Here is a 72,089-nt window from a genome sequence, read left to right as displayed (position 1 = left end):
GGTGAGCTGCTATGAGATGCTTGAGAGTGAATAGGTAGCAGCAAGGAGCTTATGAGAGATCTGTTAGAAAGTGATATAGTACTTGGAAATTGGGATTCGAAGAGGAGGACTTGGGGTGTATACTAAAACGGTGTGGACAGTAGTATTGGGCCCATACTACTGAAAGCACCGGGGCGGTGTACAGTCCGTGTAAGAATCTTCGGAATGCCAAGGATCAAGGAGGGATGAGTTGTCGAGTGTGAGTGATGAGATTAAATTAACCTTTAATCTACAAAGATCGATTAGATCTTGAACAAGTATGTAAATATAAAACTGAATGAACGCAATAATAAGAACAAGTCAAGAATGAATCAAACGTGTCGAATGATTAAACAAAATCCTCAAAAGAGCTCTATTAAGAACATCAACTGTAGAGGATTGGAAGGTTACAAGAACGATTAAAGAAACCTGTTATTGTCTAGATGAATCGCTATTTTTGTTTATATTTCTGAAACCTTAACCTAATATGCATGCAAGCGTAAACTTATATACAAAACATAAAAGGTTCACGGCTGGACAGGCCCAAACCGGAATACTAAAAGGCTTATGCTCAACGAGCCCAAAAGACGCAATCTTCAAAAATAATCTCTAGCCCAACAATCTCCCCCTTTGCGTCAATTTGGAGCGAGACCTTCACTAGTTACTTGGGCCAGCAGCTGAAGCAGGTACCTTCTTCTTCACGGTACTAAACAGACATTTGGTGATGGAGAGAATGGTCTGTCTAAACCGGATGTACCAATTAATCATATCTTCAAAGTACTTGATGTCATCAGCCGAGTTCTCTTTACACCGTTTGATAATGAACAACACATGCTCCAAACAAGTTGTGGTGTAAAGATGCTTGTCAGCTAAAGCGAAGAGACATTTCTGTCCTTCCGCTCTAGTGAACATAACCGAGTTGCGTCTCGGGTCGATTCTGCCCAATAGCATTTGGTTGAGATCACTGGCCGATCCCACAGGAGCAATCTTTGGTTTCTTCTTGAAGACTGTGGCGACCTCCTGATCCATTAGGACAACCTCCATGATGTAGCAGGCTAACATCCTTTTGACATGGTCTAGAATGGGACCATATTCAGCTTCATTAGTCAAAAGGATATTATACAGGACAATCCAATCATGAGGATTTAGATTCGGTAGATCTGCCAGGGAGATAAGATGAGCAGTTCTTGCAGATCCCCGAATCAACTTGAACCGAACATTTATAAAACGACCTTCAGTATAAGGTTTCAGCACCCGAACGTTTACAATCTTCTGGGTGCTCCAAGTAAGGAATTGTGGACGAGCAGCCGCCAGATAGAAGTCAATGAGCTCCCTGTCAAGCTCAGCGTTCGGGTGAGGGACTTCAAAGATGTTTGAGAAGACGTGGAAGATGAACGCCTTTCGAGTCAGCGGCATATCGAACTGCGAATCGACAGTGTTGTTGCAGTCGAACGAGATAACCGGCTCGAGACATAAAATGCTAGGAGTTTCAATGGCCTCTTTAATCAAACGTTCCCTGGTCCAGGTAGGGAAGAGAGTCTTTCGGCTCTCAAGGAGATCGTGGGCTTCTTTTTGTTTGCGTTCGGCTTCTTCAGCCTCTCGCACCACACGACTGGCATTTTCATCAACCTTGTGACTGTTATTTCTTTTTAAAATGTCAGCAATGGTCTCCTTGTCGCCTTCTTCATCTTCTTCCTCAGCTATGTTTTTGCCTTTGTCCTTCACACCCGAGCCTAAAGCTTGATCAGTCGGAGATGGTTCGGTCGTGTGAGTAGCTTTGGAGGAAGGAGGTGGTTTTGATCCTGTCTTCTCATTTCCCCCTTGTTTCAGAATGGACATGAAACTTGAGAGCCCTTCTACTTTGTTAAGAAGATCGATGGCTGGAGAGAGTTTTTCAGCAAGGGAATGCCTCACCGAAAAGTTTAAGATGGGATCGTGTGCTTCCAGAATGTTGGATATAGCAGCGTGGACATCCGAAACACACGTCTTGATCACCTCCCTTTCGGATCGAAGATCTTCCAGTTGTTGTTGGGATTGGGAGAGTTGAGTTGTCTTGACCTCAAGGGCGGTTGTTTTGGCTGCCAGATGGTCCATTAACGAACGCTCAGTTGCAAGATCCTCTTGTAGCTTGGCGAGGCGAGCATCAATGGAGGCACGAAGGGCCGAGTTGTCGTTGCTTATGTTTTGGCGGAGAGTAGCGAACAAAGGCAACTCCGATGAGACAAAGTTGGCCAATTGTTGAACAATTGGTTCCAATGATGTCTTGGTGGCATTGGCACTTTCCTGCAGGGACTGCAGCAGGGTAGAAGCGTCAGAAAATAGTTTATCGACTTTTTCGGTCGCAGCCTCACAGGCTCTGGTAGAGGCTTCAATCGCAGCAGTTGCTGAGGCCACCGAATCATGTTGAGCCCTGGAGAAGGCATCAACAATTTTCTGAAGGGCAGCTTCAGAAAGAGAGGACTGCTGGTTGGAAGAGGAGGCGAGAAGTAGGTCAATCTTCTCGTTGAGCTCTTTGAGATGCTTCTTTGTTACTGGAGCATCATCCTCCTCGTCACTTTGAACTTGAAACGGACTATAGTAGACCGAATCAAAGATCATATTTTCACCACCAAGATAAGGGTTTTCGCCCTCAGAGGCATTTTCAGGAGATGAAGGGGGTGGTGAAGTTGGGGGTGTTGTGGGTTTGGAAGGATCAGGTTGAGTGGGTGTTGGTAGAATTTTGGTTGGTGGTTGAGTATGGGTAGTTTCGGTTGTTTGGGTTTTGGTTTGAGGTGGTTGAGTATGGGTAGTTTCGGTTGTTTGGGTTTTGGTTTGAGGTGGTTAAGTATGGGTAGTTTTGGTTGTTTGGGTTTTGGTTTGAGGTGGTTCGGTTACGTGTGGTGATTTGGTTGTAGTTGTAAAGATTGGTTGAGGGGAAGGAATTGGGGAAATTGGAAGTTCCATCTCTGGGGTAGGGGACCGAGGTGGTGTGTTGCCTCGTTGAGGAGATGCGTCTCCTTGAGAGTCGTCAGAACCCGAACTCTCACCCTCAGAGTCACTCGAAGAAGAGGGAATTACAAGCTTTCGCTTCGGTTGGGTCTTCCTCCTCTTCGGCGGTGGGGATTGTGCGGCTTTCGGTTGTTTCCGCTTTTTAGGAGAAGGTCCCTTTGGAGCTTTGGACGTTTGCTTCCCTTTTTCTGCCTTTTTGCCCCTGCTTACCGGTTTGTCTGCATCGTGAATTGACCTGAGCATATCCGGGGTCAGTTCCCTTGGACCAGATGGCCTTAGCTCCTTGAGCTTCCGAATCAACTTGCTATCAGAGGGCACGTCGCCATACATTGACTCCGGGATAGAGCCAATGAAGGAGAATTTTGATGCATCCGAGACGATGATCTTCTTGGTATGGAAAGTACCAACAGAAGACATCGATGCACCATCAGCAGTAGAAACATCAAATCTATCCATGGCCCATTTTGTAATCAGGATCCAGAATCGGGCCAACGATACCTCAGAGTGTCGGGATGAAGAGGAGAGGCTTTGAATAAGTTGTTGCCATAGGACAAACCCATAGTCCAGGTTAATCCCATTGTAAACCCCATACATGATGGTGAGGAAGAGACGACTTGCATCATCTGATCCTGAGCTTCTTTCCGACAAGCCCTTGAAAAGGACTGTAAATAGACCGTTCCACTGTGGCGGCAGGCATGACTTTTTGAACCTTGCGACAGAGGTAAGAACTTCTGTGTATCCCATGTTGTAAAACATGTTATATAGATGACCAATCTGAATCGACTCCAGATGAACTCTTGAAGGGTCAACAGCAAACCCTAGCAAGGTGCAGAAACGTTGGCAAGAGACTGAGGTTTTGTGTTCTCCAATCTCGAAAATGACCTGGTCGACGGCCTTGTCGTAGTATGCAGTCGCGTAGACCTGCGATAGGGCCACCATCGGCACAGATTCGATTCTGGAGAGAGCCGGAACAAGTTGGGAATACTTCAAACACTCTATGACCGGCGACATATAGGAGTCGTACGCCAGTGGGTTAAGATCAATGACCAGACATTGTTGTGGGCGAATGGGAAGGATCTGTGAGGTAGCATGAACAGAAGAGGAATCAGTCATTTTTGCAGGTATGAAGAAGAAGATGAACAGGAAACTGTTTGGGAGTATTTGCGCTCTGGAAATTTTGAAGGTGGTAAAGAGGTAAAAGGTGGTGTAGTGGGCTATTTATAGTGGGTGATAGGAGAGAGAAAAATCGTTTCAAATCTCTTATGGAAATTTGAACCGAGTTGTTGAGTGACAGATGGATGACAGTTGGGGCGTGCGATGATCACGTAGGAGAGAGAGTGTCAGGTTCCTAGGATCACGCCGCCCAACAAGCGCCGTTTCATAGGGACAAGCCGTTACTATTTCCACACGCGCCTTTAATGCCACAGGACAAGAGAGAACTTAAGGTTTAAAAGGATTCCCGTTAAATTACGATCAACCATTTATTAAGAAATGTTGAAAGGCTTCTTTTAATTAGGCTAAAGAAGAGTGGCTTAAAAATAAAATCTCAGAAAGAAAAATAAGAACTAGATCCCAAGGGAAGAAATGTTATGGGTTTTAACAATTTCATAGGAATCACATAAAATTGGAGATTTTAACAGGGTACTTTCGTCAATCCTTTAGTGAAAACTTGAGCAACTTAATTGTTCACCATCAATTCATTAGGTGTGGAATTTTGGGTTTCACTTAGCTCGTAGTGACACAATACTAAGATCATAAACACAGATGTTGTGTAACCATAAATCTCAGTGGTAATTTCTGAGAGTCTCAAGGGTTACTATGATGGAATGAGTGTGGTGGAGAAGTAATGTGGAGATGGTGTAAGAGAACGAAGTACCTCTGCTGCGAAAAGAAGGACCAAGCAGGAAACTCTTAAATCATGTGAGAAAAGAGTGAGGTAGCTCACGATTAGAATAAATGAGTTGGCCTTATTGGGAAGACAAGGTTTGTGTATACCAGGTCATGAAGGCCATTATTCAAAATCTTATGAGGCTTGAGACACATACAACAGCATGCTTCTAGGGACACTTAGGTATTTCATCAAATTTATCCCCATAAACGAACACGAACACACAAGAAATAAAATAAAATAAAAAAATATTTTTGGAGTTTTTAAGATTAAAAAAAATTTGAAAGAGGGAAAGAAAAAGAATAAGACTTAAAAAAAATTAGACATAACAAAAAACATTTAAAATTAGACAAATGAAAAACCGAACCCGAACATTCATTTGGTTTCGGTTGATGAAAATTTTGAAAAAACCGAACCTGAACCTTCGGTTGGTTTCGGTTCTAGAAAATTTTGAAAAACCGAACCCGAACCTTCGGTTGGTTTCGGTTCTAGAAAATTTTGAAAAATCGAACCCGAACCTTCGGTTGGTTTCGGTTCAATAAAATTTTGAGGAACCAAGAAATTTAGGCAAACAAGAAAAAGTAATTTTAACACGAGGAAAAACAAAAATTGTACAAGAAATATACAACATAGAAAAACTACCTTTGAAGTAATGAGTGAGTCAGATAGTTGAACCGAACCCGAACGTTCGGTTGGTTTCGGTTCTTACGTTTGGGTTTGAGAGGTAGTGTGAGGTACTGACTGTGATTCCATCATACCTAGTCCTTGCAATATATTATAGAATGATGCTTCAGGAAGAGCTTTTGTAAAGACGTCAGCCAGTTGATCAGTGGTTCTTATGAAGTGAACTTCGACGTTTCCATCTTCCACGTGATCTTTGATGAAGTGATACCTCAGTGCTATGTGTTTGGTTTTGGAGTGTTGCACTGGGTTATGACAGATCCTAATTGCACTTTCAGAGTCACAATATAGTGGGATCTTCTTCATATTGAGTCCATAGTCTCGAAGTTGACTTTGGATCCAAATCACTTGTGATGTGCAGGATGCAGCTGCAATGTATTCCGCTTCAGCAGTAGACAACGACACGCACGTTTGTTTCTTGGATTTCCAGCTGACTAACTTCCCATCAAGAAATTGACAACCACCAGTTGTGCTTTTATGGTCGAGTCCACATCCTCCAAGGTCAGCATCAGAATAGGCTTGAACAAAGAAGCCTGAGTTGGATGGATACCATAGACCTAAGGAGGTGGTTCGCTTGAGATAGCGTAAGATGTTCTTCACTGCAAGCATGTGAGGTTCGCATGGGTTTGCCTGAAATCGAGCACAATAACACATAGAAAACATGATATCAGGTCTGCTAGCAGTTAGATACATCAGTGAGCCAATCATTTGACGATAGAGCGTGATATCGACAGCCGGTTTGTCTAGGGATGGGGTAAGCTTGGTGCCGAATGCCATTGGGACTTTGAATTTTGTGTCTCCCATCATACCAAACTTTGCTAGGAGAGTCTTCGTGTAAGCTTCCTGATTAATAAAGATGCCTTCGGGTCCCTGTCTTATGTTTAAACCAAGGAAAAAGTTAATAGGACCCATTGAGCTCATTTCAAACTTAGTCTCCATCAGCTTTCTGAATTCAGCTGTTAAGCTGGGATTCGTGGAGCCAATGATGATGTCATCGACATAAATTTGAACTATCATAAGGTGGTTACCTTCCTTTTTGCGAAAGAAGGTTGGGTCAACCGAACCTTGTTTAAATTTAGACATCTTTAAAAATTTTGTAAGCGTTTCATACCAGGCCCTCAGAGCTTGCTTGAGGCCGTACACAGCTTTATCCAGAATATAGCAATGATTTGGATGCTTTTCGTTCACGAACCCAGGAGGTTGCTCCACGTACACAGTTTCTTCGAGTTCTCCATTGAGAAATGCACACTTGACGTCCATTTGGAAAACCTCAAAGTTCTTGTGAGCAGCATAAGCCAGAAATATTCTAACAGATTCTAGCCTAGCTACTGGAGCGAAAGTCTCTTCATAGTCTATCCCTTCCTCCTGACAGTATCCCTTTACCACCAGACGAGCCTTGTTCCTTATAACATTACCTTCCTTGTCCATTTTGTTCCTAAAAATCCATTTGAGACCAACAACCGAAGCATTTGGAGGAGTTGGAATGAGGCGCCAGACTTTGTTCCTTTCAAATTCGTTCAGTTCGTCTTGCATTGCTTGAACCCAATCAGAGTGATCTAGGGCAGTATTAACTGTCTTTGGTTCAACTTTTGATACGAATGAGTTAAACATACAAAACTCAACCTTTGAAAATAAGGATGTCTGTTTTGCCTTCAGTTGTGATCGGGTCAGAACCTTTTCAGAAACATCGCCAACTACTTGAGAGAAAGGATGATCTCTGGTCCATTTGATAAGAGGAGGGTAATTCGGATTAAAGGTTGGATCTAGTTCAGCATTGATCATTTCTTCTGGCTCAGATTGGCTATCGTAATCGAGTGTCAGATCATCATGTTCGTCCTCAATTGATGAGCTTTGAGAGGCATGAGGTTCAAGTGTTTCTTGTGGTACTGAGCTTCCAGGCATTGAGGCATCTTCGGTTGGAGAGGTATCTTCTGTTGGAGAATCATCTTCGGTTGGTGAAAGACCTTCGGTTGGAGTGGTAGAATTTAGTTTCCCCTGGACTTGTGAGCTTGGCTCCCCCTCGACTTGTAAGCTTGGCTCCCCCTCAACTTGAGAGCTTGGCTCCCCCTCGACTTGAGAGCTTGGCTCCCCCTCGACTTGAGCATTGTTGGAAGGAGAGTCATTAGTGGTTGATCCTTCTTCATGCATTCTTCTTGCAGCATCTTCGACAATCTGCTTCATATGATCAACTTTGTTGTCTGCTGCACCTGCTTCGGAGAGTGAAGCTTTCTCTGGTTCGTCAAAGAGCTCCAGAAATGTCTCGTATAAATTGGCAACCGAAACTGTGACCTTGTTAGTTAGAGGAAAGATTTCCCACGCGGTGTCTTCTTTGGCCTGTAGCTTCTTGACATAGGTATCGTCAAAGGTCACATAGTATGTTTCTTCAATCCTTCTCGAACGCTTGTTTAGGACCCTGTACGCCTTGGATGTGAGAGAGTAACCCAGAAAAATTCCCTCGTCGGCTTTGACATCAAACTTGTTGCGGTGTTCTTTAGAATTAAAGATGAAACACCTTGAGCCGAACACATGGAAAAATTTCACATTGGGCTTTCTGTTGTTCAGTATCTCATATGGAGTGAGCTTGAACCTCTTGTTGAGATAGGACCTGTTCTGTGTAAAACAAGCAGCCGAAATAGCGTCAGCCGAAAAATAAAGAGGTAAGGAAGCGAAACTTAGCATGGTTCGGGCAGCTTCACACAAAGATCGGTTTCGTCTTTCGACTATTCCGTTCTGTTGCGGTGTGTAGGGAGCTGAGAAATTGTGATTTATTCCCTTTTCTGCAAGAAACTCTTCAAACTCCCTGTTCTTGAATTCGAGACCATTGTCGCTTCTGATGTTGCGAACAACCTTCTTGAGCTGTACTTCAATTTTCTTGATAAATACTTTCAGCTTTTGAGTCGTTTCAGATTTGAGCTTTAGAAAGAACACCCATGTAAATCGTGAAAAGTCATCAACAATAACAAGAATATACTTGCTACCACCGATGCTTTCGATAGATGAAGGACCACAAAAATCGATATGAAGTAATTCGAGTGGTTCAACAACTTTTATGTTGATTATAGATGGGTGACTTTGACGACTCTGCTTCCCCATTTCGCATGCAGCACACAAATGATCTCTGTCGAACTTGAGCAATGGAAGACCCCTAACATGACCTCCAGTGACAAGTCAGTTGATATCTTTAAAATTGAGATAAGATAATCTTCGGTGCCACAACCAGCTTTCGTCGGATTGAGCTTTTGACAACAAGCATATAGCTGGGTTTCCTTTGATGGGTTTAAGGTTTAAGGGAAACATTTCACCCTTTCGCTCTGACTTGAGAATCACTTTCTTTGTCTTTTTCTCTATGATTTCAGAACCTTCATCATCGAACGAGACTTTGAGACCTGTACCTCCAACAAGCTGAGATACACTAATGAGGTTGTGTTGGAGTCCTTCCACATAAGCCACCTTCCTTATAGTAAAATCCCCATTTGTTATCATCCCGTATCCCTTTATGGTGCCGAAAGAATTATTTCCAAACTTGACGTTGCCACCATTTGCAAGAGATCTGTATTCCCTAAGCTCCTCTTTCCTCCCTGTCATGTGACGTGAGTAGCCACTATCGATGTACCATTCTTCATCGAACTGCTCGTCACTTATAACCTGCAAAAATTAGGCAGATTTAGGAACCCAAAGTTTCTTGGGTCCATGTGAGCTTTGCATGGGAACGGGAACAGTAAGAGAGACGTCAACTAGATATGTTCGTTTTATAAGAGTTGTTTCATCTTTCCTTTTAATGGTAAAAACTTTTATTTTGTTAGGATTGGTTGTGTTCGATTTGGACTCTGGTTTGGATTCATTGACCTTCTGCTTTCCCTTTTGTTTAGCTGACGAATGAGATTTTTGAGAACAAGCAGAATTAGCTTTAGAGCAAGATGGAGACGAATTGGTGGAAGTATAAGAATTAGAAGAACGAGAAGAATAAGAATGAGAAGGTTTGGATTGAGAAGACTTCCTGGCTTGAGACTCTAGGTGACCCTTTTGCTTGTGATCGTTGGAGGGACCGTCCTTAGAGTATTGGTCTCTTTTGACTTCAGAACCGAACCTTTGCGTTCGGTTGGAGCTGTCCTTGGAACCGAACCTTTGGTTTCGGTTGAAATCTTTTTCAGAACCAAACCTTTGCCTTCGGTTGATATTTTCTCGTGAACCGAACCTTGGCTTTTGGTTGTTGTGACTTTCAGGCTTTCCTACAGGATTGTTTTCATGCTTCAGATTCTTGTCTTGGTGTGAGAAGTATGCATTCTGGGAATGCCAGAATTGTTTCCTTTCAGAAAGGTTCTTCCTGTATCTTTGGTTCCTTTCTCTCTTCCTATTCCTCATCTGCTTAGGTTGATGATGAACATTCGCTTTCGTTTTCGGTGTCTCCTTGGCTGGTTTCTTTTGAATTGTAGGAGTTTTATTTTGAGCCGAAGGAGCAGAGGGAATGTCTTCCTTTACCGAACGATCATCCTTCTGAGGAATATCTTTTGTACCACTGGTACTTGGCTCATCGAAATTGTCCGGCTTATTCAAGGGTTCAGGTATGTATCTTCCTTTGCTCTTCCAGGAGGTTCTTTCAGATAAACCAATAGTTTCGTTTGCATTATCAATTGGAGTTTCCCAGAAGTATTCATCGCAGCCATCAGCATTGTCTTCGTTTACAATAGCTGTGAGTTCAGCTGTTTGATGTTCGGTAACTCTTGTCACCTTGTATACTTGATTCGGAGTGGTCCTGACCTTTTGATACAAAACTGCTTTCTCAACTAATAATGGGGACTTTTGATGGGACAACCGAGCGAACTCCACTGAATTTTAAGAAATAAGATTCTTGTGGTTTTCAGGTTCGGTTTTAATAAATTCTGAGCAGTCAACCGTGTCCTCTACATAAATTTCACTCATGTTTTCGTCCTCGTTAAGCTCAGATGCATTTTCAACATCAATTTTGTTTTCTGAGCTTACGTTGGCGTTTAAAGAGTCAAATTTTTGCATGGTTTCGGTTCTCAGTTTAAGTCTATCATTTTCATCCAAAAGATTTTTAAGCATGTCCTTGTGGTCTTTGGATTTAATGAAGGACTCAATTTTGTCCAGTCCATACATGTAGGTCTGATTGACATCATCAGACGATATCACACTCTCACAATTGTAGGCTTCAGCATCGATTTCATCCTCCTTAAACTCTAGGAAGGGCAAAATCATGCAATGGATCTTTTGGCCTATTTCACAATCCAAGTGAAGCTGAGTAATATTAGAATACAAACGTTTAGCAATTAAACAAAAAACATTCCGCTGTTTTAACAATTTTAAATTGTCTCTTTGCAAATAAATGTTTTAATCTTTAACTTTGACTAATTCCGACTCCTTTAACTCTATCCACATTCTCCGCTCCTCACTCTTCGACGCCACCCTGCTCAATTGATCAGTTAGGTTAGAATTGGTGACTCGAGTTTGAGTTAAGCTACTATCTAGATGAGAAATTCTTGTATTAACGTTTTTTAGTTCTTTCTCATATGAGGATGAGGGTACTTTGCATGAAATAAAAACAGATTGTACCTTCTTTATCAGTTCATCGAGCTCATTGAACTGCTGGCTGAGCGGTTTGGCCGCAAAGCACATGTCCTCCTTTACCTTCGGTCCATCGCTTCCTCCATCGGTGTTGTATCCCCTCCTTTGAGATACATCAGTCACCATGAAGCATCTTCCTCCACTTCTTTCCTCCTTTGGCACATAAGTCTTTCCATGGGTAGGCTTCCTCACTTCATCGTCTTCTGAGTCGGTAGACCAAACTTCCGTGCTACCGAACTCCTCATCTTTAACCGAACCCTGCACAATGAGAGCATTAATAGAAGGGTTAGCGGTAGACTTCTTCTTTCTCAACTCATCCAATCTTTTCTGCAGCACAGCTTCCTCATCATTTCCATCATCCTTTTCAGCCATCTTCTTAAGGACACAGTCCTTGGCATAGTGGTTTTTCCCACCACAATAAAAACAGCTTACTCCGGAATCACCATCCACCTTCGGTTCCTTCTTGTGCTCCTCAGCCTTCGGTTCATTATTCACTTTTTCAGAGCTGTAACTCCCCTGCCAGTTTCGGTTTTTGTTGCTGGGGAATCTCTTCTTTATGAACCTCTTGGGATTAGACACCATCATGACGTAATCCTCAGACGTGAGATCATATTCCTCCAGGTTAAGGTCTTCATCTTCCATCACAGCTTTACTTTTAGATAGGAGGGCCAACGAACCAAGACTAGAAACGACGTTCTTTTCTTGCACCACAATCTTCTCTTGGGACTTAAGAATACCCACCAGTTTCGCCAAAGAGTATGATTTAAACTGCTCATGAGCTTTGACTGTGGAAACTACTGCTCTCCATTCAGATCTCAATCCGTTCAAGAAAGTAACCTTCTGTTCGATAAGCTTCCTTTCAATATCGTGTTTGATCATCTTGCTGAGAAGATGATTGAAGCGATCAAACATCTGGGTCACCGTTTCTTCAGCTCCTTGCCTGAATTCTCCAAACTCAGATAAAAGCAAAGTTTGAATAGAATGTTCAAGATCCTCGTCTGTAGAGTACAGTTCACGAAGTCTATCCCAAACTTCCTTTGCCGTCGTGCATGAGCTGACCAACCTGAATGTGTCGGACTGAAGAGCGAATCTGATCAATCTTAACGCCTTAATATTGCACTGAAATTTATCCTTTTCGTCTTGTGCAATATCCTTCATGTCCTTTAGCAGATCATTGTACTCCTTTTGTGTCTTGATGATTCTGGACGATGCAGAATGAGAAAACGGTCCATTGGTGATGGCTTCCCATATGAGGTACCCATTGTCCTCCGATCCAATCACGTAGTCTTCAAAGTGATGCGCCCATACTTCATAGTCATGGGTGTATAAGATTGGAATCTTTGTCGTTGAACCGATGCTGTTGGAAATATTAATAAGGTTTGATTGCGTCGCATCCATTATGATCGTAAAAACCTGTTCACATATCAGACTTGTAATAAAGCAGATTAGGGCAAAACAATAAATATCAAGATACGTCAACAAAGAGATGACGGCTCAATAAATATTGATAATTGCGGAAAAACCCTAATGGAAATCTTTTTCACAGAAAAGATGTGTATTGATTACACAGCCTCCTGCTCTGATACCACTTGATGAGATTAAATTAACCTTTAATCTACAAAGATCGATTAGATCTTGAACAAGTATGTAAATATAAAACTGAATGAACGCAATAATAAGAACAAGTCAAGAATGAATCAAACGTGTCGAATGATTAAACAAAATCCTCAGAAGAGCTCTATTAAGAACATCAACTGTAGAGGATCGGAAGGTTACAAGAACGATTAAAGAAACCTGTTATCGTCTAGATGAATCGCTATTTTTGTTTAGATTTCTTAAACCTTAACCTAATATGCATGCAAGCGTAAACTTATATACAAAACATAAAAGGTTCACGGCTGGATAGGCCCAAACCGGAATACTAAAAGGCTTATGCTCAACGAGCCCAAAAGACGCAATCTTCAAAAATAATCTCTAGCCCAACAGTGAGTATGCTCGAACGGATTATAATTTATCATATATTGTATTTCAAAGGTTGATCATGGTGAGGACATGTCATATGCCGGAGGGCGTCGGGGCTAGTGATGAGGAGATCCGTCAGATCATTCACGAGGAGGTGGCTGCGGTCATCAGGGAAGAGATACCAGAGATGTTCGGGTCTATTAAGACTGCGCTGATTAAGACTTTCGACGAGCGTTATGCTGCTCTTTCTGAGGCTGTTGTTGCGTTGGCCACCGCAGCTGTTGCTGTTGCGAGGCCGCAGGGTGGTGATGCGTTGCTGTTCTGGGAGTTCAGCAACACGAAACCACAAGAGTTTGATGGGACCCAGGACCCGGTGGCGGCTATGAGATGGATTTCTGACATAGAGGGGTGTTTCTTCACTTGCTCATCTCCTAAGCATTTGAGAGTACAGTTCGCGCTAAACCAGCTTCGCTTGGGAGCGAAGGACTGGTGGAAGTTTGTGACAGCACACTTTTCGCCTGCTGAGCTTGCGGCAATGACCTGGGAGAGGTTCACAGCCATGTTCCAAGATGAGTACGTTCCCCAGGTGGAGAGGGAGCGTTTGGCCCAGGAGTTTCTGACCCTCAAGCAGGGCACTGAGTCTGTTACGGTGATTACCAGGATGTTCCACGAGAGGGAGATGTTCTACCCTAAGCACGTGTCCACTGAGCAGGCACGTATGAGCCGGTATTTGAGTATCTTGAGGCGAGACATTCGGGATTTCGTGGCAAACTCCTGATACCGGACATTTGCTGAGCTTCAGGCAAATGCCCGGAAGAGGGAGATCGAGCTGGAGACTCAAGCTAGAGAAGAGGTTGAGTCTCAAGGGAGGGATCGGTGACCGGCACAATTCCAGCCGGCAGCCAAGCGGGCCAAGCCCGTTGATCCCAAATCAGGGATCCAGAAGGGCCGCACTTGTGGAAAGTGCGGCAAGGGTCATGATGGAGTATGTAGAGCTGGATCTTGCTACAAATGTGGCAAGGAGGGGCATATGGCCAAGGACTGCCCCAAGGGGTTTGCAGTGTGTTTTCACTGCAACTAGACCGGGCACCGGAAGGCGGAATGTCCACAATTGCGGGGATCAGCTCAGGGAGCACCTCAGGGATCTGCCCCTGCCGCCATCAGAGCTACCAAGAGTCGGCCAGTGAAGGCTGAGGCGCTGAGGGCACGTGGGAGAGCCTTTCAGTTGACCGCGGAGGAGGTCCGTGCAGCGCCCAATGTCATGGTTGGTATGTATTCTTTCGTGTGTTTATTGTAATATTGAGATATTATGCTTATATTATTTTATGCGTAGGTACTTTTCTTGTGAATTCTGTACCTGCCTTGGTATTATTTGACTCGGGTGCGAGTCGGTCTTTTGTATCTTTGGCTTTTAGTCAGCACATCAGTGTTAGTCGCGAGGCGCTGAGTCGGCCTCTGAGAGTTTCCGTAGCTGACGAGAAGGTGATATATGCCACGGAGGTGATCCGTGGGTGCGTACTCGAGATTTTCGGTGTTGATTTCCCGATTGATTTGGTTCCTATTGCCATGGGGGATGTCTATGTCATTATAGGCATGGACTGGTTGAGCAGGTTCGGTGTGTTTATCGACTGCGAGCGACAGCTAGTGACCATACGAGACCCTAGTAGGGGAGTTCTTACAGTGTACGGCGAGGGTACCCGTTCTGGATCAGCATTTTGTTCGGCCGCTAGGGTGAGGCAGTGTCTACAGCAGGGCTGTAAGGGTTTTGTGGCGTACGTGTCGGATACGCGGGTTGATTCCAAGAGGCCGAGGTCGGTGGAGGATGTTCCTATAGTGCGTGAGTTCCCAGATGTCTCTCCAGAGGAGTTGTCGGGTGTGCCTCCCGTGAGGCAAGTAGAGTTTGGTATTGACTTGGTCCCGGGGGCCGCGCCTATCGCTAAGGTGCCTTATCGTCTTGCACCTCCAGAAATGCAAGAGTTATCCTCGCAGCTTCAGGAGCTGCTGGGGAAAGGGTTTATTCGGCTGAGCAGCTCGCTGTGGGGAGCGCATATTCTGTTTGTCAAGAAGAAGGATGGTTCACACCAGATGTGCATTGATTACCCGGAGTTGAACAAGCTGACGGTCAAGAACCGTTACCCGTTACCGAGGATCGACGATTTGTTCGACCAGTTGCAGGAAGCATCTTGGTTCTCGAAGATCGATTTGAGGTCTGGATACCATCAGGTGAGGGTGCGAGATGAGGACGTCCAGAAGACAGTGTTTAGGACGCGTTATGGGCATTATGAGTTTGTGGTGATGCCTTTCGGACTCACCAATGCCCCGACAATGTTCATGGATCTCATGAACCGGGTGTGCAGGCCGATGTTGGATCGGTCGGTGATTGTAGTCGTTGATGACATTTTGGTATATTCGAGATCTAGAGAGCAGCATGAGGAGCATTTTGAGGGAGATCCTCGGAGTTCTGAGATCGGAGAGGCTTTATGCCAAATTCTCCAAGTGTGATTTCTAGTTGCGAGAGGTCCAGTTCCTAGGACATCTTGTTAACCAGGAAGGGATATTGGTGGATCCGGCCAAAGTTGACGCGGTGATGAGTTGGGAGGTGCCGAGGTCAGGAGGTGCCGAGGTCACCCTCCGAGATCAGGAGTTTTCTAGGGTTGGTCGGTTATTATTGAAGATTTATCAGGGATTTCTCTAAGATCGCAGTGCCACTCACTAGGATGACCCGGAAGGGTGTCGCTTTTTCATGGGGCCCCGAGCAGCAGGCCTCCTTTGAGACACTTCGCCAAAGGTTATGCGAGGCCCCGGTGTTAGCCTTCCCGGAGGGAATGGAGGACTTTGATGTATACTGTGATGCATCGATCTTGGGATTGGGAGCGGTGTTGATGCAGAGAGGGTATGTGATTGCATATGCATCGAGGTAGTTGAAGCCTCATGAGACGAGGTATCCCACCCATGACCTAGAGTTGGGGGCAGTGGTGTTCGCCCTTAAGATTTGGCGCCACTATTTGTATGGGGTTCGGTGTACGATATACACGGACCATAAGAGTCTGAAGTATTTAATGGATCAGCCCAACCTAAATATGCGGCAAAGGAGGTGGTTGGATATGGTTAAGGATTACGATTGTGAGATCATGTACCATCCGGGCAAGGCTAATGTGGTAGCCGACGCCCTGAGTCGCAGGGTGGAGAGCGCCCCGTTGTGAGATGTATGTTTGCGATTGACCGTGATGACTCCGGTGTTGGACACCATTCGAGAAGCACAGGCTGAGGCAGTGAGGTCGGAAAACCAGAAGAGAGAGTGAGTTGTTGGGTTGGTATCGGAGTTCGTTACCGATGGTCGGGGGCTTATGACTTTTCAGGGGCGTATGTGGGTACCGTTTGTGGGAGGAACGCGTACCATTTTGATGGAAGAGGCTCATCGGTCGAAATTCTCAATCCATCCTGGGGCCACTAAGATGTATTTGGATTTGAGGAGGGAGTATTGGTGGCCCTGTATGAAGAGGGATGTTACATGGGTTGTTGAGAGGTGCTTAACCTGCCGTAGGGTTAAGGCCGAACACTAGAGACCGCATGGTAAGTTGCAGCCATCGGAGGTTCCGGAATGGAAGTAGGAACAGATCATCATGGATTTCATCACCAAATTGCCAAGGACTGCCCGGGGAGTTGATGCAATTTGGGTGATCGTGGACAGGTTGACGAAGAGTGCTAACTTCCTTGCTATCAGCGAGAGTTCTTCCGCAGAGAAGTTAGCAGAGATGTATGTGAGGGAAGTGCTATCTCGGCATGGGGTGCTGATCTCGATTGTCTCAGACCGGGATGTACGTTTCACTTCCAGATTTAGGAAGAAGTTTCATGAGGAGCTGGGTACTAGGCTGCATTTTAGTACCGCATATCACCCCCAGACAGACGGACAGAGTGAGCGGACGATTCAGACGCTCGAGGACATGCTCCGAGCATGTGTATTGGATTTCGGGGGAAGTCGGGATTCGTATTTGCCCTTGGCCGAGTTTTCTTACAACAACAGCCATCATTCGAGCATCGGTATACCACCCTTTGAGCTGTTGTATGGGAGGAGGTGTCGGACCCCCATTTGCTGGGGAGAAGTCGGACAGCGCGTTATGGGAAACACTGAGATCGTATTTCAGACGACAGAGCAGATCCAGCAGGTCAGGCAGAGGTTACTGACTGCTCAGAGTCGACAGAAGAGCTATGCGGATAGACGCCGGTCCGAACTTGAGTTCCAGGTCGGCGACTTTGTGCTCCTGAAGGTCTCTCCTTGGAAAGGAGTGATTCGATTCAGGAAGTGGGGCAAGTTGGGGCCTCAATATATAGGACCATTTCAGGTAGTCGCGAGGGTAGGCAGGGTAGCCTATCGTTTGGATTTTGCCAGCAGAGTTGGGGCAGATTCACGACACTTTCCATGTGTCGCAATTGCGGAAGTGTATAGCCGATGAGTCGGCAGTGGGTCCATTAGAGGATATTCAGGTGGATGCGAGCCTGAATTATGATGAGAGACCAGTGGCAATCAGAGATCGGAAAATCAAAGTTCTGAGGAACAAGGAGGTACCTTTCGTTTTGGTTCAGTGGCAGCATCGGAAGGGGTCCGAGATGACCTAGGAACCAGAATGTGAGATTCGCGAGCAGCATCCAGAGTTATTTACAGAGCAAGACTTCGAGGGCGAAGTCTAGTTCTAGTGGGGGAGAATTGTAACAGCTCGGAATTTCCAGGTATTTATTATTGGTGTATTTTTGGAAAATTGTGAGTGGACTCGGCGAGTTGGAGCTCAAACTCGTCGAGTAGGATCGCGATTCTTGACACGGGTTCGCGTCTGGACTCGGCGAGTCCACGCTGTGTAATGAAACCCTAATTCCCAGGGTTTGAGACCTATTTAAAGGGGTATGGCCATTATTTTGTGACAACCCAAATTTATTTCCGTTGCATAACCCCGTTTTCTCTAACGGAGTTCGTCGTTATATATAAATTCTCGTAATATTTGGAGTTGTCAATAAATAAATATCTATTTATTTATATTTCTTGATATTATCATAAGTAATTATAACTTGTAAGTGTTAACCCCGTTTAACTAAATAAAGTTATATTACTTTTCAACCCCTTCACCCAGGTAAAAAGTTTTGATCCCGTTAAACTTTAGCATCGGGTAGTCGTGTACCAGGTGCAATACCCGAGGCATATTTAAGAAAATTTTATGCCACTTGAACACTCTTTATCACCCTCTCACTCTCTCTCACTACTTTCTCTCTCTAGACTCGATCCCGACCCCGAAAACCGTGAATTCCGGCCTCCTAATGTAAGAGGTTCTTCCCTATCATGTTCTAAATGTATTCCATTGCATTTAGAGCCCAAAAATCATAAGATTAGTGGAATATATGGAGTTTACGGCCTAGGAAGCCCCTTAGGCCGTAAACACCCCAAAACTTGGCCAATGTCCCGTTTTTACTTCCTATAAGCTTGTAAACTAATTAAGGGATATACCTAGATGAGTTTGGACATGAAAACTTAAGATTTTAGAGCCTAAAAGGGATTTTACGGCAAGCCTATGCTTAGGCCATAAACACCCAAAATCCTTGGTAAAAAGTCCCAAAAACTCATCTAAGGCCTTCTAGAATTTAGTTATGAATTAAGGGGATGCTTAGGGCCATTTAACAATTCATTTTGAAGGACAAAATGGATTTTACGGCCGAAGCACAAGCTAGGACCGTAAACTACTTAAAACATAACCAAATGAAGGTTTTAAACCCCCAAATTGGCCCTAGACATTCACTGGAATTATGGAGGATTGAATTAAGGACTTAAACATCCATTTTGGAGGAGAACAAGAGTTTACGGCCAAGCCTAGGGGCTTACAGCCATAAACTCCCAAGGAGTGGCCTTTGGGCCGTAAACTCCAAGGGAGTAAACTCTTGGACTCCCCCGTAAACCCCTCTTGGCCTTGTACCATTCCCGAGAAACCCCTTGTAAGCCCTAAGACCCCGAATCAATGATAGAATACTTAAACATGTTAATGAAAAGCATAAAATGATTAATTTCTTATAAAATACATATTTCATATGATGTTAGGGTCTTGAAAGGTGTACAAGTCCTTATTTGACACCAAACGCTCAACCGACACTTTCACCCGATTTACCCGATTTACCTGATTTCCCCGATTTACTCGATTTCAAGTGAGTTCATACCCCTTTAATGAACCTTTCAAATGTTTTTATATGTTTTAGGGGGGATACAAGTCAATTATACATGTTTATGGAAATTAATCACATGTGATTCACTATCCGTAGTTCAAATCACATGTGATTTACCACTACGCCTTATAAAAGGATTTTACGTTTTCAAAACTATTTTGAATAAATAAAAAACTTTTTAAATGTTCCCTTTGGACTAGATTTTTCTTAAATAAATTTTCTTATAAAATGTAACCACACTAATATATTTATATAAGTAAGACTTGAAGGACTTAGGACCGATAGCTCGCCTTATTCCCTGTTCTTGTTTGATTGTGGGCTTAGGGTAGTTGTTATCCGTCCGACTATCATTGATTTCTTAGTTATATATCATGTATGTTAGTGTTGGATACGAGCATTTTCATTTCATCCGATGCTTAAACCACTAAATTGGTGAGAACTACACGCACTAAGTTAACTATAATAGGTATACTTAAGGCCATTACTACTCGCTATAACTAGTACTCTACACACTATAATACACACTATTACGAGACGATACACCAATAAGAGAACACACTACGAGCTATACAAAAGACTAATACACTATAATACAAGAAAAGGCACTAAACAGAAGATAACACACTAACTCACTACGAGATACTCTATTCGCTACATACTATGCCTAGAGTTTTTCCGATTGGAAGACGACACTACATGTATAGATCTATACGGGGCAGACACTATTACATCCCGACTGTTAACTTCAGTCTGATCCGTGCAGGCCCAGGGATGCCACTACTTCACTACACTGTGTATGATCGGGAAGGTCATGGGGTTCTCTATTGCTCACACTATCGGTAACATACAAGGAATACACTACATCCACACTAAAATACTAAACTAAAGGCTAATTTAACATCCCGAAGTAAATAAGTATCTATCACTAAAGGGAATTTGCACCTCTATTACTACTACATGCATATCCTATCATGTTACATTACTTATTGGAGATTCCATAATATACTTTTACAATAAACGGTTTTCAAAGATGAAGATTTCTTTTTTCTTAAAGGTTTTCACTTACAATGTATTTTCTGGAATATATAGGATTTTCTGGGGTTTTCTACTACTTATGAATGTAAATTGCAGCTTTTCATACTATCGGTTCTAATGCATGTTATACAAAAACTCACACTAAACTCTTATGAACTCACCAGCTTTATGCTGATATTCATTTTCAAAATAACTTGTATCTTCAGGTCAAAGATGGACAGGTACAGGTGCAGCATTTTGGAGAAGGTGGAGCATACAAGATCCATCTCTTATTTTTGTATTACTTTTGGTGTTTGTTGAACATTACAAAACATACTTGTAATTAAACTCACTATGTAAATGAAATGGTTGTATATTTCTTGTTTTTACTATTGTGCAACTGTGATGATACTGTACATGAAGTCTTGTACCCCGAAACGTATTCCGCTGTTATCGGTTTTGGGGTGTGACACATTTGCGGCCACCAACCCCTAGAGAGAAACCCTAAAGAGATTTGAGCATTTTGGGAGAGAAAAGAGGCCATTATTGACCTTTGGAGCTTGGTTTGGCAAGGCAAAGGAGATTCTAGCTAAGAAGAGGCAAGGGAAGTGGACATTTTGCGATTTTGGAGCTCAGAGCATCATCTTGGAGGTATATCCTGGCTTCCTTTTTCGTTTTTATGATGAACATGGGGGTTTAGGGTTTCTTGACCCCTTTGTTGGCTAGATTTGATGTCCATTTCGTCCCTAATCATGATAAGGCTTGAGATGAGATCCATAGAGGTCCAGAAGAGCTGTATTCCTTAAGCTTTATGAGTGTTCATGAGAGTATTGGCCTAGAGTTATGAGATATGGGGCTAAAACATCATTTATGAGCAAATAGTTGTTGTTTGAGCCCCAAGGTTTGGACTTTACGTGATTATCATGCTTGGAGAGGCCAGATCTATGAATGTGTGGAACAGATCTGACCTCAAGAGTGTGTTTGAGTCGTTGCATGGCATGGACTTGCCGAGTCCGAAGAATAGACTCGGCGAGTAGCATGAAGATTGCTTAGCACCACTCAGCGAGTGGTCTTGCCAAGTTGAGGGATTGACTCAGTGAGTCAGGGAGAGTCAGAGTGGGTTGACGGGTGGACTGAGTCAAGCTGGGACTCGCCGAGTTGTTCTTGAGACTCGGCGAGTTAAGTCGTGGAGGCCCCACAACTCATGACAGGTGGAACTCGTCGAGCTAGGAGAATACTCGTCGTGTCAAGAGAGGATCCAGAGAAATCAGTGTATGCGCATAGACTCACCGAGTCGCTATAGTGCACTCGCCGAGTCTGGTAAAAGTTGACCGTTGATCATTGACCAGTTTTGACCTATGTGGACTTGTTAAGGGATAGTCAACCTTAGTTGTGAAGTGTTATTTAGAGATGTATTGTATTATAGGAGGACTATAGATCGGGAGATCGAGCACGAGTGATTTCAGGGACTTGCAAGTTACCGAGATACGCGAGGTGAGTCTTCTCACTATACTTTACCTTGAGTAGGTAAATAGAGTTATGTTCTACAATGCTTGTATGCTATATATATGTTATGTGTTGCGCTGCATTATTCTTTGTGATTTATGTTGTGCATGTTTACAGAGTTAGAACCTGAGGGTTCACAGAGTTTGGGTGCACGGACCCACAGAGTTATAGCCTCGAGTGGCTAATATGCATTGTATGTGGTATTTTTGGGAACTCACTAAGCTTTGTGCTTACAGTGTTTTGTGTTATTTGTTTCAGGTACTAGTGACGACCATGGGAAGGCGCCGGCTTGATCAGTACACACGCATGGGATTTATGATTTTGAGATCTTGGGATTTTTGTATTACTTGGATTGAATTTCAAAAACGGTTGTTTTATGAATATTAAGTGAATTATGGTTTATAAAATTTAAAAAATTTGTTTTGAAATTTACAGTGTTACAAACAGGGGGATGATGTGACAACCCGAAAGTTTGACTATGTAAGGTTGGTCAATTTTATCAATTTTAAATTCAATTTCGTCACTTTTTAACGCCATTTAAGGGTTTGTTTAAGTATTCTAATCTTAAGTACAACCAGAAATGAGATCGGGAATGAGTCAACACATCATTCAGAGTCAAAACAGGGCCATACACCCTCTTGAGAGGTGTGTACGGCCGCACACACAGGTGTGCGGCCACACACTCATGCCCTAACTCCACACTCTCGTCTATATATAGAGGGTGACCCCTTCACTCGTTCCTTTCCTTTGGCTGCACTCCACACTCTCTAAAATTCTCATCCAAGAACACTCCAAAGGCCTAAAAAACGTGAAGAACTCCATCATTTAGCTTGTTGTACTGGTAAGACACCTTTATTTAACCCTGGAACTCTTCATGTTCTTCATCACTTGAAGGTGTACGGCCGCACACCCACTCTGTATGGCCACATACTCCTGTGTACGGCCACACACCCACTCTGTACGGCCGCACACTCTTGTGTGTAGCCGCACACACGTCCTAACCACACACTCTGGCCGCACACCCACTCTGTACGGCGCACACCCATCTTTATGGCCTTACACCTTCTTTAATGCTCATATTTGGCCTTAAACTTGCAAAAATCACTAAGTGTGGGACCTAGGACACTTAGTACAAGCATTTCCAAGTCCTTAGGGTGGTTTTCCACCATGTCTAGCCATGAAATACCCTAATGTAATACGTATATGTGTTACCATATGTTAATAGGGTCCGCTTGCGTACGAAACATCTGTTGACACTTAGCACTCATATTGATGGTACACTCGAATCCTACGATAAACTATGAGTTCATACCCCTATGCTTTTTCCGAGTTTTTCATGTTTTCAGGGTGAATACAAGCCACACATAAAGTTTTTCACAACTTAAAAACTGATGCAATGACAATGGTTTTCTATCAAACATTTAGATACTTTATCCCTTTTGTAACATGCGGAGCATAAGGGACGTTTTCTAATCATAATTGCATAGTTTTCAAAACAATACATGAACGTAACAAACCATTCAAACTGTAATCGGTATAGTTTGGGATTTCATTACCAGTCTTGCAGATTCAAAGTTCATGCAAAGTCAACCATATAAACTACGTTAGATTTAGTTTATCCATTACTACGAATACAAAACTATAGTATCTTGCTAAATAATTATTTTTGTATAATTATTTATACTCTACACCGTTACAAATGATTTCGAACTCGAGAACAACCGAACAACACTTAAACTAGTTAATAATTTGTGAGACTTATCTTTGTTATGCCCCTCAGGGTACCAATAAATCCTCACTGTTAAGTATAAACAGAGTTTCCTGGAGGGAGTGCGTGAAATTTGTGAATAGATCTATTTAGAACCGAAAATCCCACACCTGAACTGTTAGCTACAGGTAGGCGGGCACGCCTGGGGTGACAAATTTTGTAAACGTACGACGCCTGAAGAAACGTCAAGGAGGTCACTGGTCATATTAGTTTGGTTATACGACTCACAATAAGTATAAACTAACTTTTGTTTACGAGATTTCTTTCTTCTATAGTTTTATTTCAATTAATAAAACTACCTATCTACCTACTGGAGGGTTTTCGAGGGACACACTCATTGGTTTTATTTCAAGAAATAAAACTGCTATACATATTGGTGGTAACCAGGGTTTTCTAACATATCATATACTACATACTGGTGGTAACTAGGGTTTTCAAACAGATCATACACTACATAATCGTGGTATCCAGGGTTTTCAAACGAAATATACTTTCATACAGTATTCAACAAACATGTTAGAAAATATTGAATTTTCTTGGGAAGCATGCTTACGTATTTCAGAACTTGATAAAAACGGTTTTCGATACAAACGACATTTTACTCATAATGGAAAGAAACCATTTATACAAACCCAGTGACTAGTTTTCAATACAAAAACATGCTTATGAACTCACCAGCTTTATGCTGATACGTTTTCAAAACCGCTTGTATTCTCAGGGCAACGATAGACAGGTACCTCAACAACATTTTGGAGAAGACGGATCATTTTTGGAGTCTCGTCTTTATCTTTTGCTATATACTGTTATGTACAAACTATGTTCTCAAAACAGATGTAAAAATTCATATTGTAATGTAATGGTTGTGTTTACTTTGATTATTATTATATGATTGTTATGATACTGCGTATGACGTCGTCGTCGCCGAATGTTTCCGCCATTGTTTTTCTAACGGTTCGGGGGTGTGACACCTAGCTTTGCCTCTAAGCTACCTCACATATATCAAGAGCCTTAGGCTTAGCAAATTCAGCACTCCTAACCCTAGAAGAGTTATGGTAGAAAATCTCCTCCTCCATCACTATAATCCGTAGGTGCGAGTCTTGGGTGTGAACCATAAGAGGCACGATGCTTGTGGTGCTAGCTACCAAAGTTTTGAAGAATAAGTATTCAAGGTTGTTTACAATAACAATCTAAAGTTTAGTTTTCTTGTCTTATGAATTAGTTTATGCATAGGAAAGTTTTTGTATGCTAGTGTTCATTGTATATTGCTAATATATGAAAGACATAGATCAAACTAGGTTGCGTGTGCCCTAATCAATTAATTTGTTTTGATTATTTTTCTGTTTAAGGCATTGTAGTTGTAACCTACATTCCCCATCATGATACTCAAAGGATGGATATAAGACTAGTTCAATCATAGCAGGTGGCTAAGTGGGCAAAGCCCCTGGTTCGAGAGCACAGGGTCAGAGGAACCAAACTTATAGTTAGTGCGACAAGGGTCATGAAGGTCCCTATCGATCGGGATCGGTATTCTACTTATATGGCAAGGACGGGCACTTTGTGAAGGAGTGCCTAAAGGGTTTACGAGTTTGTTTCAGTTGTAACCAGGCAAGCCATGTGAAGGTCAAATGTCCACTTCTTGCAGTAGAGCCAGTTCAGAATCCTGCTCATGCGACCCTACGCATCACTGATGGGTGTCAGGGGAAGGTCGCCAGGGGTCAAGTTTTTCAGTTGACCGTGGAGGAGGCCAGAACAGCACCCGGTGTCATTGCTAGTATGTATCTGTTTTATTTTCCTAATGAATTATTTTAATGTATATGCTTATATTGTAATTATGTTAGGTAATTTTCTTGTGAATTTTGTACCTGCATTGGTGTTATTTGACTCAGATGCGAGTCGTCTTTTATGTCTACATCTTTCTGTAGAGATTTTATTATTTTAATATTCATATGAGAATTTACAGTTATACCGCACATAAAAAATTCATAGCAGATTAATAACATAAAAATAATGTACTCACATTCTTATTTTATATAGTGTTTTTATTTTAACTTATATGAATATATGTATTCATATATGATAATATGAATACACTTATTCATATATATATATATATATATATATATATATATATATATATATATATATATATATATATATATATATATATATATATATATATATATATATATATATATATATATATATATATGAGGGTTCAATTGAAAAAAAAAAAGGTTGAGAATGGGGGAATCATTCTCAGCCACTCATTTATTTTTGCAGCAAAAGCCTCTGTCGTACTAGCGGAAATGGGAAAGTAATAGACATGTGTTTTCCAACAAAACATGTTTCCTTAAACTATTCTAACCATTACCTTAATAAATACAAAAACATAGTTTTTTGTTTTTTTTGTTTTTTTAATTTTTAAGAAACTATTTTTATCGAAAAATGATTTTAAATATACCAAAATTCATGATTTTTTATTCTCTATAAATAAACATCAATATTGATATAGTTTTGAGATAAAATAAAAAATTTTATTTTTTTTATATTTTTAGTTTTCGTTATTCATAAATGAATAAAATTGAATTAGGTTTTTACTACAGTACATTCGTTATTATTCATTATTCACTTATGAATAAAAACTATGATTATTTTTTTACGATTTAAGTATCATTCATATATGAATATAAAATACAATAAACATAGTATATTCATATTTAAATATTAGACGATGCATGCACTTGTGAAGATTATATAGTTTATTCATTTGTGAATATTATATGATATATTTACTTATAAATATTAGATCATATTTTCATATCTGAATATTACGTAGTATTACATGGTATATCACATGTGAATATTACATAGTATATTCACTTGTAAATATTAGATGATATATATTTACTTATGAATATTACACAGTATATTCACATATGAATATTACAAGGTATTTTTATATTAATAGTTTATTCACTTGTGAATATTATATAATATATTAACTTATGAATATTAGATAATATTTCCATATCTGAATATTATATAGTATTGCATGGTATATCACATGTGAATATTAAATAGTATCTTCACTTGTGAATATTAGATGATATATTCACATATGAATATTACACAATATATTCACATATGAATATTACAAGTTAATTTCACAAATATATATAATTTTTATATATTATTCACATATGAATAACATACAGACTTACATATTTATTTTTTTGTTTTAATAATCATATACTGATTTAGGTGAGAAAACATATTTATATATGAATATAACGTGGTAATTTAGTTTATGCATTTCATCAAACAGTTGGAATGCATACAATTTAACCTTTTTAAAAATGTTAAAAACATGATCCTTTGACTATTTAAATCTTACAAAATAGTAGATTAATAGAGAATTATATGAAAATTTTCAAAAAAAAAACGATTTGATTTTTTTTTCTAACTTCAATTTTGAAGTTTTATTTGATAATCGATGTTGAATAAATGATATGAAGTGGATTTTCTATTGATTATCGACGATGTTGATCTAATGACGTTGGGAGTATAATTAATCGTAGATGTTGAAGATTTGATCGTATTCAAGCAGAATTGAAGGTTGGATTAAAAGAACCAAAAATCAATTTTTGCTGTTAATTGCTGAATCGTGTTGATAAAAATGTTATTGACGAAAATCGATGATTGATTAGCACTGGATGATGTTGATGATGGTTTAATTGAAGATCTCTGGATGATTGTTGAAGGTTGGAGAAGAAAGTTGGATAATGCACGATGAATGTGTTTGAACTGTAATCTAATTCTTTACAGATACATATTTGAAATTGAAGGTTGTTATCATATTTACAAGTTTGTTACCGTATCTTTTTATGCTTACATTAAATGAGTGGCTGAGAATTATTCCCTCATTCTCAACCTTTTTTATTTTCTCAATTGAACCCACCTATATATATATATATATATATATATATATATATATATATATATATATATATATATATATATATATATATATGAAACACTTAAGTGGCAGATTCGAAATGAATGACACATATTCATTTTCTTATTCTTATTTTTTTTCTCAATTAAGGTCTCTCTCTCTCTCTCTCTCTCTCTCTCTCTCTATATATATATATATATATATATATATATATATATATATATATATATATATATATATATATATATATATATAATGCTTTCATTGACCCAAAACTTTAACTCAACCAGAATTTGTAAGTGATATTTTTAAATATATAGCCACCTCTAGATATCTTCCAACGAACAATTCAAAATTATTTAATATTATATTATTCTTAAATTCTGCGTTGATCATACGGCATTATTCAGGAGACACATTTGAAAGTCGTGGTCATTCGTGTATAAACTATAATCATGATTCATGAATCTCCCTTCGTTATTTTGTTTTTCAACTTGCAAACATTTTTTCAAAATACACCCTTAATGTTTTATAGTATTTACTTTAAACTTTTAAACTTTACTAAATTGATTTTTTGTTATATGATTAAGAAGTTTTATTCCAGTTTATAACTTTCTGGTATTTATTTTCTATCAACCATCCGTATAATATATTAGAAAAACATATTTTTTTTTTTTTGGTTTTTATGTTTTATAACTCTAACTTTTTCCCAAATAATTTTATTTTATTTCATTATATTATTAATTTTAATTTTGAATATATTACTTCTTACTATTTAGTTATATCTATTAAATATTTAATGACATTTTATTTAAAATATACAAATTTTAATAACATATCATATGTTGATCATTGGAGGCCCTTTTATGTCGGATGAAATCGCCAGTTTGGCGTAGCGGGTAGAGACGTTAGTGTCGACGTAGAAACGGTACCGTCGACCTATGGATTCTGAGAAATAGGTATCGATGATATGCTCAAATTATACCTTTTCATGAAACTCATGAGATATTGAAAAGTCATCTAAAATAGAAGACTTTGATTGGTCTTCAAGTTTATAGTTTCTAACAGATCACTGAGGAAAGATGTTATAAATTTCATTTACCGAATGAAATTCAGCATTACAAATTGTAAATTTTAGCAAAATGTTAGTTTATTTGTTAGTTTAAAATAAGGAGGTTAGCGGGAAGGATCAATAGCAGATAACTGAGAAACACATTTTGTGTTACCATTATAATCAATGGAGCAATGAGTATCAGTTAAAGATTAATTTATAACATAATAATCTAGCAATTCTATTCTTAAAGTCTTTTCTAAGCAATTAGCGTTATAGAAGGTTTGTTTACACTCAACACCTTTTATTAAGGAAACAACATTTTCTATATCACCTCCAAGAATATTTCTCACATTGATTTGCAATCTTAGCATTAATAATTCTTGTGACATTATACTGATAAGAAGCTTGATTTTTTTAAAATAAGTTAAATGCATTTAGCATGATCAAGAAGTTTTTCTTTTTCATAATGGAAAAAAATGTTGGTCAACGAGATACAAGTGTTTTCCCTTTTTTAAAACAGAAAGAGATTTTTCCAAAAAGGAGAGTTTTTCTTTAATACTGTTTAACCCAAAACTAAGAGAAGATCTTTCTTTGTTTGAAACAGATAAATCGAACCACAAGTGATCAGTTGTGTCATATTTTTCGATGTTATCGACAGACGAGTAGTTAACGAGATTTTTTTACCTTGTATGTTGTGGTAGCATCCTACTCTCACAACTTGAGAAGGATCAACGTCAAGATAGCTAACACTCCCATTTGATGTGTCAGCGTGAGTTCAATGATCTAGGCCATGAGACACTTACCTTTTCAGACTTCGTCATCCAAGAGGTTTTCCTTTTCAAGAGCAGATGATAGTGTGATCATCATCTCTTGAACAATTGGGCAGTTTAGAACCAAGGAATAGACATAATAAGGGAGTGAGTTTCCAATAGAACCTCTTTCCATTACATCGAGACCCAACACCCTTTTCTCTATCTTGTTGTATCCTGACACATAATTCCTTTTTAGCTTACTATTAGATGCACCATGTCACATCCCCGAACCAGACGGCAGAAACGTCCGAGGGCTTGCGTGACTTTAATTGAATATCATCATAATGAATATACATGAATCATAACATAAACGTCACCATGCATCAATATATTACAACTGGGATTGTTCACATCAAGTACACTGTTTTAACATTACACATTCATGACATAAATTTTTTGAGTGCTTTTAATAACATAACATCCTAACATTACTTCATATTACTCTTCTGCTTACCTGTTACCTGAGAATACAAGTTATTTTGGAAAAACGTCAACATATGAAATGTTGGTGAGTTCATAAGCAATGTTGTGATAAAATGATTTGTGTAGTTTGTAAAACCCAGAAAATCCAATATTTTTTGAAAAGACTTTTGTTTATCAAAGTGTGAAGATCCATAAGTTGATGCATGAATGATTTCAAAAACATATATATGAAGGGTATTTTGTATTATAGTTATAAAATTTCGAGCGAGTAGTATTGAATTCCCCGGAAAACTCGATGTTTTCCGATGTTGAAATGTATTCGTTATTACTGATTTTTGTATTGTCTTAACGAATGAATATTGATTAATCCACATTGTATATCGTCCTAATTTTGTCTACTTTGATTTCTCGTAAGCCTTAGCGAACGAAGAGAAGGGGAGCATTATGTCCCACTACTATCGTAAGTACCTTAGGCTGTCGTGGATGCGAAAGAAACGAGGGTCTAACACGCATTTGATTACTGTGACCTTACTAGCTTTTCTAATGGGCCTCTAGGGACCAATAGCATATGAAAACCGAAAATAGAGGGGTATGAAGCTCACCTTGAGTTGTGGTTTCGGTTTTGAAGACAGGAGTGAAGAAAATTTCGATCCTAGTAAGCTTTCTTGGATGATCTCGAATTTAGAGGCTTCTAAGATGCAAGATCACAGGATTGCATGGATTTAGAAGAGATTTTTGATGAAATGAAGTAGTTAGATCATGGATTAAACATCAACTTACCTTAGATTTGTGATATTGAGAAGAGATTTCCTTGTAGCCCTTGTGATTCTCGAAATTTTTGAGGGAGAGTGTAAGGATGTTCTATTGAGAGTTTAAGAGAATGGAGATGAATTTTGTGAGTGTGTGTGTGTTGTGTTCGGCTGAGAGAAGAAGGGAGAGGGGAAGAGAGAAAGTTGATGAGATGTTTGCTTGGAAGCATATGATTTGCATGGAAACCCACCAATTATTAGTGAGGTGGCAATGAGAAAGTTAACTCCTCTTTCTGTTGTGGGTTTGGGCCGAGAATGGAGAGGGGAAGAGAGAAGATTTGGGATTTTTTCCCTTAAACCCATATTATAGTTAAGTTAGATGATGCTTGGCCCAAATAAATCAAAGTATAATTTTTATGACCTATTAGGGCTAAATTAAATTGGTTGTGACCCATCAAGACCCAAAATATTATGTTTCATGTATATGGGTCCAATTAGGACCCATTAGAGAGTTCTAGGTTCAAGATGGATAAATTGGAAGCTTATTAGTCCATCAGGCCCATACGGAAATCCTAGTCCAAAATGGACTTAAACCGGGATTTCAAAGGTTTCCAATTCTTTGTTGACCATTTGTAGTGCTAGAATGAAGTATTTGATGAAGTTTTGTTCTATATAGAATAAGTATCATGCATGCTTTCATGTTACTGATTCATAGTTGTTATAGGTGTCGTAGTTAGAAGGCACCAGAATTCCTAGTTGCGACACACCATAATTAGATGATTGATGCATAACGATGATGTGTCCTTTGTTGATAATGTTAGGCATCTCAAAGTCCATGAGCTTGAGAACATCAATGGCATTTAACTTCTATGTAGTGATGTTGAGTTCATCAAATAGAAGAATCTTGTTGCAAGAAATCAATTTCGGATTATAGGAGGTCGATATAATTCATTGAAACATGCTCTAATAACAATTGAAGGTTTGTATTGAAAGGACAGACTTCAAGTATGATAAATAAAAATAAACTAAACTAAGAAAATTAAGAACAGAGAAAGTAAAGAACACGAGGAATTCACCAAATTGTCTTTCACCAAGAAAACAGGCTGTCACAAAGACGTTCACCTTAGGGTTTCACCCAGATGTTGAATATATACTAATCTATACAATTATATCCATTAATTGAAGGGACAGTATCTAATCTATACTAAGAACCTACCGTCATCATAAAGATATATATCATAACTACTATCTATTATATATATATATATATATATATATATATATATATATATATATATATATATATATATATCATTACCTAATATGCAAATATTACACAAGATAATTATCTACATGCTGATGTAGATAAGGCTTGAGGTGCTTACAATGATGGTTATGTAGATGCTAGCGCTGACCGTAAGCATATAGAGTGTTTGACTCATCAGATCGTAAGGTGTGACCTTACAAAATTGTTGGTTCCTCCATCCTTTGATGATTCTAGTTTGTAACCCTCCATCTTGGCATCTTCTTAGTACAGGTTTAGAACATGTACTAATACCATAAAGAAACTGATGAAATCGAGACTTCGACATTTCATTTAATAATTTGGATTTAAATATAGGAGCCAATCATAATCATAAACAAGCTACTGAACTAGGAGACTAATAACATAGGATAAGGATAATAATATATTAAAGATATAATATGTCACACCCTTGAACTGGAACGACGGAAACGTCCATGGGTGGGTCACTTTATCTTGTAATATCATAACAATTGAAATTATATAAAGAGTGTATTCCTAGAAAATCCTATATTTTCCATTATACGAAAAATTTTGGTCTTAAAACCCTAAGACCAGATTGGTGAAATTGGTTGCAAAATAGAAGACACGTAGTGTTTGTACTTTATAAAGTGAATGGAGTGTATGTTTTGTGTAAAATTTAAAAGAATATTGTTATTCTCTATGTGAGTCGTTACAACCATACTAATGTGACTAGAGCACCTGTGTTGAGGTTCCTTAGGCATTGGTTTCTAAAGATAGTTGTCACCCTGCCTAGCTGTAGCGAACAGCTTAGGTGTGGGGTGTCCAACCCGTATAGATATATATACACTATCCCGCTCTCCTTCCAGGAGACTCTAGTTATAAATACAAGACATATGATGTAGACTAGGTAGGTACGATTGAAGGAGTATCTCATAAGAGCCTTAACAGAGTTTACGCAATTATTGAATTCAATTATTTAAGGTTATAAATAATGTTACTAGTGTATATTTACGACTGCCGTTTATGACAGATGACTTTCGTGTCATGAAATAAGTTTAGTTCACCAATTTGCTAGATTTATTTATAAATATTTAAAGTTGGAACAAATATAAAATAACCCATTTTTACCATAAATGTCAAAAATAGTCCATTTTTACCATAAGTGTCAAAAATAGCCCATTTTTACAATAAGTGTCAAAAAAAGCCCATTTTTACCATAAGTGTAAAACAAATAGCCCATTTTTAGCATAAGTGCCAAATATAGCCCATTTTTACCATAAGTGTCAAAATAGTCCATTTTTACCATTGTTCAAACTTTCATCTCCATATATGTTTTCAAATAGCTTGAGACTTGTAAAAAAAATCTCGAGTTCATGATATCACAACATTTCAACACACATAAAACATACACATACAAGCAAATATTCAAGGATTTAAACAAGATTTTGACTTGTATTCCCCCCTCCCCAAAAGAATTAAAACTCAAAAACATGGGGTATGAAGATCAACTTGGGGCTTTTTCGAATTCTAGAGGGACGAAGATGAAGGATTTTTGAATCCTAGCTTGTTCCTTGAAGAGATTTTGAGGTGTTCCAAAGGCTTAAACATGAAAAGGGAGTTGTATGAGGAAGTATTTTTAGTGTAAATTGGAAAAAAACTATAGAGTTTACCAAAAACATACCAAGTTATGAAGCTTAAAGAAGACTTTCTTGGAAAAACACACACAAAATATCACGGATTTTGAAGACGGAAATGGGAGAGTTTCTTGAGTGTTGATACAAAATTATATAAGAGTGTAAGCTGGAAATGAAAAGTGGAGAGCGGATGGGGGTCAGCCGATAAAAGGGCGGGGGGGGGGGGGGGGGAGGAGTAGTAGGGTTTGACTTTAGCTAGAGTGATGTGAGTCTGCCTAGTTACATGGAGGGTAAATGCATGGTTATTTTCAATGCAATATTGAGGTGGCACATGTATTATCCTCATAGCCTTTTCTCACTTTTTTTTAGTCAAACCCTAACCGGCCCAAGGTTGGCCCCAAAATGTTGCAGGCTTCGAACTTGACTTGGCACAAGGAGTTTTTTGGTCCAACATGAGTTTATGGAATTTAAGAGAGGACTTCTGCCTAATAGGGGCCCAAGTTGGTCCTTTAGGGACCAAAGAAAAATCGTCAGCCTAATGAGATTTTATGAGAGGGCTTTCAGCCCAAAAAGGCCCATTAGAGGGTTTTCGGCCAAAAATATTTCCTAGTAGAGGTATTCGGTCCATTATGCTCTAAAAATAATTGTCTACGGCGTAATAACGGTCTTATGACCCAAAACAATGTTAAATACAAGTTTTCGGCCCATTACGGGCCCAAAAGTAAGTTTTCGGCCTAAAAGGACCAACTTCAAAGGTTATTGGCCCATTAGGGCCCAATAGGAGAGCCTTGCCCCAAATACGGGCTTGGGCCGAGAAAGCTTGGGGTAAGGCCCAAGGTGAAATTTTTTGGCTTATTGGGTCCAGTTTTGGGTTTACACAAAGTGGTTTCGCCTTGAATTACAGTTTTTGGTTGAACAACTTAAATAACATTTAAGTTTGATTTATACTAAACATAGGGTTACAAGGTTACATGGAGAAGTTATCTTGTACAAGGATGCATATCATAACCCTAATTTGCTAGTTGTGACATAATAACCTACTGGGATAAGGATACTGATATTCTTTATATATCACACTTGGTTTATTTTGTGGGCATAATCCTCATCGAAATTAATATACATCTAATATGCAAAATCATATTGCAACACAATGATAAATTTGCCATTAAAGATCTTCGTAAGTTAAACTATTTTCAAGATATTAGGGTTTCCTACATAGAGGATGGTCTTTTTTTTATCACTTAATTCAAGTATGCTCATGATATACTTACTTGTGATAAATTATGAGATTCCAATACCATCACAACTCTTCTTTCCATAATTAATCTTCTTACCACATCAAAATTGCCTTTCTATGATCCAACTACATAACTCTCTCTTGACGGTGGACTTCCATATATCACAATAAATTAACTACATCTATCCTATGTGGTCAACCAAGTGAGAAAATTTCTTCATTCCCCAACTAATGATCATGTTCATATATTCAAGTAAATTTTGTATTGTGTTAGAGTAAATATATATTACATTTTTTGCATCTTGTAGGTTAGGTTTTATTAGCATTTTGCATCATATCTTATGTTATTTTATATACATTAGTTTAAATAATGTGAAACTCATATTTATAGCTAGAATTCATGTAGTACTCATGTTTTATGTCTTTTTCAGATATTTCGAGTGCAGCGGAATTTTGGAAGTAGCTTGGATGCATAACTGGAACCAAAATACCTAATGGAACTAGAAGTTGAGCAAAATTTTCTCATGCTGAAGAGTTCGCATCTGAAACGCATGTTTTCGAGTTTACACAATCGTGTTTTTCTCCATGTGATCATGTTTTTGGTCATGCTTATCTTACGCAACTTTTCCAAGATAAAAGTTAAGTCTCAGGACACAATAGCACAAACATGATTGCGCTTTCCCATGAAAGACAATCATGCTTTTAATTTTTTTCCGATATAGCAACATACTTCATCAAACGGGAATTTGAGACTTCGGACAAAAAACACTATCAAAATGATCATGTTTTTTACTTTTTCGCGTTTTTTTGTTGGTTTTTATAGAAATACCTCATATCTGATCAATTTGACCCTAGATGTTCCCACACGACGAAAACCCCTTTTTAAACGATTTTTGAGGTGATTTCTCACAGTTTTCATCAATTTCAGAAGAGCTAAAGGTTGTCAATCATCTCATACATTTAGTTTAGTAAGATTTAGCTATTTAATGTCTCTTTCTACTATTCTAGATTAGATTTTAGCCATATCTAGTTAAACCCTAAATTTCAGTTTTGCATAGATTAGATTGGAAATCAGTGTCTTCGTATCGTGTATTCGTGTCAGACACGAATTTGTTAAACATGAACACGACACGAATTATAAAACGTGTTTGGGGTATCAAACACGAACACAGCATGTAAAAAATTTGCGTGACATGTGACACGATACGATTAAACACGTTTTTTAGCCGTGTTACACGAAAACACGAAAAAGCACGTATAGGATTATATCAATCTAGTTAATCAGTCAATGGAATCCGTAATTATTTTAATCAACTGGTAATAAGTAACAAGTATCATATTGGTTCCATTTTGGGATTTACCTCTAATATAAACTAAAATTTCATACTTTTACACTTCCGACCTTGTCAGAATTACTTGATATTACTGGGAATTTTCCATAGATCATAATGTTGCTTTTCTTATTTTAATTAAGAGCTTGTATAATTAAATTCGTAAAAAGTTAGGACTATTTGAAGAGCTTGTTTTAGTTAACTAACTAGGTAAAAGAAAATTTACTAGAGCTTCTTAGTAGTTTTCAGTGCCAGCTTAGAGAGAAAACATTTTGAATAATCAAGTTTATATTGATTGCATAATTAGGAAAGTCACATCACAACTGATTCCGTTTTTATTACTGAATTTCATTTAGTTATTTTCCCTGCTATTTTCTTTTTAATTATTAATAATAAAAATCCCTCTTTTACATTTTCTATTTTATGACTAGTGTGTGCCTTATGCAAAGAGGCATTGACCATTAGGCTTTGTTCTTGTGGATTCGACCCTATTTCTGTGTGTTATCATTTAGTGCGTTTGATTAGTGATATTTTATTTAATTAAGACGAGTGCGAAAATGTATTAACCAATTGGCATCATTTTCGGGAAAACAGTATTGTCAATAGTTTGTATGCCATGATCTTTTGTTTAGGTACACCTCTAGTCTTTTGTCTAGAAATTTAGAAAACCATGAGGAATATGAAGAAGTAGAAAAAACATCAAAAGAAACAAAGGGTCTGAGTATGGCTAAACACATTCAACATGTTGGGAGCATATGTCTGAACAATAGAGAATTATTTATGAGTTTGTTTACTACCTTTTTTCAATTGGTTATTCTTGTGTTTTATGTTTATATGTTTTACTTCCCAAATAATTCGATTATTCAAAAGTCCACAGTCGATCATACTTTTAGAAATAAGTAGTGAATTAAGACTATCATGAATTGAATTGTAGATTGTCTAAAGAGTTTTATACATGGCAATGGTATTTCTACAATGTTCATGAGTATTTAGAAATGGAGATTTAAGTATTCTATTTACCCAAACTCATAGAATTACTTTATGGAATTTATCATGAGTAATTTCTGATGATAATATTTATAATCTTAAAACAGAGATATTTGTGTTTTGGTTTACAAGTCAGTTGTACATTGATGATACGTAAACGCATCAATAACTTGATGTTATAAAATGTATTGTTGTCTATGATTTAATGAGTAAATAGAGCAAGAAAATAAGTCAAACTATTCTATCTTTGGTCCCCTTAGCAATTTGGTGTTGACTTATAGTGTTGGGCATGGCCAGGACAAAATGATGTGTTCGATTAGAATTTCTATGTCATTAAAAATCAAAAATCAGGAAACAAAGTATTGGAAAATGAGATTGATTATGTTCCATGTCTCATGTCCGAATAATATCTTGTAGAATGGAGGATTGTATGATCACATATCTTATGAAACGTAAATGACTCGGTCAGAGTTCGAAAACGACTTTTGGAAGCTATAATTTGCTGATCAGTTTAGAAGTTATATTGGCAATTATAGTTACAGAATTCTCTAAGTGGGAGACTATTGGACTAAGTGTCTATGCCCATAAATCTAATTGGTATAAAATTTAATAGTAGCACAGTCCTTTCGGATTACCATCAAACCTAGGAATTAGACAATTGGACAGAATGATTTTTGGAGAGAAAGGTTAATCTATTATTTGATAATAATATATTACTTAGAAATAATAATACTTAATTAATAATTAATCAGAAATTAATAGGAATTAATTTTCGGATTAACAGAATAAATTAAAAGTGTAGGGATTAAAGTGTAATTACTCAATAGTTAAACAAGAGACACTCTAGAATCTTCCTAGAGGCTTGGGCGGTTTTTAAGTGGCTTTTAGGGCTCTAGAATCATCGTTGGAGGATAATTAGGAAGTTAAATAATTACCAATTCAAGATAATATTATTATATTGGTTTTGAGCTTATTTAGGGTTTACAAGTAATATCATATAAGGAACCTAACCCCTAGGAATTTCGGCCACTCATACCTTTAGAGAGCTAAGCCGAAATTCTTCCCTGCACCCTCTTTTCTCTCCATAATCTCATTTTTGCTTGTGTTTGGTGTTAATCATTCGAGATATGATGCTTGTAGTGATTGCTTCTAAAAAATCAACAAAAGGAATTCTAGTTGTTAGCTATCGCACCTAAAATGTATGTATCCCTAAACCTTTTTCTTTAGTAATTTCGAAAATTACCTAGGTTTCTAGGTTTTTTTTCTTTTTATGTTCATAGTTATAGGTTCCATAAAGAAAACATAGATCGTGTTTTAGGTTACATGCATACTTAAGAGTTTTAAGTTTGGTTTGTAATATCTAAAACCTATTAGTTTTTAGTACCAACTTCGATAGTATACATACTTAAGAGTTTTAAGTTTGCTTTATAATGTATAAAACCTATTAGTTTTCAGTACCAACTAAGATAGTATACGTTTTAAACAATCAAGTTTATGTTGATTGCAAAATTAGGAAAGTCGCAGCAGAATTGAATTTGTTTTTATTACTAAATTTCATTTAGTTATTTTCACTGTTATTTAGTTTTTAATTATTAATCAAAAGGCTCCTTTTTACATTTTCTGTTTTATGACTAGTATGTGCCTTACACAAAGTGACATTGACCATTACGTTGTGTCCCTGTAGATTCGATCATGCTTCCTTAATTATGATATCCCTTAGTGCATCTGAGCAGTGATGCTCTATATAACTAAGGCATATGCAACACCGTCTTAACAAGTAACTTCGTCGGTCTTAACAAGTAAGTTTGTCCTATGGTATTCACTATACACATCTCAATACGTCCTCTTTTATTGGCTACTCGGATGTGGATTGGGCTCATTGTATTGAAACTAGACGCTCCATATACAACTATTCTATCTTCCATGGTAGTACTCTTGTGTATTGGAGTGCAAAAAATAAACCTCATCGTTTACAAATTTTGAATAATCAGGTTTATGTTGATTGCAATATTCGGAAAGTCACGGCATAACTTAATTCGTTTTTATTACTGAATTTCATTTAGTTATTTTCACTGCCATTTAGTTTTTAATTATTAATAAAAAATCTCCCTTTTACATTTTTTGTTTTATGACTAGTATGTTGTAACGCCTCGTTTATTTAAATAAATTAATAATTATATGTCCCGGACTAAATTGAGAAGAATTTTAGAAGTTGGGGGTTAAAAGTGTAAGTTTCAGATTAGTTTTGTAAGTATTTATGAAGGAAGGGACTAAAGGGTAATTTATGGGACTTATTTGGAGAAGATTTTTGAGGTCAAGGGGCTAATTAGTAAATTCCGGAGTTGATTTGTAAAGAATATAGAGGATGGAGTTAAAAAGGTAACTTATGGACTTAGATTGAAAGGAATAAGAGAAGGAGTGGTTGGAAATGTAATTATGGGGAAATTTCTAAAAGGTTGGGTATATATGCATTACGATGACTCATTGTGACCTAACCCTAATTGAAAACCAGCCGTCACCCTCTCCATCTTCACTACCGGTAGCCTCCATCACCATGGAACCCTCATCAGCCGCCGGTTGCTACATCGAGTCCGATAGCTCAGTTCATCCGCTACGACAGCCGTGCTGCCTTACTGTGGTCGTTGCTATCATTCCGACGAGAAGAGAAGTCGAGATCGGAGCACCACCGTCCCACTGTTACATTGCCGCCACTCCCTTTCTTCGTGCGTTTTCCGATCTGACGAGTCCGAGTCGACTGCCACCATCCCACCTTTTACGTTGTTCAACGCCGACATGCACAACCTTTCTGCCTTCACTTCTTCGCCACCGGAAGCACCACTAATGCGTCCATTTTCGTGACCATCGAAGTGTCACCTTCGCTTAGTTCTTCTTGTTGGATCAATGTCTAAGTCCATAACTATAATTGGTGAGACTTGACCCGACCCGACATGGTCCATTTGGGTTACATGACATCATGCATTTGGATAGACTATAATGAGAGAAATAACGATTAAGGTTTGTTAATATATTATAAGTTCTAATATATTAATAAGATTATTTAATTAGCATTGATCAAGAATTAATCTAGGATTAATTAAATGATCAAAAGAAGGCTAATTAAATATATGGGTTGATTGTGTAAATCATCCATACTTGTATAGTGGGTTGATGCTTCATGGATTATCAAGTTGGGCTAAAACCCATAAGATGCTCCATGGATGCTCCATGGTGTATTTGAACCCATGAATCCAAGGAAATGGAAAGTTATGACAATTAGGGTTTACCCTAATTGTTACTAACTATATAAGCATCTTATTGTTGACAAAATCGGCCACTATGGATAATAGAAAGGGCTAGCCGATTTCATGAAGTGTGTATGTTCTCTCAGGTCATTCCATGTGTATTTGGTTTTGTGTGAACCATTTGAGGTGTCACACTTGGGGCACTAGGCTCTCAAGCTTCATGAAGACAATCTACATCAAAGAGGTATGTAATTATCACTTGATATATTCATTTGAATCAATGTTATTATGCTACTTAGGATGAATACCTTGGAAAGTTCATATTTGCATGTATAATATAGAAAACATAGATCCAAGGTATTTAGGGTTGGATGTACACTTAGGAGTGTTAGAATGCTCAAAACCCAACAGTGGTATCAGAGTCATGGGTTGTTTTTTTTTCTTATATTGATGCAAGTCTTTTATTTTCAAAGTTGGAAAAAAATTGATGTTTGTCAAATTTTAAGATAATTACTTGTTTTTGTGAAAAACTAATTCTTTGTAAAATTTGAATCATTTTCTATATGAGTTAAATTAGGTCAAATTTAGTAAAAGATAAAATGATATGATCTTATGAAACCTCCATAAGTTCTGGAATCCAAAAGTTTTTTTTATGAATTATTTTGATCTTATGAGTTTATTTAGATTAATAGAAAATTATGTGATAATATGTTTTCAATCCATTTTAATATAAGAGTTGATTCTAAAATGTGTTTTTGTAACTTGCCCTCAAGTTACTTGAAAAGTCACATTTAAGTTTCTTAAAACTCATAAAAATTGTAATGGGTTACAAAATAAAGATTCTTATCCTCATTAAATGGTTTTATGACTCCATAACTTGTCCTCAAGTTATGGAGGTTCAAATGTCTCTTCATTAAATAAAAAAAATGTGTAACCTTAATTAATTCCATAAGTTACAAAATAAAGAAAAGTTACATTCTTTTATTAGTTTAAAGTCCTCCATAACTTGTCCTCAAGTTATGGAACTTAAGAGTCTTTTAATTAAAACTACTTTAAACACATAAGTTATGAAATTAATTAGTTTTGAATAGTTTCAAAACTCGCCCTCAAGTTTTGGAATTTGAAAAGTTTTCATTTATGAATACTTTAATTCCAAGGTAGCCCTTAGAATTTTAAAAGTTCAAATTCAACCCTTATACTTTATAATATTATAAGTTAATAATATTTAAATATATGTATAAAAGTATAGTCAGTCTTACCGTTACTAGGCCTCATTCACAAAGCTGATCTATAAGGGGGGGGTATAAGGTTGCTGCCTATAAAATGGCATTTTAATGGGTGTCCACTCTCACCCATCGCTTCCTTGACTGGTGGAGGATCGTTAGCTGAACGGGTAGGACAAGGACTATAATTCTCCCTTCATTAAAAGCATTAATGATAAATACTAAGTAACTAAACCTTTTATAAATACCTAATCTTAATTACTTAGGAAAATGTGAATAAGGTGCTAATCCATGAAATTACACTTTGCACTTTGTTTAAGTCGGTTAGTGGAGCGTGTGTGGTTAACCGACACACTAACTCATATTTAACAAGGTAGGCAAAGGGTAACTTAATGTTTATCATAGTATCGATGGAGTGTGTGTGGTTAACTGGCACATCGATTGAGGGGTAAACACTTAAGGGTACCAAGTATATTTGCATGGTTTTTCACACCTTGTTTTGTGATCCTCAGCATCCCAGTCACAAAACCTGAAGGGCACACTCGACATTGAAACATGCCATTGAAAAGTTCAATGAATCTCAAAAGATCTAGGAGTTTCAAATCCAATTAAAACCTAATAATACATTTCGTTTATCTTGGTGGAAATTGGTGAATCGTCATTCACCTACCTTCAAATATTTTATAGCTTGGATTAACGCATCCCTCTTCTAAGTTATAAAATATTTTGTTGGGTCCTAGCCTTAATATTTCATATTGCATGTCATATTAAGGATTTTAGATCATCTATCTTGAATATCTCCCAAAAGATGTCTAAGTTCAGACATCTATGATCTACCCAAATCTCTTGGAACTTTACTTCTTTCACCTCCTCCAATTATTCTCCCTAACCCACAAGTTCTTGAAAAGTTTAAGGTTACTCAATCCCTATTGGAAAGCAAGGTCTATGTGTGATCACATCTTGGAGATGAAGTCACGTATTGACAAGCCGGGAGAGTTGGGTGTCAAAGTCTAGAGGAAGTGGATGTTCAATCACTTTCTAAGTCACATAGTGAATTCCTTTGGGACTCCTATGAAATAGACTATGACAAGAACCTTAATGATCTTATCTATTTGCTTGGTGCTGGTAAATCAGAAATGATTTGGTGTACTAGTAAAACAAATTTTATTAGGAGATCAACTTCCCAAAACTTTATGGACAGGGACAATAGTGACATAGGAAATCCAGAAAAGCATTCTCTTCCCAATGGAAAGGGATTGGCCATAGTCAACTTGGTTGACCAAATGGTAAAGAGAAATGCTAAATCTGAGATAGTCGCATGTACTATTACCTAAGGGTCCATATGTTTCTATTACCAAAGGAAGGGGTTTTGGTTACGAAGCTGCCAAACTTACCTAAGGATGGTAAAGTCAATAAGTTAGAATCTACTTCAGGTAAAGTCCACTATCTAACTCTGCTAAGTTTCTATTATGATATTCTTGATACATGATGTGACTGGGTCACATGGTGATGTTTTAAGAATCAAAGAAAAGTGAAGGAACTTAAAGAAAGAATATGTTGAATCTCATCGCGTAGATGGATTTCTATTGCATAGTTTGAAGATCGGATTCTTGAGCTACTTCTTCGGAGTTATGAGATATTTCTTACGAATAGATAACAACAAGTTTTCATACGAATTGTAAGGATAAGTTTTTCCGAAAAGTTTTAAAATAAAAGGAAAATTTTGATTTTATTTATTTATGTATCCTTACAATGGCATTTATGGAAAATTGTTGCTTATAAGATTCCACTGATAGCAATATTGGAAAGTGAATTTGATTCTCTCATTTGTGGTAATGTCTAAATTTACTAAAGAAGGAAAGATCCTCATCACCGAAGTTTCAATTGGACCGAAACCTGGAATCATGCAAGTTGTATAGTATGATGAATGAGAACTTTCAAGCATTGAAAAAAAATTAAGACTAACTACTTGTTCACATGGATGTGTGAGTCAAGTGAAGGACTAAGGGATCGAGTACACATTCTTGTGCACTGGTTAAGTCCACCACAAAAGATCGATAAGACTATTCGTCGTTATTTACTAAGGTTTAGTAAATATGGTTATACTTACAAGCTTAAGTATAAATTCTGAAACATTGGAAAAGATCCAATGTATGGTAGAGCGAATAAGAAGAATCAAATTAGGTAGAAGGATAAAACTTTCTCAAATCTTGAAAGATGTGAGAGTACTTTAGTATCAGTTTTTGTGATCATCTTAATGATTAAGAAACCATATCACAATTAGTTCTCTAAGGAAATCTTAGTGCATTCTTATGACTAAGAAGAGGAATCTTGAATTGTTGGAATGGTTAAATCAAGAAGATGAGTCATACTTCGTTCCAATACAAGTCTTAGAGTCATACTCCAAGATTGTAACTTGAGTGACATGTCTTAAAGAAGATTTAAAACACTTGTCAAATGTAGGAATAAAAGTTTTCTACTGTTGTACATTTGAAATTGGTAAGTTGTGATGTTTTGGATAAAACAAAGACCAACTAAGGCCAATTGTGTGAAGTGTTTGTCCTGATTAGAATCCACACTATCTCCTGAATATCTGACAAGAAAGTCTTATATGTCAAGAGGACAGTAGGAGTCTTAAAGGTCTTGAAAGTCTCAAGAACTGATCAAGAATAAAAACGGAAGTTCTTCACTAGCACACGACTTGAGGTTTATAACCCATCGTGTTGACATATTCTGTGCCCATTCCAATTAAAGTTAGCTTTGCATATGAGTTCTTAGAGTTCTTAATTGGTTGTACAACAACTTGGAAGCAATGGCAGGCCCTTGAGCTGCCAGATGGCAAGAAATTAAGATTCAGTTCAATCCATATGAGTTTGGATTTGTCATTACCTTGTCTTGTGACTATGATTTTGACAATTCACATAGATAAGAACACATACATCATTAAATCTAAGTGTCATAAGGTTTCTCTCTGATTCATGAAAATGATGGTAAGGAAACACTTTCACTAAGTAGATTTTAGCTACATAGCAATTGTGATATTTGCATTCTCAAAGTCGTTAGTGGAGCGTGTGTGGTTTACCGACACACTAACATGGACTTGTGAGAAGTGGCAAAGGTCTAAACAATCGAGACTATGATTACGGCATCCCTTTTAATAGTTCTTAAAATTGTTTAGACACACGTGTGAGCTATCTAAGATAAGGTGTATGATATTGATAAAGTTTTTTCAAAGCAATCTAGTATCAAAAAATTGATCTTTGGTAAGAAAGTCAATAAAGTATTGATTTCTAGAAGTCCAGCTAATTTCTGAGTACATGTTAAAGCTAGGGGGAGCATAAGTGTTATGCTAATAATCATCATGTTAGTGGGAGCATGATAATTATGATAAGTATTGCAAGTTAGCAATGTTAATTATAGAAAACAAAAGGTTTCAATTGGGAAAAAGTTGTTTTGCTATAATCAAGGGAGAAGAAATTATACTTCATCTCAAATCTAAAAGCTTAGATTGAGGTTTTAATCGTATTTAGTCAAGAATATATATATATATATATATATATATATATATATATATATATATATATATATGAATGTTATGTTGGAATGGCTCAACATAATCTAAATTATGAGAACTTGGCAAATAGAAATGGAAATGGTATAGCAAAAGACTGGTTTAGTTTTTATGTGAGATATCATGAATCGTGTCCCATATGCTTCGAATATAGGATCGATTACATGTGTTATATTCATCCTTTCTAAAAATTTCCAAATGCATGGGGCACTAAGAAGGGAAAAGGTATAGAATTAGATATGACTAAAAGGATTAGACAATTGTCGAGGACAATCTAAACTTTACCAAAGATTGGTTGCTCAAGGACAGTTGGAAGTATAGTGATAATTCTGGAAGGACCATATTGACATAATCTGTAAGGAGGCAATTCTTGTTCAGAAGTGATAGGGGTGGGCTATGGTTGTTGTTCATTTACTCGGCTGAAGGACAAGAAAGACCACCGCCACCACCATTGGGTGGTGGCTAGCATCACAATCGCCGCTGCTGCTGCCTTTTTAGTGTTGTTGTGGTCACCGTGAGCCACCAAGGGAGGCTGGCTGGACCTTTGTGCAAATAGAAATCTTGTAGGTGTATGTGTGTTTTGTTGTAGAAGGTGATAATGGCCAGAAAACGAAATAGATGCCCACCATGGCCGCCAGCCATGGTGGCTGCCGCCACAAGCCACCGTCGGCCACCACTAGAGTGGTTGTGTGTGTGTGATTAGTTTATTCTAGTGTTTGTATGTGTGGTTAATCGAGATTTGGCTTTGTATAATGTTATAAGCTTTAAAAATGAAAATAATAATAACCACCACCGTGACGTGGTGGCCGCCGCCGTGTGCCGCCACTAACCACCACTACCCGAGGAGGTAGTGGGTGGTGCCCCACTAGCAAACCCTAATGGGCTTAGATATTGGTTTTGGGCCTATTAGGCCATGTTTGGGTGGAAAACCCTAATTATGTGTATTGGGCCTTAGACTTATTGGGCCCACTTGTTGGCCATTGGGATTGGATTGTGAATTAAGCCCAAATTATTTCATGCCATTTATCTAGTAGAGTAAAGGAATTAATGGATCAAGTCCTTAATGGGCTAATTGAGAAAATCCTAATATTTGAGGATGTATTAGGACACCACAAGAATTATTTAATAAGTGAAATATTAAATAATAATCACTGGCAAAAATTAATCTATACAATAATGGACTTAATGGATTAAGTCCTTAGTAGGTTAATCCTTAATGGGTTAAGTGAGAAACACTTAACGCTAATTGTCATTTTATGTGAAACCCTAATATCAAATGGGCCTTGAGTTGGGCTTTTCAATTAGGTAATTGGTAATTGGGCCAATAATGGGCCATCCAAGAATGATTATGGAATAGAATATTTAGTTGGGCTTTAGGGTAAGGCCTTAATGAAGGATTGTGTCAAATTTGGAAAATTGGACAATAGATGAGCCATAGTTTGGGCCTAGAGGGTTGTATGATATTAGGCCCTTAGAATGAGACATGATGGACTAGATTGGACAATTGGGCGTTAAGGGAAGCCCATGTAGAGGTTTGGGCCCAATTTGGAAAATTGGGCCATATGTTGGGCTTTGATCCCTAGTTGACTTTGGGCCTATGGATTGGACCTTGGGCTTGGGTAAGCCAAGCTTGGGTAATGTAGTAATTATCCAAAGTATGTAATTATAGTTATGTAGTGGAACCCAATTATTAATTAGGTGTTATTTTGATGTTGATTGATCGGGAATTTGTCATCTAGCAGCTGGGGTCGAGTTTGTGGGCAAGGCCCAATATGTGTTTATATGTTATTGTATGGTATGTGGTAGTTTGGGGAGACTCACTAAGCTTCGTGCTTACAGTTTGCAGTTTTGGTTTCAGGTACTCAGTTTTCAAAAGAGGAGCTCGAGAAGATTGTAGTGCACACACTATTTGTTCAGCCTATGATATTTATACTCTGATATACTTGACAGTTGTCACAATATTTTGAGATAAATTGTGTATGATTTTTATATGAGGTTTATCGACTATGGTTTTAATTATTTAATTAAACGAAATTTTCAGGCCGTGTTTTTGGGATGTTTCATATGTGCCTTACACAAAGTGGCATTGACCATTACGTTGTGTCCCTGTGGATTCGACCCTGCTTCCTTAATTATGATATGCCTTCGTGCATGTGAGCAGTGACACCGTCTTAACAAGTAACTTTGTCGGTCTTAGCAAGTAACTTTGTCCTATGGTGTTCACTTTACATATCCCAATACGTCCTCTTTTATTGGCTACTCAGATGCGGATTTGGCTCATTGTATTGAAACTAGACGCTCCATATACACCTATTCTATCTTCCTTGGTGGTACTCTTGTGTCTTGGAGTGCTAAAAATAAACCTTATCGTTTTTTGTTGTAATTGTGTGTCTGAATATCACTATATGGAAAATATCGCTACTGGAATGGTCTAAATTACACAACTTCCTCGCAAACTTCTTGCCTTGCCTCCTGATTGACTAATATTGTTGTGTGACAACGGCTCTCAATCACATTGCTCTCATAAATGCACCAAGGAAATTGACATTTATTACAGTTTTATTTGCGAACTTGTTTCTTCCAACTGTATGTACACCCACTTCATACACTCGCTTTATAGCCACTTCATACCAACCATGCACATTTTAACTAGCAGACATTTTTACAAAGAGTGTACCGCACCCTCTACTTGAATAGTTGTGTGCGAATGTATTTGTTTGTCCTCCACCCCTTTGCTTGACGGGGGTATTAGGGACGGGATTTGATAATTATTGTATTTCATGTAATTTATGAGAGTTTGTTAAAACCATATCTTTTCCCTATTGCATATCCTTGTACTATATAAACTCGTGAATACATAAAATACGATTCAGGTGATTTTATAACCCTTATATTATTCTATATATTTATACAATTTAAAACCAGTAATGGTGTATAAAATGAGGTTTTAAGTTTTAACGGCCAGAAACTTGAACAGTGGAGGCAGTGGCATTAGAGGACAATGATATCGAGGTATCAATTGGAATCTTTATATCATCTTCGTGAAAGGTTGATCTTACTGGTGGTATTTCATCTAGAGATTTGTCACTTAACAGGGTAACCACTTCAGACATTGCAGGCCTTGCAGAAACCTTTGACTGAGTGCACATCAATGCTATCTCTATGATCTTCATTACATCTTCTGCTGCATATTCACTGGCATCTAGCCTGTTGTCAATTAGATTCACATGGGTTCCATTCTCGTATAGATTCCAAGCCTATCATACACAATAATAGAATAAAAGTTAACTAAGACTTCACAAAGTTTATGATATCTTCATATAATAAATCACTGCATCACTTAATGGACCACAACTAAGAAACAAGAAGAGAAAGCAACACTATAGAAGATCATTGATCCTTGACTTTACAAATCTTACCTGATCAAGGAGGCTTTGATTAACTGATTTATCATCTATGACATCGTCGCACCTCTTGCCACTAACGATTTCAAGGACCACAATACCAAAGCTGTATGTATCCACTTTCTCAGACAATTGCCCATGAATGGCATATTCTGGTGCTACATAACCACTATCCCTGGTAAGATTTAACATATTTATTAGGGACAAATTTTGATCAAACAAGAGAAGTAAGAATTGGGAGAAAATTTATATGCATTCATTTAAACATACAAGGATCCTGCCAGTTTGGTGCTAAGATGAGTCTTATCTTCTGGTAGGAGTCTTATCAACCCAAAATCTGCAATTTTGGGCTGTAGTTCATCATCAAGGAGAATGTTGCTCGTTTTTATATCCCTATGAATGATGGTAACATGATACTGTTCATGTAGATATGCAAGACCTCTTGCTGTCCCAAAGATAATCTCAAACCTCTGTCTCCAACTTAGATTCCTTGATTTGTCACCTGTCCATAAAAAGTAACTTCAGCAGATGCAAAATGGATATCAACTCAAAGAACTCATAAGCTAAATAAGATGCTTCAACTTACCATAAAGGAATTGATCAAGACTACCATTGTCCATGAACTCGTGGACAAGAAATAAAAGAGGCCCTTTGCTACAATATCCAAGAAGTCGAATAAGATGCCGGTGATGAACATTGCTAATGATCTTAAGTTCATCATCAAAGTGTATTTTTCCTCTAGTGGAGGCCATAATTGTTTTTTTAATTGCAACAGTTTCCCCATCTTTTAGAGTGCCCTGCATAACATCACCATATACAAAGAGTGAAGTGAAGTAAATGACTATACTATAAATCATGGGTTCATGCATCAAATGCCGGTTATTACACTTCATCTTCTAAAAAATACATTTATGTTAGTACTCTAGTAATAAATACTATACTTTCAACCTCAAGTATTACCTTATATACTTCACCAAACACCCCACCTCCAATTTTGTAGTCATCACTAAAGTTTTCTGTGGCTATTTTTAAATCATTGTAGCTATATCTTGCTGGACCTTGTAGCAACTCAGTTGATCCAGTTGATTTATCTTAAGATTGGGAAACAAAAAATTAAGGGAACAGATCATAAATATGTTATACTAACATAAGTTCATAGAAATAAACACTTCATAATTACAGAATTTCATGCTAGCTAACTTGTGAATCTGTTGTATACCTTGTTGGCTACGACTCGTCTTTTTTGATCTAAGACGCCATAAGACAAATGCAAGAACAAGCAACAGAAGGCATACACCTCCAACGACTCCCCCAATTATGGATCTCTTCTTGTTTGAATTTTCTATATAGCGTAGATATGAAAATAAATATTCATCAATACAATATAGTTTAAAGTTTAAACCCAATAACTTGAAAAGGGTGTCTTTTAAAAGAGTAGAAGTCTCACCATCCCAAAGGAGAGGTGCGATATTAGTTGTCTGGTTTTGCCCAAAAAACGGAGTGCTGGAATACCTCATAAAACAACCATTGTCAATAGCTCGACCATTAGTGTTTGGAAGACAATCATCTAAAGAACTATATCTTGAATTCAAACAATCTTCACAAACACTTTGGCTTAAGTTTTGATTGCATTGAGCAATCCCGTAAACTGTTCCAGAACTATCAGGTAAAGCCCTTGTGGAAGCTGCATAAAAATCTGATGTTCTTGGTGTTGCTGTTCGAAGGTCTGATATCAATCCTTCTACCGTTTTTCTGAACTCTGTTTGCTGCGGCGATGTTATATTACCACATATTACAATACCAGCCCGAATGTTGGCATCCGCATAGAAGTTATTATTCTCATACCTACATTAAAATTAATTAATTATATTTATACCTTTCTTGATATTAATACTTTAATACATGAAATATAAAGTTTTTGAAGTTGACTTTTCCATTTGGAGATGGAGTATTTCGTTAGAAAACAAAGTAATAACAAACTTCTCTTACTAATTTAATTTCATCTATACAAAAATTGCATAAAAAATCGAAAACGAAATGAAACAAAGTCATATACAACTATACAAGTAACTGAGTAAGAAGAAATTTAAAGAGCATAATAAGCACCTGACATCGCAGTCATTGTAAAAAGCATGAGCTCCATTGCCACGCCCACAAACTCTCAACTGAGAGACAGCATAGTCATAACAAGCAACACAATCGGTGGTGGAGACATATCCCCGGCATGAGGCAAGGCCCCAAACAGACTCTCCATTGAGCAAAGTACGTGCAACAGCATAGCGTACACGATTCACCGACAGCTGCCGGCGGAGGCTAGAAAGGGTGGTGTTGAGATTCTGGTAGAAATAGGTTTCGTTCATACCGAAATATTGACTACAATAATATCTCATCAGAGTGCTATTTCTATCACTAGACGTTTGTGATGTCACAGGCTTTGCCATGGATAGGAACATCATCACCACCATCAGACAAGCCAGCCGCCATGAGAACAAGCTTTTTTGAATTTGTTTCAGGTTCATCTCTGGTTTCTGTACTTCTGCTATCTGGGTTTCTACTTTAGTATATAATTGAAGTTTGGGTAATGAAAGGAGAAAAATATTCCTAAAATGATATAGGCGACGATAGGAGAAAGTCGTTTCTGGGAATTGAAAATTCAATTCCAAATGTCATTTTCCACTGGTCAATAGCGGGTGCCGAATAGATAGATATATTTGGATGGTGATTATTTTAGCTGGTTGACGAATACATCTGTGGGCGAAATGGAATACATCCAGCGAGGACAAAGTGGGTCTTCTTTTGAGTTCAAAACAATTACTAGTATTATTTTTTTTATTATTTTTTTTTTGGAAATTAAGTATTCTAACCATTAAATAGGATTTTCATAAATAATCATTTTTTATTTTCAATTTATAAAAAATAACTATTATCATTGGAATGTCTAATTTCATTGGAATGTCTAATTTCAGAGTACTGTTTATTGAGTTTTTTTTTTAAAATTTTTTAGAAAATATTTCATTGTTTTTTTTTCGATTTTGAATAATATATTTCAAATTATTTGATGTGATTGTTTTTCAATAAAATATCTAATTTTATACATTGTTGCCTTATATAATTCATATTATTATGTTTGTTTAGTTTTTTTTTTAATTTAAGTAAATAATTAATTATTTTTCTCGAAATTCCAGAACTATTCTTTGGATTTTGGATTTGTTCTTGAAATTCCGAAGTTTTTTTTTTTTTTTTTTTTTTTTTTTTTTTTTTTTTCAAATCCAAAGAATAAATCCGGAATCTAGAATACCATTCTGGAATTGGTAAAAAAAATACTTTTTCTTAGTCTGCAATGCCTATTCCGGACAATGCGGTTATATTTAATAAATAAACTAATTTTTGGTTATTTTCTTCAAATACATGTCCAAAAGTGGTTAGATTACTTAATTTTCTTTTCTTTGGATAAACTTTAACCTACTTTAAAATCTTCTTAATCCACATATTTCTCAAAATGAAAAATTGAATCCTAGACTTCAATGAAAAAAGATAATATCTGACACCGTTAGGCTAGAAGCTCTTTGTAGATGTTTAATTTTTTTAGTAATTGAATTTATATATCTTTTATATTATTACAATATGCGATTTTTTTTGTAACATTACGGCAAGCAAAATCCATTTGAATATAAATTAACCCTTTTGTAACTTAATATCCCTTTACTTTTTCCACAATATTATTGGTTTTCATGCTAATTATATCGTAAATTTCTTTTATACATAACAGTAGTGTTTTAAGTTCAAATCAGCTGGTCAGCCAGCAATCGGAGACGAGAACGGTTCAATAACAATCAAAGTTATGTCAATTTTTAAACGGGGTCGAATCTGACGGTTTTTTCAAAACCGGGTTTAATTGCTTTAATAGAACCGGTAAAAAATTGTTTGAACCGATTTATTAGATTTCTTTTATATATAGGAGCAATTTTTTTAAGTTCAAATCAATTGGATGGGACTAGCAAACGGGGACAAGAACAGTTCAACAACAGTTGATTATATATCAATTTGTAAACCGGGTCGAACCGGATGGTTTTTTCAAAATCGGGTTGCATTGTTGTACTAGAACTGGTAAAAAACCATTTGAACCGATTTATAGGATTTCGATACTTAGATTTCACTTAATGTATTAAAAAAAATAGTCTATTTCCAAAGCAAATTGAACAACTCAATCGATCATGTTAACTAGACTGTACACAAATCGAAGGCTAATGCATACCACTTCCAGATGTAGGAAAATTTTGCTTTTCTATATATATATATATATATATATATATATATATATATATATATATATATATATATATATATATATATATATATATATATATATATATATATATATGAATGAATGAAAATAGAAATACATAGAAAAAAATACAGAAAAAGGTTGAGTCAGCGATAAAACTGGTTGTACTGGTACTAGACCTTAGGGGCGAACATACCAATTATGAAAATAGAAATACATTAAAAATTGTTTAGAAAAAGATACCAATTGGAGATGTTCTTATAAAATGCTTTTGAAATCAATTTTTTAGTTATATCGGTTTTGTTGACCGGTTTAAATATGAGGGAAATATGCTGAAAATCTCTATTTTGTAAATTTTTTTTGATAATATCATAATTATTTTTTTAAACAGAAAAGTCTGGATAGATTAATTTTACTCGATAATGTGTCATTTACTCTTAAAAGAACACTAATAACTTTTTCGTTAATTTCAAAAATATTAAATAATCAAGGCTTTTATGTTTAAAAACAATATTTAGGACTTTATCAAAAAATTTCACAAAATAATGAGACGTTTATGTTAGTTTATATATTATTAGCCCACTTGTTTATGTGCCCTGTGGTCTTTACCCCATTAGGGTTTTGTCCAGCTAGTATTTATATGTCGTTTTATTCTGTGTAGTCTTAAAGTTTTCCAATGAGAACATTTGTAATTTCTCTTTATTATAATCATATGACAATGTTATCATGGTATGAGAGTGGATGTTTGATACGTTGTTAGAAGTTCTTATAGTTGATATTTGTCGTTGATGTGTTGATTCGTTGTTGCTCGCTGGTGTTGTTGATTCATTGTCCGATTGATTGCTTCCGTTGGTTTGTTACTACTTTCATTCTCGGATTGCTATACGGCTATTGTGGTTATTTATTCATTTTCAACATGACTGGAAAGGATGATTCCCTTCAATGAATTAGTACTCGTCTAGATGGAAAGAATTATACGTATTGAAGTTACGTTATGAAGAACTTCCTTCGTGGGAAGAATATGCGGGGCTATGTCACTGGGACTAAAGCCAAACCCTCATTGCCTAAAATTGAGAATTTTGATTTGTTGATTGATGCTTAGGAGATTGATAACTCCAAGGTCATTACTCGGATTAATAACTCTATTACTTAGTCCATTGGTATGCAGTTGGCTAAGTATGACACAACAAAGGAAGTTTGGAATCACTTAGAGAGACTCTATACTCAACCCAACTTTTCTTAACAATACTAGTTAGAATATGATATTCGTACCCTTCAACAAAATGTCCAGAATATTCAAGATTTTTATGTTGCTATGTCTGATCTGTGGGATCAATTGGCTCTGACTAAATCTAAAGAGTTAAAAGATTTTGAGCCTTACGTTGCGAGGAGGGAAGAACAACACTTGGTGCAGTTCTTGATGGCCTTGCGTTCTAATTTTGAAGGTCTACATGGAACAATTCTTCATTGCTCTCCTCTCCCCTTAGTTGATTTTTTTATCCATTAGTTAATTGCAGAAGAGACTTGTACCAAAACTCATGCGGATAGAGGGTTTAAAGTAGCCTCTATTTCTACCCCCGCGTCTGTTGTTCTTGGTGTTTCCTTTAATTAGTCTCGACAAACTTCAAGGGTTGCTTATGATAAGTGTGCATTCTGGAAACAGAAAAATCATTGGAAAACTTAGTGTCCATTGTTAGTCAGCAAGGGTAAATCTGGTCAACCGCATTTGGGACAACAAAATAGGTCTGGTCAACAGAAGTTTCAGCCACGTTCCTCTGTTACTCCTCCATGGACCCCTCATCCTCTACAGTTTTCTGTTGTTTCTATACCACCAGTTGATACAAACCTTGTTGGAAACATGCCACCATCTACATTGGATCCCAAGGTGTTTGAGAGTTTCAGACAATATTTGGCCTCTAATCCCACTGACATGTATGCATCTATGTCTCACTCTGGTCCTACTTTATCTGGTACATCAGGTATTCCCTCATCTTTGTGGATTTTAGATTCTGGTGCAACCCATCATATGACTCCTCATTTTTCATCATTTACTTCTTTGTTGCAAGTGTCATCTATTTCTGTTAAGTCTTCTAGTGATACATCTATGCTAGTTGAGGGTGTTGGCTCTGTCTCTATTTCTCATATCACTCTCCTTGATGTTTATTACATTCCCAAACTCACTTTGAATCTTGCCTCAGTCAGTTAGTTATGTAAGTCTAGTAAAGGGTGTTCTTTTCTCATTCTGTCTATATTATACAGGATCAACATACCCAGAAGGTGATTGAGATTTGGCGTAACGTGGGAGAACGATATGTCTTGGAGGTTCTCAAAGTATCTGTTATTGCTACCTCCAACATTGATTTATCTTCTTTCCATTTGAGTCCTTTGTCGTCTAAGTTTTATCTTTAGCATTCTCGTTTGGGACATGTGTATGTATCACGTTTGCGTTTTTTAGCATCTAGTGGTGTTTTTGGTCATTTAGCCACTTGTGATATTTTTGATTGTAGTGGTTGTAAAGTGGCAAAATTTTCTGCTTTACCTTTCATTAAAAGTATGACTTGTTCTACAGCTCCTTTTAACATTATTTATTCTGGTGTATTGGGTTCTGCACCAATATCCACAAAGGGTGGATCAACCTACTATGAATCTTTTATAAATGATTATACTCTATATACATGGGTTTATCTTATGAAACGCAGACCTAATTTCTTTGATATTTTGCAGTAATTTTAGAGCTCTTATTAAAATTCAACATTCGGATGTGATTAAGTGCTTAAGGTGTGACTTAGGGGTGAATATACCTCTAAGGATTTTACTCAGTTACTCGCTTCTGATGGTACTATACACTAGTCCTCGTGTACTGACACACCTCAGCAAAACGGTGTAGCAGAACGAAAACACTGTAATATTGTTGAGACTTCCCGCTCATTGCTTCTATCTGCGCAGGTCCCTAGTGCCTTTTGGGGAGAAGTAGTCCTAACTATTGTGTAGGTGATTAATCGTATCCCTACTTCATTGAATTCAGGAATGTCTAATTTTGAGAAGCTATATGGCTATATACCAGACTACTCTTCCTTAAGAGTTTTTCGATGTACTTGTTTTGTTCTTCGTCCTCATGTTGAGAGGAACAAGTTGGGGCTGAAATATGCTACTTGTGTATTTTTGGGGTATGGTATTGGACAAAAAGTATACTGTTGCTATTATGTTGTGTCAGAAGTTATATGCTTCCCGACATGTCACGTATTTGGAACATATTCATTTCTACTCGACTCCTGCTACAACCCACAATGTAATGAAGTCCGATCTTCTATATATTGATCCTTTTAATGAAGATATAGAGGCTCGAGACCCATCTACGCGACCCGATTCTACAGCTCATGACACACCCATTTCTTCAGAGAGTTCCTCGACTCCCTCTGGTCCTGAGGCTATTCCTCCGATTGTTGAAATTGAGGATTCACCTCCACCACCACCCCTCTGGAGATCTAGTCATCATGTCAATGTCACACCCCGACCGTCAGCGGAAACACCGGGTAGTATAACGTCATTTTTCGTATCACAGTTATATAACATACATTGAACAATACTTAAAGAAAATACATACCTTTATTGATGTTTGTAAGTTACATTATTGTTTTCCTAGTATTTATTACATAATATCCTACTATGACATACATCTTAATGAACAGAAAGATAATAGTAAAACTTCTTCTGCTCGAATACATACCAACTTTTCAAGTTCCTGAAAACACATGCATTTTAAAATATGTCAACATAAAGTTGGTGAGTTCACAAGTTTTGACTCCATAAAATAATACATTTTTACACATTCAAAAGTATAGTTTTGAAAGTATCATTTTGACTCTCTAACATTAGGTATAATGGTATACTTATCAATTAAGTGTTATACCTAAACATTTCTTAATCTTAAGGTATAAGTAGGGGAAAACTTATACTTGACATTAATACTTGTATACGACAAGGTATAATGTTTCTAACAATTTGCTACCATGAGCCTGTAACCGCTACTATGACATAATACCTCTGATAGAACAATACACTCATGATTTACCATGGGAACAAATACACTCATGATTTAACATGAGAAACAACATCGTACGCTTCATTGACGCCAGAATAATAACAAAGAAAAGGATAGTTCATCACTTGTTTTGGTTGACTATAGCTAACAGTCACAAGTGGGGTGGTCAGCCTGTATTCTAATTATACACGACTTCCTCGCGCACACGGGATTGACGGTTACAGTACAGAGGATTTCCGCTAAGATCCCCAATCTTAGTTGATGAATACAATTACTCATGTAGACTTTGACGACTTCCTATAGCTCTAACAACAAAAGCATCTTCATGTTTAAAACATTAAGTTACTAGACTTTGCTTTTAAACATTATTCTTAACTTCATAATATTTAGGCAGTATAACAACTATATCTTGAAGTAAAAACCAGGTTTTTATCTTGTCATAAAAGCAATAATAACAATAACATTTAACATAACAAGTTTTATAATGATATAAAACCAACAATAACAACGTACATACTTTTTAACATATAGAACTTCCGAATATAACTTTGGAACTATATTGCACACAATATATATAAAATCTAAACTATAACTCAACATCTACATTAATATATTTCTATAACAATAGCATGCTAACAAGTTGACAATAGTTGTATATATTTTCAAAATATTATATTTAGAGCAAATATATCCCAGTTATTATAACTATCTACGTTGATATTGACATACTATCATATAGACATAATAATAACGTATATATAATATTTAGCATGTCTTTTCCCCCGAAAATATTAGAAAGTGGAGCCGTAAAACTCACCCTAGTAGCGTGATTTTATGTTATATAAGCAAAGCGGTCAACGTGCGAGATCGTTGGGGCTCGGGATGCAAGATGGCTTCAGTAAGGGAGAGAGGAGATTAGGAAATGGTGTAAGGAATAGCTAAAGTCGGACCTGCTATTTATAGTAAGAATTTATGACTCTAACATCGTGAGTGTCATAAGGCTCACTTCGTGAGTCTTGCATGATCACCCTGTAGACTTGCCATTTGCGTCCCTAGCCTTAGAAGGTGGCCATGTGTCTCCTCACATCGTGAAAGAAACCTTGTTCACGTCGTGAGTTTGGATCCTATCCTCTCGCAGCCTCGTCACACCTTCTAGATTCCGAAATGTGGCAAAATGACTCCTCACGTCGTGAGTGTCATAAAGCTCACGTCGTGAATTTAGTTAGCGTAGGGTTTCTAAAAGCTAAATCTTCGGAAGACCATAACTTTTGCATACAAACTCCGTTGTTGACGTTATTTATATGCATGCGTAGGTATTCACGAGTACTACAACTCTATTTGAGACTTAAATAGCTAATTCTAAGTCTATTTTAAATTTATCTTATTATAGAGATTTATAGTGTTCGGTTATCATAACTTCTTCATGCGAAGTCAGATTCAGACGTTCTCTATGTTTTTGGAATCGTATGGACGTATACTTTGAGTTGTATCATAAAGAAAGTTCATATTTATATTAGAATTTATCATGAACTACATAAAATTCTTACCACATTACTAGGTTAGCATAATCACATTACATGATTGGCATAATCACATGTGATTGTCTATTGACCTATTTTTACTAATGTTACATTCTCCCCCCGTTAGAACAATTTCGTACCGAAATTTATCTTGTGGATAGGGTTTTCTCAAACAGTTGGGGGTATTTTTCTTTCATCTGATCTTCACGTTCCCAAGTAAATTCAGGTCCTCACAAAGAGTTCCATCGAACTTTCACTATGGGAATACGACTTTGCTTTAATCGTTTGACTTCTCGATCCTTGATCTCGACAGGTTTTTCTACAAAGTTAAGTTTGGTATTGACTTGTATCTCGTCGAGAGGCACCACAAGAGTGTCATCGGATAGACGTATTTTGAGATTTGATACGTGAAAAACATCGTGTACATTACTTATCTCTTTAGGCAACTTGAGTTGGTATGCGACAGAACCAATTCTAGCTAGAGTTTCAAAAGTTCCTTTATACCGTGGGTTTACTTTTCCTCACTTACCAAATCGAATTACACCTTTCCAAGGAGAGACCTTCAACATTACTTTATCTCCAACTTGGAATTCTAAAGGCTTACGTCTTACGTCAGCATAACTCTTTTGACAATCACGTGCAGCCTTTAATCGATCCTTAATTTGCATGATCTTTTTAGTTGTCTCATGGATTATTTCTAGTCTAGTATGTAAGGTATCGCCTGTATGTTCTCTGGCCATCTGCATATCTCCAACTTCTGCCCAACATACTGGGGAACGACATTTTCATCCATAAAGAGCCTCAAACGGTGCAGCCTTGATGCTGGTGTAATGACTATTGTTGTAGGAAAATTCAATTAACGGTAAATGAGTATCCCATGCATTTCCAAAGTCTTTTACACAGGCTCAGAGCATATCTTCTAAAGTATGAATGGTTCTCTCACTCTGACCATCAATCTGTAGATGGTAAGTTGTACTCATGTCTAGACGTGTTCCTAAGGATTTTTGTAGAGATTGCCAAAATCGTGAAGTGAATCTACTATCTGGATAAAAAATAATAGAACTTGGAACTCCATGTAATCTAACAATTTCCTTAAGATAAACTCTAGTCAGCTTCTCCATCTTTTCGCTCTTCTTAATTGGTAAGAAATGGGCGGACTTAGTCAATCTATCGACTATTACCCAAATAGTGCCGAACCCACTAGGAGTTTTGGGTAACTTAGTGATGAAGTCCATTGAAATTTGCTCCCATTTCCATTCAGGTATTTCCGGTTGTTGAAGTAAACCTGAAGGCTTTTGATGTTCTACCTTCACTCTAGAACAAGTCAAACATCTGCTCACATAAGTAGCAATTTATGCCTTCATGTTTTGGCCACCAATAATGTACTTTTAAATCTAAGTACATTTTGTCAGAACCTGGATGCACGGAATATTTGGACTTGTGGGCTTCTTCTAAGACCAAGTCCCTGATTCCACCGAACTTAGGCATCCAAATTCGGTTCATAAAGTGTCGCGTTCCGTCATCTTTTTGTATAAGTTTCTTTTCCATTCCTCACAAAGCTTCGTTCTTGATGTTTTCTTCTTTTAGATCCTCAAGTTGAGCTTCTCTAATTTGTGCGGTAAAGGTAGAATGGATAGTTATAGTTAATGCTCGTACCCGTCGAGGTTTAATATATTCTTTCCGGATCAAGGCATCTGCTACCACTCGCATTTGGAGAATTTAGCGTACAACTTTTCTTTTCTTAGTAGCTCTAAGATTAATTGCAGGTGTTGACCATGTTCTTCCTTGGTTCGTGAATATATCAATATATCATTGATAAATACGATCACAAATTTATCCAAGTATGGTTTGCAAACGCGATTCATGAGATCCATGAATACTACTGGAGCATTGGTCAACCCAAAAGACATAACTAAGAACTCATAATGACCATAACGAGTTCTAAATGCTATTTTTGGAATGTCATCTTCTTGTACCCTAAGTTGATGGTATCCTGATCTAAGATCTATCTTTGAGTAGTAGCTAGATCCTTGCAGTTGATCGAATAGATCATCAATTCTTGGAAGCGGATAACGATTCTTGATTGTTAGGTTGTTCAGCTCCCGATAATCAATACACATCCTAAATGATCCATCCTTTTTCTTGACAAACACGATTGGTGCTCCCGAAGGTGATAAACTTGGTCGGATAAAGCCTTTGTCAAGAAGTTCTTGTATTTGGCTAGACAATTCTTGCATTTTAGATGGAGCCAACCGATAAGGAGATTTCGCTACTGGTATTGCTCTTGGAATTAAGTCAATTCGAAACTCAACTTATCGGACGAGAGGTATTCCAGGTAGATCTTTAGGAAACACATCAGGGAAATCACATACTTGAGGTATGTCCTTGATTTCTTTTGTCTTTCTCTTCCTATCTATAATGTGGGCTAAGAAGGCACTACATTTCTTATGTAGATATTTTTGGGTCTTTATACAAGAGATGACTTTGAGGTTCTTCCCAGATTTATCACCATAGATAATCAGGGCTTCGCCGTTTGGTAAGGGTAGTTGTATGGATTTCTCATGACATAAAATTTCGGCGTGGTGAGAAGATAACCAATCCATGCCAATTATGACATCAAAACTACCGATAGGCATTTCCATTAGGTTTAGATGAAAAAAGTAGTTATTAAGAGTTAACAGACAGTTTTCCAGGATTTCATGTGTTTTCTAAAATTGTCCGTTATTGATTTCTACTTCAGAGATTTCTTTTAATTTGCTAGACTTATGACTTAACAATTTTCTAAATGTCGGAGTTATAAAATTTCGATCTGCTCCAGAGTCGAAGAATATGGTAGCGTATAAATTATCTATGAGAAACGTACCAGATACGACCGAAGGGTCCTAGATAGCCTCTCCGCTTCTGATCACAAATTCCCTACCACGTCCTATGCCTCCTTGACTCCTTAACTTTGGACATTCTTTCTTGATATGTCCAACTTCCCCACACTCATAGCGTTTTCTTCCTTCACCACGTCTTATCCCATTATTGCTTTGTTGATTGACTGTTACAGGTGTTGTACTCCAGTAGTAACTAGCGTTATGCCCCTTTTTCTTACACTTCATGCAGACAAAACAGTCACCTGGATGATGATGGTTGCACTGATTGCACCATGAAGATTTTGGTTGCGTAGGTACTGTTGTTGTGGCTGTATAATTGGTTGCCACTTTTTGTCTTTTCTCGGATGATTGTTTAGGATTCTTCTTATTAAACTTGCGCTTGTTTGTTCTAGATTTGGAAGACTCAGCCTTTGAAATTACTTCTGTTCCTTGGATTTCTGTAAGGGTTAGCTGATGAGCTATCCTCTTGGTGTTGTCATAAGTCATAGGCTTTGATGCGATCACCATGCCTTTGATTTGCGATGCTAAACCCCAGATATATCGCTCAATCTTCTTATATTCAGGAGTTACAAGTGTTGGACACATTGATGCAAGGTCATTAAATCTAGCGGTATTAGCTTTTATCTCTGAACCCTTCATGGTTAGGGTGTACAATTCTTGTTCCAGCTTATGTATTTCTTACCTAGGGAAATATTCCTCTACTAGCATTATTTTTACCTCTTCCTATTTCATGGAATTTGCAGTATCAATCCCCATTGTATTCACATGACTACTCCACCATGTAAGTGCTGCATCAACGAAAGTACATGCTGCAAATCGTACTTTACAATTGTCTGGACAAAATCTTATTTGAAAGACGGACTCTGTCTTTTCTATCCACCTTGTCAAATTAACTACCCCTTCATTTCCATGAAAGCTTTTGGCCTGCAATTCATAAAATCTTTGTAGGTACATGTTCTAGTTGTCCCTTCATGGCCTTCATTTCTAACTCCATCTCTTATGACATTAGATAGAGCCGCAATAATTCTTTGAGATATGATTTCTTCAAGTTGTATTGTACTTATTGAGGGGTTTATTTCTGGTGGTGGTTGCGGTTGTTGTTGTTGTGGTGTTGATGGTCAGTTAGGGGTTAGCCAATTACTCCTTCCAGGCATTTCGTTTTAGTTTCTATTAAGAATTTTATGAGTTATGTTAGTAAGTTAATACATGAATACTTAAATACTTCAATTATTCTTCAAAGTGTAAAACATAATGGATAACACAATGATTATTGTAATATATGCTTCATATTATTATTGGTGGTTACATCAGTTTATTTAGGCTTATAGGAGAAAAGTTTCTATAAACATTACAAAATTTGCAAGGTTTTCTACATCCTTGCTTTAAACTTTTACTCTTCTTGCCTTAACTAGTCTGATTTTCTATATTTACACAACCACTAGTTTTAGCTTATCTACCAGAAACCCAAGTGATGACCTAGCACATCAGTAACATTAACCACTTGCTCCTCAAGTGCTTGAGTTCTCTGTTCAAGACCTCCTGTGCACTCCTTGTTTCTCGTGGTTTGATTGTATAGCTCTAACTCTGCAATCCTTGCATCGTGAGTAATCATATCGTTATAAGCGCAATTTATACAATGATGGACATCCATCACTGATTCCTGATCTCATGTTCTTTGTCCTTCTAACCTTCTCACTCTTCCAGAGAGATGAATTTCTCTTCCTTCAATAATTTCCATCTTATCTTCAATTTTTTCACTTTTCTCAAACAATTGCGATAAGGCGTTCACTTCAGAAGAATGTGGGGGATGTGGTCGAGATGATTGACCAATCTCATACATCTTAGCAACTCTTTCTTCTACCACCCACCTATCAAAGGTTTGGGCTATCCGTGCAGGTTCATCTTGAACTCTATGACTTCCTGAAGATGTCGCCTTCAGATTCTTCTTAATCTTTTTCCATATTGGTATGAATTTACGTGTTGTACGTTTCATCTTTTCTCCTCCTGGAACTTGACGATAAAGAGTGTTCATTGGTGGTAAAGATGATGCTACTAATTCTGTCTCCTCCATTGGTTCACTCTCTTCCCATTCATTGGAACGTAAAGGTGCTCCATCGTCAGAAGGTATTGGATGAAAGGTGGTTGGATTTATAGGGTAGTAAGGATCGCCTACCATCTTGGGGAATGAAACTTTCTCTTCTTCATCCGTATCGTCAATGATTATCTATTCTCATGAGTGTGCCATATCAAATTCCTATACATTTAGGATCATCAAGAGTTTAGTTTATCAAACATTTCTCTCAAATTAAATATTCCATATGATCTGATCATAATAAAATGTAGTTGAGCACCTACACCTAGTTGTGATAGGATCTATGCACATATAAACTTTAGTTGGAATATTTGATCTACATCCTTGAGATCAAAAACATTCTGGGTATTAAGGTGTATTTTCTTCGCGGGTCTGATTCTTTATATAAGACTCTATATTCTTATTGTATTTATGCTTTAATTATTGTTTGTTACTTTAGTAGAATAATTAATAATACTTTTTATCGTAGGCTAAGAGATAAATCTAAACCTAATAGAGTAAGCCCAAAACTATAGACGTGCTTTCCTAAGAAAGTACTAGTTCACTATAGTTAATAGCTCTGATACCAATCTGTCACACCCCGGCCGTCGGCGGAAACACCGAATAGTGTAACCTCACTTTCGTATCACAGTTATATAACATACATTGAACAATACTTAAAGAAAATACATACCTTTATTGATGTTTGTAAGTTACATTATTGTTTTCCTAGTATTTATTACATAATATCCGAATATGACATACTTCTTAAAGAACGGAAAGATAATAGTAAAAATTCTTCTGCTCGAATACATACCATCTTTTCAAGTTCCTGAAAACACATGCATTTTAAAATACGTCAACATAAAGTTGGTGAGTTCACAGGTTTTGACTTCATAGAATAATACATTTTTACACATTCAAAAGTATGGTTTTGAAAGTATCATTTTGACTCTCCAACAGTAGGCATAATGGTATACTTATCAACTAAGTGTTATACCTAAACATTTCTTAATCTTAATGTATAAGTAGGGGAAAACTTATACTTGACATTAATACTTGTATACGACAAGGTATAATGTTTCTAACAATTTGTTACCATGAGCCTGTAACCGCTACTATGACATACTACCTGTGATAGAACAATACACTCATTATTTACCATGAGAACAAATACACTCATGATTTAGCATGAGAAACAACACCGTACGCTTCATCGACGCCGGAATAATAACAAATAAGAGGATAGTTCATCACTTGTTTTGGTTGATTTTAGCTAACAGTCACAAGTCGGGTGGTCAGCCCGTATACTAATTATACACGACTTCCTCGCACACAAGGGATTAACGGTTAGAGTTCAGAGGATTTCCGCTAAGATCCCCAATCTTAGTTGATGAATACAATTACTCATGTAGACTTTGACGGTTTCCTATAGCTCTAACAACAAAAGCATCTTCATGTTTAAAACCTAAAGTTACTAGACTTTGCTTTTAAACATTACTCCTAACTTCATAATATTTAGGCAGTATAACAACTATATTTTGAAGTAAAAAACAGGTTTTTATCTTGTCATAAAACCAATAATAACAACGTACATACTTTTTAACATATAGAACTTCCGAATATAACTTCGGAACTATATCACACACAATATATATAAAATCTAAAGTATAACTCAAGATCTACATTAATATATTTCTAGAACAGTAGCATGCTAACAAGTTGACAATAGTTGTATATTTTCAAAATATTAAATTTAGAGCAACTATATCCCAGTTGTAATAACTATCTACATTGATACTAATATACTATCATATAGACATAATAATAACGTATATATAATATTTAGCATGTGTTTTCCCCCGAAAATATTAGAAAGTCGAGCCATAAAACTCACCCTAGTAGCGTGATTTTATGTTATATAAGCAAAGCGGTCAGCGTGCGAGATCGTTGGGGATCGGGATGCAAGATGGCTTCAGCAAGGGAGAGAGGAGATAACGAAATAGTGTAAGGAATAGCTGAATTCAGGCCTGCTATTTATAGTAAGAATTTATGACTCTCACGTAGCAAGTGTCATAAGGCTCACGTCGTAAGTCTTGCATGATCACCCCGTAGACTTTCCATTTGCGTCCCTAGCTTCGGAAGGTGGCCATGTGACTCCTCACGTCGTAAAAAACACCTTTTTCAGGTCGTGAGTTTGGATCCTATCCTCTCACAGCCTCATCACACCTTCTAGATTCCAAAATGTGGCAAAATGACTCCTCACGTCGTGAGTGTCATAAAGTTCACGTCGTGAATTTAGTTAGCGTAGGGTTTCTAAAAGCTAAATCTTCGGAAGGCCATAACTTTTGCATACAAACTCCGTTTTTGACGTTCTTTAGATGCACGCGTAGGTATTTACGAGTACTACAACTCTATTTTAGACTTAAATAGCTAATTCTAAGTATATTTTAAATTTATCTTATTATAGAGATTTATAGTGTTCGGTTATCATAACTTCATGTGAAGTCAGATTTAGACGTTCTCTATATTTTTGGAATCGTATGGATGTATAATTTGAGTTGTATCATAAAGAAAGTTCATATTTGTATTAGAATTTATCATGAACTACATAACATTATTACCACATTACTAGGTTAACATAATCACATTACATGATTGGCATAATCACATGTGATTGCCTATTGACCTATTTTGACTAGTGTTACAGTCAAGTCCACCAAGGTTCCAGGTTTTACTTACTCTACATATTTAGGATCATTTGCTTTATTTAAAGTGATTCTCCATCATCTGTCTGAACCTGAATCATATAGAGAAGCTATTTTAGATCCTCTTTGGCAAAATGCTATGGCTGAGGAATTGTAACAACCCGTTATTTCACATCATTGTAATGACTAAAAGTCAATTTTTGTAATCTCTTTGTGAAATAATAAAATAGTGTCAAAAATGAAATGTTCAAAAAGCTCAGTTTGAGTATACTATGTGGTAGATATTGTAACAAGGTTTCCAAAAATATAAAGAACACAAAAATCAGAGTTATAATGAAGAAGTTATGACCATTTGAAGATCCGTAGCAATACTGGTAAAACACTGTTAAGCCTAAAACAAGAAATTTCAATAAAATACTAATTAACCTTATTTATCTAAATAAAAGTAGTAGATATCATCAAACCGTAAACATACATAAAAAGAACCCCCAAATCTGACTTTGTATGAGGATGTTATGATTTTTCGAAGTTTCGGGATAGCGGTAGACAGCTAAGAACTCGAAGTAGAGATCGAGAGATTTTTAGCCAAAGCAACCTAAACTAAAGCTGAAGATCACAACAAGAGTATCCGGACGGTAAAAAGACAGACGGAAACAGACATCGGATGGAGGAGTTATGAATTTTTAACGGACTTTTCCAGTCCCGACCTGTTAAAACTATATTATTAAAAATAAATTCAAAATTAGCTGACGAATTCTAAACGAGAGTTGTAGATCATTTTCTCGCCTACGCGTCGATATAAAGAATGTCAAAATCGGAGCTCGTACGCGAAATTTATGTATTTTACAAGTTCGGGACACAATATTTGAGGCTGTCAGGCAGCCCACGACGTGAGCCAAAAGCTCACGACGTGAGCCTGTGAATGATGGGTTCCAGAGCTGGAAGTAGATGTCTCGTCCCTGGAAGATCATAGGATCGACCTCACGATGTAAGCAAGCCCATGCTCATGACGTGAGACCCAAAAATCAGCCTAAAAATAGAACCCAAGGGGTTCCGAGTTTACTTGCTCAATTCTCTTCACCGTCCTACTTCTACTCTCTGTTAAGCCCCTCTAAACTATCCCGAAGCCTCGGTAACACACCTGGAACACGAAGCGAGTCTTGACGGCCCCGGATTCCTGAGAAATCAACTACTTTCTAGTCGAAGTGTTGCACGAGTCAAGTCTCGTCTTCTTCGAACCGCCACATCTACCAAGTGAGTTCATACCCCCCATTTCTACGCTTTTAAATTTTTTATAAATGTTTTGAACATATTACGGGGAAGAATACAAGTAAACACGGGGTTAATTCCGAGTGCAAATATGGAAACTTTTTCAATGCTTTTCATGTGATTATCTTATCTGTAAAAATGGAATTGTTAAGCATGCAAAACACATTTTACATGGTCTTATCCTGGTTCAACTATTTACAATTCATACAACGATCTTTCATAATCATTGCATACATCTATAAGAAAATAAGGGATTTTCTGTAAAACAAACATGAACTTTCGAATGGCATATATTTTCTCAAAACACTACTTATGAACTCACCAACTTAATTGTTGACACTTTTTCTTGAAATAATTTGTATCTCATGAAATCGCTAAGGCAGGTACCAACTACTTTTGAAGACTGACGCGTTGGTGTTAGTAACATATTGTGGATCACCATATTGTATATATTATTCAATCATGTAATACATACAATCATGTAAACTTTTCAAATATTTATATTATGGTGGTGTGTACGTTCTTTACTTTTCAATTGTTATGATACTGAATATGACGTCGTCCGCCCCGAACGTTTCTGTCGTTTTGGTTTGGGGTGTGACAGATTGGTATCAGAGCATTGTTTATGGTGAATTAAGTATATCAAAACCATTTTTGGTATACAACTATAAACACAACTGGGCAATAACACTATGGTAGAGAGTTATACTTAATTTTTTTTTTTTATAAAGTATGCATGCACTTCATTTCATAACAAGTTTGAAATCATAATAAAAGCAATATACAAGTATTATAGATGAGTTGTGCAGTGCAAGTATGCCTTGGAACATGTGATCGGAACTGGGATGAATATAACCAGATCAACTATATTAGTCCGAGAACTAGCTAAAGTGTGTCAAGGTGTATTTGCAGTGGACAACAAGTCTAAAATTTACCAAAACCTTTTGAATAAATAATAGCATTTATAATACTTTAGGAGTATTTGGTAACATCAGTAATTGAACTCAATGCAAAATTTATGTGCTTTAGTTTGTAGCAAATTCTTAACCCTATTCTCATATAGTCACGATGGCTGGATTCAATCACCCCGGAGACCCCTACTACCCCAGTCATGGTAATGGAGGATGGGTGGAAGACGACCCAGAAGAGGACGAGGAACCCATGGAAGAGGAAGACTCTGATGGGACTGAGTCAGAATCCGAAATAATCAACCCGACAGCCGTCTGACCTCCTGCTATTAGGATGGGTTTTCAAGGACCAACTCCTGTCTAGGGAAGTCACATCCACCATTGGAGCCAACAGCAAGGATTGCCTCCTCCCTACGGTATGTGTCGAGACTTCTACGAGGTCAGTGGAGGAAGTTTAGCTGGCAGAACACTCTCGGTAGTTATGGGAAAACTAGCCAACCGGTCCTACCAATCCGGAGTTCAAGCAAACCTGATTCGCGAAGTCAACGTGGAGGTTCAAGGTAACACTGCTGACATCCGTCGCCTGGACATGTTGCAGGAAAATGCTTAACTCCACACCGACACCCTCTAGGAGCAGTTGACTGCAACTCTCTCGGAGATAAGAGGGATAAGGGAGCAGTAAGGCGCCTTTCACATGCATCTTATGGGAGCAAAGCAATCGGACGTCGAGTCAAGCTCCAAGCATAACTTGTGTCGCAGGTAGTACTTGCCAAACTCCCAAATTTTGATATAGAATAGGTTATTGGCTAAAAGTATTACTTTTCTTTAATTTTGGCAAACTCTTTTGCTGATCTTGAAAAGTTTATTCAAGAGATAATAGAGAAAGCATCAACCATTGTTCTTTCCTAGGTACTACTATTAGTCTCTCTCTAATAGACTCTTAGCTCTATCTATCTTGAGATAGTAGAGAAAGCATCAACCATTCTTCTTTTACATATTCCTCATCAACCTTGATCTTTCTTTTTCTTCTTGTTAATTGAAAAAATTGGCTAGTTTTAACAGCTTATGACCAAACTACTTCTATTTTTATTGTAAACATTATTGATTTTAGCAGCCAAATTGTTATTGGTTGATTATTGCCCAAAATACCCTTCTATATAGGTTTGCATACAGGTCTGTATACAGCACTATACACCACATTCTCTAAAACAAAAATTAGTTTGCCACCCTAGTTTAGTGACATTACTTACTACTAGTGGCATTAGGACGGTTTTACCCCTCACAATGATTATTACACGCAAATTGCAAAAGGTTTCTTCACTCTAGTACTCCAAGTGTTCCCTTTTGTGCTTTGGCTCTAAGCTCCTTAAGTGCCTACCAACAATGCACATTTAAAGAAAAAGAAATCCTAAATAAAAATGAGAAAAATTTACAAAAGATAAGTCAAAAATTTTAAGAGGATTAAATTGTAGTTGAGTAAGTAGTTTTTTGTTTTTATTTTGAACTCTTTTGTCTTCTTTTAGGTACCTACCATTCCGTAAATATGAGTGAAATCAATTGATATATCAAGAGCTAATTGTTGATTTCTTATCAGTGTGCATAGGTAAAGTAATTTTATTTGGTAATTGAGTTGTTATTTTGTATCTAGAGTACATACTTATGTGTGTTTTCAAGGTCTTTAAATTGTTTGTTTGGTTAAAATGAAGAAGATATAGAGAACTGTTTCTTATTATCACTTGCTGCTACTTGTTAAACTATAGCTGCTTGCTAGTTATTTGTGAATTTTTGACCTCACTAAGTTTGCAAAATGCAGTCAACTGTTACTTAATTATTGTGAATTTTTGGTTGAACTACATATGATCTTTCAAGAAATAGACAACACAGATAAATATTCCCTCTGTACCTCATAGACAATGGTTACTTATAAGTCTTATTATTTTATTTCAATCTTATTCTTCTAATAAGACATCAATTCCAATGCAGTCGACTGGTTTTTAGAATCTTTATGATTTGTATTTAGTTTAATCTTCTATCCAGACCAAATTATCCTTGAAAGGACTTATTAATGATCATCATTTTTTGCATCCTGTGAAATTGTTCATAATTGGGTTGTTAATGTTCATGTTTGTTTTCATTTATGCAGGTAACAATCATGTTGAATTAGAGGTGAAGAATACATGGCTTTCTGTGGACCATATGAATCAGATGTTAATGGAAACAAGTTTAACACTCGAGTCCATATGATCAGATGTTAATGGTAACAAGTTTAACACATGTGTCATTGTTATACATACATATTAGGAAGGTAGATCCGAATTTGGACATGGAGGCTGATGAAGGAGACAATTACACACATATTCCAGTAAGAAACAAAGTTGGATGATTATTTGTTAGTTTTGTTGCATTCTTCATTTCAATTGTTAGTATGAAACACATAGTAGATTAGATGAATGTAAATTTTTATATTCTAAGAAATAGAATTGTATGACATTAAATTTTACGCAATGGATTGTATTTTTTGAATATGGTATTTTAGTTATATTACGAGACATTAAATGAAAATTTAAATTTAAAAATTAATAAATAAATAAATATTTTTTTAAACATTTAAATTTACGATACGCAATAATGTGTGTCATGTTCATTTATGACATGACCTTTCTTGACAAGGGCTTTCTTGATACGCATTGTGTGTCATTAACACGTGCGTCGTAAGGTTAGGACACGCGAATGTGTGTCGTCTTTCTTTATGACATGGCCTTCCTTGATACACAATGTGTGTCGTAAACGCGCGTCTTAATTGCGCGTCGTAAAAGAGCGTTGTAAATGCGTGTCGTCTCCCTTTATGACAGGGCCTTCCTTGACGTGCATTTGCGTGTCATCTGAGCCTTTTACGACGCGCAGTGAGCGTCCTAAAAGGCTGTTTTTCTAATAGTGTTTCGAAATCATCCTGAGAATCGGTAAACAAGCATACCGCTTGGAATTACCTGAAGATTTAGCAGGTATTCATGATGTGTTTCATGTGAGTTATCTGTGCAAATGTTTAAGTATATATGATGAAACGGTCTAGTTATCCGAGGTGAAACTGGTTAATAAATTAAGATATGTAGAAATGGAAGAACGACTGAATTACGTAATAAAGAAGTGAAGTTGGTGCTTGTCAAGTGGAAGCACCATCAAGGACCAAATTATACTTGGATAATAAGAATGATATAACAGCGAAATATCCTCATTTATTTAAATCAATGTAATTTCGGGGACGAAATCCTCAAAAGGAGGAGGTATTTGTAACATACACGTTCAGTTATCGTGTTTTATAATGAATATCTTATGAAATATTAAATGAATTTGAGTATTGAGCTCTAACAGATAGTTTTTACTAGAATTTAAGTAAAACTATGTTTAGAATCATTTGAAATGTATTGGAAGTCTTATGATATTCCAATCAAATGTTAGTTATTGAAATTAACGAAAATATAAAGTTGGAAATAATTGAAAATAATGTTAATGAAAGTTGTAAAAAATCTTTTTATAAACATTTAGGCGAAACCCTCATCAAAATCCGAATTATAATGAAGAAGTTATGGCTTATTGAACTTTCGCGACAGAATCGGCACGACGCCGTATGACGTAAAATGTGAGTTTTCGATAAACTACTTTTTAGCCTATATAATCAAAATGAAATCCATAGTATTCATTAAACCGAGAACTATCATAAAAAGAACGTCCAAATTTGACTTCGTATAAAGAGGTTATTATTTTTCTAAGTTTCGGTAAAGCATTAGACAACTAAAAACTCGAAATAAAGATCGAGTAATTTTTAGCTGATGCAAACTAAATGAGAATCGAAGGTCTCGTCAATAGTAGTACAACGGTAAAAAGACAGTTTAAAACGAACGTTGGATAAAA

The 72,089-nt window shown here is 37.1% G+C and overlaps 1 protein-coding gene across 1 annotated transcript; it reads right to left on the bottom strand.

The window, feature by feature from the left end:
- Nucleotides 1–47,948: 47,948 nt before the first annotated feature.
- Nucleotides 47,949–51,122, bottom strand: LOC145031709 (cysteine-rich receptor-like protein kinase 2). Its single transcript, XM_078980315.1, has 8 exons — nt 50,605–51,122; nt 49,946–50,343; nt 49,718–49,840; nt 49,459–49,589; nt 49,085–49,295; nt 48,769–49,000; nt 48,514–48,673; nt 47,949–48,351 (listed from the first exon to the last, which is right to left on the bottom strand). Exons 1-8 carry the CDS (start codon nt 51,015–51,017, stop codon nt 48,049–48,051), a joined length of 1,971 nt encoding a protein of 656 aa, XP_078836441.1. The 5' UTR covers nt 51,018–51,122; the 3' UTR covers nt 47,949–48,048.
- Between the last annotated feature and the right edge of the window lie 20,967 nt (nt 51,123–72,089).

This window comes from Lactuca saligna, chromosome 2 (assembly GCF_052625555.1).
Source record: "Lactuca saligna cultivar CGN05327 chromosome 2, ASM5262555v1, whole genome shotgun sequence".
In the NCBI taxonomy this organism is placed as follows: Eukaryota; Viridiplantae; Streptophyta; class Magnoliopsida; order Asterales; family Asteraceae; genus Lactuca; species Lactuca saligna.
This window is presented reverse-complemented; position numbering and strand designations above follow the sequence as displayed.

Coding starts and splice junctions, on each gene's coding strand:
- LOC145031709 (XM_078980315.1), bottom strand. CDS start 51,017: ATGAACCTGAAACAAATTCAAAAAAGCTTGTTCTCATGGCGGCTGGCT. Junction 49,841..49,945: donor CGCACCTCTCCTTTGGGATG/GTGAGACTTCTA, acceptor TACGCTATATAG/AAAATTCAAACAAGAAGAGA. Junction 48,674..48,768: donor ACCAAACTGGCAGGATCCTT/GTATGTTTAAAT, acceptor AAATCTTACCAG/GGATAGTGGTTATGTAGCAC.